Below are 72089 nucleotides of genomic sequence, written 5' to 3'. Positions count from 1 at the left end.
CAATGTGGGAAATCAAAGAAAATTCAAAATATCGCCGCAAAAGTGTGACAGAAATAGTGTGATGGCCATAACATGAGAGAAGGTGTGACACAAAATCGTGACAGAGGAAGCAAGTGCCAAATGCACAGGAATTGAAAACTGTATGCAATACTTTTTTTTTTTAATTCAACACTAGTTAGGCCTCAGCTAGAGTACTGCGTGCAGTTCTGGTCACCACATTACAGGAAAGATGTGATTGCACTAGAGAGGGTACAGAGGAGATTTACAAGGATGTTGCTGGGAGTAGAGAATCTTAGCTATGAGGAAAGACTGGATAGGCTGGGTCTGTTTTCCTTGGAACAGAGGAGGCTGAGGGGAGACCTTATTGAGGTGTATGAAATTATGAGGGGCCTAGATAAAGTGGATAGAAAGGGGTCAAAAACCAGGGGGTACAGATTTAAAGTAATTGGTGGAAGGTTTAGAGGGGATTTGAGGGGAAATTTCTTCACCCAGAGGGTTGTGGGGGTCTGGAGCTCACTGCCTGAAAGGGTGGTAGAGGCAGGAACCCGAACCACATTTAAAAAGTACTTGGATGTGCACTTGGGATGCTCTAACCTGCAGGGCTACGGACCAAGAGCTGGGAAGTGGGATTAGGCTGGATAGCTCTTTGTTGGCCGGCGCGGACACGATGGGCCGAATGGCCTCCTTCCGTGCTGTAACTTTCTATAATTCTATGTGGGCGTCCCTGGCAAGGCCAGCATTTATTGCCCATTGCCTAGTTGCCCTTGAGAAGGTGGTGGTTTTAATACACGATATATATTTTTGCACCAACACAATCAGTGTGACAAGCTGCATTATAGCTCCCCTCTTTTACCTAAGCACCTGACAAAATAAGTGAACGCATTTCATCATATTTGTAGTGACTGTGTAAGATGTTGCATGACTTGTGTTATTTCTACAATCTAGCAAACTGAAGCCAGCAGAGTAGAGCATCAGATAAAAGTTTGAAAACAGGAAATCACTTCCAAAAATTTTACGAAAACTTAAAAGGTTTGCACATTGACGTGTAGATATTAACTTAACCTCTTAGCCTGAGTATTCAAAGTAGGTTACTGCCAAACATCTTAGCCACTTAGTATCAAACAGCTTACAACACTAACAACACCATGCATTTATATAGATCCTTTAACATAGTAAAATGTCCCAAGGTGCTTCACAGGACTGTAATAAGACAAAATTTGACACCAAGCCACAAAAGGAGATATTAGGGCAGGTGACCAAAAGCTTGGTCAAAGAGGTAGGTTTTAAAGAGGGTCGTAAAGGAGGAGAGAGAGGTGGAGAGGCGGAGAGGTTTAACGAGGGAATGCCAGAGCTGAAGACACAGGCGGCTGGAGGCACGGCCACCAATGGTGGAGCGATGGAAATCGGGGGTTGCTCAAGAGGCTAGAATTGGAGGAGCGCTGAGATCTCGGAGGGTTGTAGGGCAGGAGGAGATTACAGAGATAGGGAGGAGGGAGGCGAGGAGACCATGGAGGAATTTGAAAACAAGGATGAGAATTTTTAAATCGAGGAATTGCCAATAGAGATCAAAATTCCCATTATAAAACAAATTCAATAACTAGTTTAATCATTTCTTTTTTAACCTATTTTTGTGGTCAAGGCAAGAGTTGTTAGTGCTCGAGGGTGGAACATCTTAAAGTGAAGGCAAGTATCAAGCTCAGATAATGCAGAGTAAAGTTCCCTCTACTCTGCCCCAACATGTCTCAGCCCCAACCTTAGGCCAAGGCCTCCAACTACACCAGTGTGACACTATTCCAGTTCCCAGTACCAGGCACCTGTGCCCTTCCTGAGTCAGGACATCAATCAGGTCATACCCACTGTGAACTATGTTGACACTGTCCAAACATTTCACATTAGACCCTTGTTAACAGAAAAAGAAGACTTGCACTTATTTCTATCGCGCCTTTCACGACCTCAGGAAATCCCGACTCACTTTACAGCCAATGAAGTACATTTGAAGTGTAGTCACTGTTGTGATGTAGGAAACGCGGCAGTCAATTTGCGCACAGCAAGCTCCCACAAATAGCAATGTGATTTTTTTTTTTTTTCGTTGATGGGATGTGGGTGTCGCTGGCAAGGCCAGCATTTATTGCCCATCCCTAATTGCCCTTGAGAAGGTGGTGGTGAGCCACCTTCTTGAACCGCTGCAGTCCGTGTGGTGAAGGTGTTCCCACAGTGCTGTTAGGGAGCGAGATCCAGGATTTTGACCCAGCGACGATGAAGGAACGACAATGTATTTCTAAGTCAGGATGGTGTGTGACTTGGAGGGGAACTTGGAAGTGGTGCTCCCATGCGCCTGCTGCCCTTGTTCTTCTAGGTGGAAGAGGTCGCGGGTTTGGGAGGTGCTGTCAAAGAAGCCTCGGCGAGTTGCTGCAGTGCACCTTGTAGATGGTACACACTGCAGCCACGGTACGCCAGTGGTGGAGGGGGTGAATGTTTAAGGTGATGGATGAGGTGCCAATCAGGCATTTCTAATCTATGTCCTGGATGGTATCGAGCTTCTTGAGTGTTGTTGGTGCTGCACTCATCCAGGCAAGTGGAGAGTATTCGTTCACTCTCCTGAATTGATATTTACCAGATAATCTGTTTTAGTGATGTTGGTTGAGGGATAAATATTGGCCCAGGACACTGGAGATAACTCCACTGCTCTTATTTGTAATAGTGCCATGGGATCGTTTACGTCCACCTGAGAGAGCAGACCGGGCCTCGGTTTAACATCTCATCTTAAAGACAGCACCTCCGACAGTGCAGCACTCCCTCAGTACTGCCGCTCCGACAGTACAGCATTCCCTCAGTACTGACCCTCCGACAGTGCGGCGCTCCCTCAGTACGGCACCTCTGACAGTGCAGCTCTCCCTCAGTACTGCTCCTCCGACAGTGCAGTGCATCCTCAGTACTGCCCCTCCGACAGTGTAGCACTCCCTCAGTACTGCCTCAGTACTGCCCCTCCGACAGTGCAGCGCTCCCTCAGTACTGCCCCTCCGACAGTGCAGCGCTCCCTCAGTACTGCCCCTCCGACAGTGCAGCGCTCCCTCGGTACTGCCCCTCCGATAGTGCAGCACTCCCTCAGTACTGCCTCTCTGACAGTGCAGCGCTCCCTCAGTACTGCCCCTCCGACAGTGCAGCGCTCCCTCAGTACTGCCCCTCCGACAGTGCAGCGCTCCCTCAGTACTGCCCCTCCGACAGTGCGGCGCTCCCTCAGTACTGCACTGGGGTGTCAGCCTAGCCAGTAGACAAAGGATACTTGCCCATCATGAGCAAATCATATGTCTCTAGCACTTATTACACACAGAGAAGTCTGAGAGCTTTTTTAGGATAACAAGTGTAAATGGAATTACATAGAATTTACAGGACAGAAATAGGCCATTCAGCCCAACTGATCCAATCCGGTGTTTATGCTCCACACAAACCTTCTCCCATCCCTCTTAATCTAACCCTTTCAGCATAACTAGAGGATGGTGACCAGAGGACTAAGGTGATTGGCAAAAGAACCAGAGGCGACACCTGGAGTACTGCGCACAGTTTTGGTCTCCTTACCTAAGGAAGGATATACTTGCCTTGGAGGCGGTGCAAAGAAGGTTCACTAGATTGATTCCTGGGATGGGAGGGCTGTCCTATGAGGCGAGATTGAGTAGACTAGGCCTGTACTCTCTGGAGGTTAGAACAATGAAAGGTGATCTCATTGAAACGTATAAAATTCTTACAGGGCTTGACAGGGTAGATGCGGAGAGGTTGTTTCCCCTGGCTGGAGAGTCTAGAACTAGGGGTCACAGTCTCAGGGTAAGAGGTCGGCCATTTAGGACTGAGATGAGGAGAAATTTCTTCACTCAGAGGGTGGTGAATCTTTGGAATTTTCTTCCCCAGAGGGTTGATGGTGCTCAGTTGTTGAGTATATTCAAGGCTGAGATCGATAGATTGTTGGACTCTAGGGGAATCAAGGGATATGGGGATAGTGCAGGAAAGTGGAGTTGACGTCAAAGATCAGCCATGACCTTATTGAATGGCGGAGCAGGCTCGAGGGGCCAAATGGCCGACTCCTATTTCTTATGCTCTTACGTTTTGCACCTCTGTGGTGGCGGATGGAGTCGAGGCCGGAAACCAACAAGTGTTTGAGGCAGCTGAAGGTGATGGCTTTGGTTCTTCTGACACTCGCGTGGGACAAGCTTTAGCTCAACCAGGTCTTAATGTTTAATGGGGAGTTGGAGCCATGGATAGCTCAAGGTAGAACTGGGTGTTGTCAGGATACATGTGGTAGGTGAGCCCATACTTTCAGGTAACATTGCCAAGGGGGAGCATATAAATGCTGAAGAGTTGGGGATCAAGCATGGAACTCTAGGCAGAGGAGGAGCAACCACTGGGGGTGATGTAATGTCTACAGTGTGAGAGAGAAAGAAAGCAAGAAAGAATTTGTATAGCGGCCTTTGCTACCTCAGGACGTCGCAAAGCACTTTACAGCCAACAAAGTACTTTTTGAAGTGTAGTAATTGTCATAATGTAGGAAACGCAGCAGCCAAATTGCACACAGCAAGAGTGATCTCCTGCTCATCTTCAAATGAGGTCTTGGGATCTTGCGATTATCAAGCCTTCAGCCCATGCTGGACCTGAGCCCAAGAACCAGGGCCATCATCTACACCAGCCTGTCCTGTAAGAGTTAAACGTCCGCTGGGGAGAGGTATCCCTACCGTCCACCGTAACTTCGGAGAACCCCATAGGAATTCAAGCCCTGATAATTCTACCGATAAAGAACTTTCACCCAAAACAACTCACCCAACAGGAGTAAACATATTAAAGACAAAAACAATTCTTGGAAAAATAAATAGAAATGATTTCACAAGATCGTGCAGCTCTCATAGACCCGGCTGTGTTATAAATAGCTACGTAACTGAAGAGTTAAAAGGCAGATAGAAAACTTAAAGTCTGATCTCTGCTGTCTACACCTGTCAGAAGGTATGGCCTTTAGATCGCTATCTCTGTCAGTGTGCCTCACCTATCCCTGTACAGCTGCAACCAGTAACCAGATCAGATACTGAACTCTCGCTCTGTATCAGGTGAAGGCAGATACATGAGCTGAATAGGATACTTTACAAAGATATGTATGCATGATGAGATATAATCTGAGGTTGCTGAGTTATTTGAAGTGGGGGGGGGGGAAATTCCTCCTGTTGGATAATTTTAGTGGAAAACAACAGTTTAAAAAAAAAAAGAATTCTGTATAATTATTGACAGGGATTTCACCCATTTGGCTCCTCTCTCAGGGGGTGTTTATACTGCAACCTGATCAAGACTGCTCAGAGGGCAAGGGGGAGATGTTGGCTGCTGATTGCTGCTGAAAAGCACTTGTGTGTGAAGAAGAACGAACTTGCATTTCTCCAGCGCCTTTCACCACCTCAGGATGTCCCAAAGCAGTTTACAGCCAATGAAGTACTTTTTTGTGAAGCGCAGTCACTGTCGTGATGTAGGAAACGCAGCAGCCAATTCACGCACAGCAAGCTCCCACCAACAGCAATGACCAGATAATCTGTTTTAGTGATGATGGTTGAGGGGTAAATATTGGCCAGAGAGATGTGCCCTTATACAGAAGTGCATTTAGAATCTCCCAGGTTATAAAGGCGGTTCCTGGAGTTTTCTACTCAGTGAAACTGAGCTCTACCATTATATTTTTCTTTGCTTACAGGAAACTCTCTGTTAACCAGCAAAATGCAGGAGTAGGTTCAGGTAAGTTTTACTTCATATTAGTGGAAGTTCCTGGATCTGTGGCCTTGTAACCGGGGCTCCTACACTTGTTGCTAAGCAACAGGGATGCTTGGTCTGTGGCCGGAGTTCCTGCGCATGTTGCTAAGCAACAGGGAAGCCTGGATTTGTTGCTGTGTACGGAGCTCTCGTACCTTTTAAACTATACCTCTCTGTAATCCGGACTTTTTGATAAACCGGCACCACGCCGGTCCCGTTGGTACCGGATAATAAAATATATATAGAGTGATGTAAAAAGACTACTGACCGCTTGGTTTGAGTATAAAACAAGGCTCAGTAGTCTTTTTACATCAATTTAATCAACTGTTTCAAAACCATGAGATTTCTAGTTACAATCACTAGTTCCTGGTTACAGAAACATCCTGAACAAGCTGGGTCCACGCCCGAGTATTTATACTCCTTGGACGGCGCCACCAGCTGGCCGCCCAGTGTTACTTCATGAGCCAGGATAAGATTCATGACATCGAGCAAGCAAGTTTACAGCTTGTGTATCTTTGGAATCTTAATTCCAGTACAAAGTAGTGCCATGCCAATCTTTAGATTTTCAAATTTCCTTTTAAAAGAGTCTACCGGAAAGGGCAGACGGGGCCTCGGTTTAACGTCTCATCTCAAAGACGGCATCCCCCGACAGCGTCAGCCTGGGTTACGTGCCCAAGTTTCTGGAGCTGGACTGTGATCCCACAACCTTCTGACGTAGAAGCGACAATGCTACCGACTGAGCCATGGCTGACACCAGTGAATATTGAGTGACAGGATCTGTCTGGTCTGGATCTTACCTTACCCCGACCCCCCACAATTGACACTTGCTGTCTAGTAAGCACACATATACCCCCAGCGGGAGTCAACAGGATATAAAATCGTCTTGGCCGATAACACAAATCCGGGCGATTGTGAACCGGCAGCCCCTTTTTGCACTCCATTGACTTCAAACAATCTTCGTTACCCCCACCCCCCTTCCCTCCCCACCGTACTGGCTAGCTGCCACATTCTCTCCAAAATGGTATTCCAATAAAGACCGGCATTTAATATCCGACGGGGCTTTGATGAAGACTCCCATGCGGAATTGCCGCCTGATCCCGCTGTCAGAATCGAACATCGTCCATTGAATCTTTGTTTCACAGGTGTAAGCGATTAGGATTGACCTTTCCTTATTGTCAACAAGACACAGATGAAGCAATTACTTGGCTGCAAAACTCAACGGCCGTTGTTTTGAAAGTTGAATATTAACATGAAGAAACACTTGTTCTCACTCTCTCAGATTCCTTGATCCTATTTTCTCTCTCTCCCTCACACTGTCGCAGACCCCAGTCTCTCCCCCCTTCCGTCTTTCTGATTCATCTTTCTCCCTCTCCCAGCTTAATACACTTTCTAAAGTTTATAGGGCACAAAACAAAAGCCAAAGCAGGTGTATACTCAGAACACTGTGATTTCCCATCTTTCTCTCGCACACACCGTCGAGAGAATTAAAATTTTTGTCAAGTGTAAAAAGAGCTGCCCTTTATGACGAGTCCAAATCCCACCATGGCAACTGGGGAATTTAAATTCAGTTAATTACATTTTTTAAAAGCCTGGAATAAAAAGCTAGTGTCAGTAATGGTGACCATGTAACTACTAGATTATCGTAAAAACCCAACTGGTTCACTAATGTACTTTAGGGAAAGAAATCTGCCGCCCTTACCCGGTCTGGCCGATATGTGACTCCAGACCCACAGCAATGTGGTTGACTCTTAACTGCCCTCTGAAATGGCCTTGCAAGCCACTCATTTGTCAAGGTGACAGCTCACCACCACTGTCTCAAGGACAATTAAGGATGGGCAATAAATGCCCGCATCCCGTGAATGATTAAAAAAGAAATTCACCTGTTCCAATTTTCCTTTCTATTGACTTTTAACATTTTAAGAGACACAATGGGCAATTTAACTGATAAATTTAACCCTGTTGTTTATACAGGAAGACATGAATAAACTGGCAGAATGTGTGTATAATTGGCAAATGAACTTCAATCTAACCAAGTGTGAGGTGGTACATTTTAGTAAGAAGAATGAGGAGGCCTCATACTCCTTGGAAAATAAGTGTCCATAGGGGGTAGAGGAAGAGAGGGATCTGGGGGTACAGATACACAAATCACTAAAAGTAGCAATGCAGGTTGATAAAGCCATAAAAAAATCAAACCAAACACTAGAAAACAAAAGGCTGAGGGGTGACCTGAAAGAGGTCTTCAAGATTATGAAAGGGTTTGATAGGGTAGACGTAGAGAAGATGTTTCTACTTGCAGAAGTAACCAGAACTAGGGGCCATACATAAGAATATAAGAGCGGGAGTCGGCCATATGGCCCCTCGAGCCTGCTCTGCCATTCAATAAGATCATGGCTGATCATCGACCACAACTCCACTTTCCCGCCCGATCCCCATATCCCTTGATTCCCCTAGAGTCCAAAAATCTATCGACCTCAGCCTTGAATATACTCAAAGACTCAGCATTCAGAGCCCTTTGGGGCAGAGAATTCCAAAGATTATATGATAATCACTAATAAATCCAATCGGGAATTCAGGAGAAACTTCTTTACCCAGAGCGTGGTGAGAATGTGGAACTCGCTACCACAGGGAGTGGTTGAGGCGAATAGTACAGATGCACTTAAGGGGAAGCTGGATAAACACATGAGGGAGAAAGGAATAGAAGGATATGTTGATGGGGTGAGATGAAGAGGGGTGGGAGGAGGCTGGTGTGGAGCATAAACACCGGCACGGACCAGTTGGGCCGAATGGCCTGTTTCTGTTCTGTAAATTCAGTGTAATTATGACATATGTAATATCTTTATTTTTCATTTTGTTTACATCCTTGTTTTGGACAGAAGATATTTCAGTTACTGAGAAAAAAGAGTGTGAAAAAAAATTCAGAAAACATTTTGAGCAGTTTATATGTGGCCCTATTGCACACCCACAGTGATGAACTGACACTGTCAAAGTTCATTATAAATGTGAACGCAGGAATTTGCAATGGGAAAAAGTTGCCTCAAAATGTTTGAAAAAGTGTAACAACAGGAAGTAATGTTTCTTTTAGACAGGAAGTGTGTACAGATGTGTTATTTAATATATTATCGATATATTATAATATTGCCAAAAATCTGGGGCTAAAAGATAAAATTATAATTCTGGGTTCTGATGATGTCCACATGTCATTTCAGCTCAGGTGTGAACTCAGTCAAGGTAGATAGCGCGAGTCTTCTCTTGCTGATGTAGGAACTAGGAACATGGGAACATAGAAATGGACCAAATTCAAATGTAGTTGAGAGGCTCCCAATGTAGTTCAAATTCAGAGTATGAGGCCGCAGGACTGTATTGAAACTAGAACGTGCTGGAAAAACAAAACAGTTCTGTCAGCAGCTGCAGCGAGAAAGGTAGGGTAATGTTTCAAGTGTAAACCAGACATCTGAAATCCAGACTGGGACATATAATAGAAAAAGACAGACTTGCATTTATACGGCACCTTTCACGACCTCAGGATGTCCCAAAGCGCTTTACAGCTGATGAAGTACTTTTTTGAAGTGTGGTCACTGTTGTAATGTAGGAAACGCGGCAGCCAAATTTACGCACAGCAAGCTCATGACTGCCCTCTCAGGTGGACATAAAAGATCCCATGGCTCTATTCAAAGAGGAGCAGAGGAGTTCTCCCCAGTGTCCTGGCCAATATTTATCTCAAAACTAACATCACTAGAACAGATTAACTGTTCATTATCACTTTGCTCTTTGTGGGGGCTTGCTGTGCGCTGTGTTTTCTACATTACAACAGTGACTACACTTCCAAAAGTACTTCCTTGTCTGTGAAGTGCTTCGGGACATGCTGAGGTGGTGAAAGGTGCTAGAGAAATGCAAGTCTCTCTTTTTTAGCCAAGACTCCTAATCACAGAATCACAGAAACCCCACAGTGCAGATAGAGGCCATTTCGGCCCATCGAGCCTGCACCGACACATATCCCACCCGATCCCCGTAACCCCTACACCAACACATATCCCACCCTATCCCCGTAACCCCACGTATTTAATCCCCCTAACACTAAGGGTCAATTTATCATAGCCAATCAACCTAACCCGCACATCTTTGGACTGTGGGAGGAAACCGGAGCACCCGGAGGAAACCCACGCAAACACGGGGAGAATGTGCAAACTCCACACAGACAGTCGCCCGAGGCCGTGATTTGAACCCGGGTCCCTGGCGCTGTGAGGCAACAGTGCTAACCACTATGCCACCGTGCTGCCTTTGGCTCAATATCAATGTTTTTCTGATTACACTCTTGTGAAGCACCTCGAGACATTTTACTATGTTAAAGGCACTATATAAATGCTAGTTGTTGTTGAAGGATAGTGAAAATGCAGATAAGTAGGCAGAGGATCTATCATAAGGGATGAGGTGAAGGATATTTCTAACTATTCTGTGCATCACATTGGGGGATTTGAATTCCTCTGTGTGATAACGTGTTACGTTTGATTTATTTCATTGGAATGGATAAGTCATGGTTTAATGGCTGCATTGAATAAAAAGAAACAAAGAAAAACTTGCATTTGTATAGTGTCTTTCACAACCACTAGAAGTCCCAAAGCACTTTACAGCCAATTAAGTACATTCACTGTTGTAATGTGAGAAACGCGGCAGCCAATTTGTGCACAGCAAGCTCCCACAAACAGCAATGTGATAATAACCAGATAATCTGCTTTTGTTATGTTGATTGAGGGATAAATATTGGCCCCAGGACACCGGGGAGAACTCCCCTGCTCTTCTTCAAAATAGTGCCATGGGGTCTTCTATGTCCACCTGAGACAGCAGACAGAGCCTCGGTTTAATGTCTCATCCGGAAGACGGCACCTCCGACAGTGCAGCACTCCCTCAACACTGCACTGGGAGTGTCAGCCTAGATTTTTGTGCTCAAGTCTCTGGAGTGGGACTTAGAACTCAGGACCTGTTGACTCAGAGGCGAGGGTGCGCCCCACTGAGCCACAGCTGACACTCAATAGTACGGAGGGGTTTACCACAAATGCACTAAATTTAGCTCACTGAGGAAATCAAACCCCCTGCTATATTATTTCCAGAGGTTTTTAATTTTGTAAATACAGCAAAATGAAAAAAATCCATTGCAAAGCATCATGTGACCCCAATAAACCATGGCGCTGACCTGGACAATATCTATCCCTTAACCAACACATCCAAAACAGGCTGGTCAGTTATTTCATTACTATGTGTGGGATTTTGCTGTGTGCAAATTAGTTGCTACATATTGGCTGGGAAGTGCTTTGGGAGCTCCTTAGGGTGTGAAAGACGCTATATAGAATCATAAAGTGATACAGCACAGAGGGAGGCCATTCGGCCCATCGTGCCTGTGCCGGCTCTCTGAAAGAGCTCTCCAATCAGTCCCACTCCCTGCTCTTTCCCCACAGCCCTGCACATCTTTCTCCTTTTCAAGTATTCATCCAATTCCCTTTTAAAAGTCACGATTGAACCTGCTCCCGCCTCCCCTTGCAGGCAGCGCATTCTAGATCATAACAACTCACTGCGTAAAATAAATTCGCCTCATCTCCCAAATGGAAATATGGAAAAGTGAAAGGTCACTCATTCTGATTTAAATCTTTAAGCTATTTTGATAGATTTCTCCCCCACCGCCAGCCCCCGCCCCGGCCTACAAATGAATGGAAAAGTTGCCATTTATCAAAATGGGCGTGCCGTGTATCTCACCCCTTTGGACCATGAGTCTTAGTGTCCCAGGTGTTGCCAGGTGAGGGGAAAATGCACCCAGGGTTTTGTGGCCGCACGATAACTATTTTTTGCAGCTTTATAGATCAGTTATTGCTAACTGGTGCCCAGTGCTGTCCTCTTGCATTGACCTGCAGGAATGAAGATGTCGTGCCCTGGCCGGGCGCCGCTGGCCTCACTGGCCGCCAGCTCGCGCCTGTCCAGGGCTCCGGCCGGCCGCGCGGACACTGGCCTCTCGCGCCGGTCACGCGGGCGGTTGTCCAGGCGCCAGGCCGCCTGTCTCCGGCCGCAAGGGGCCAACTGAAGAGCCGGCATTAATCATTGAACAGAAGGCACAGCGGCCGCATGAACCAAGAAAAGGAGAGCCGCAGCGGTGGGGTGGGCAACGGTCCAGTTTAGGTTAGTTTGACCAAAGGACGCCCCCCACCTGAGAGCTTCCCCTCCCCTTCACTGACTCCATTGGGTGTGGGCACCATGGAGGCACCGCACCCTCAGACAGACCGCGGGCTGGAGGGTTGCTGCCCATTTCTCCAGTTCCAATACCACACAGACCCAGGGGTGCAGGTCAATGGCATGGTGGCTCTACCACGGTTACTGGTGAAAACTCACAAATTACCTCAGTAACAAATATCCTCAAAGTCCCACTCCAGACCCCTAATCCAGGCTGGCAGTCCCAGTGCAGTACTGAGGGAGCGCCACACTGTCGGAGGGTCAGTACTGAGGGAACGCCGCACTGTCGGAGGGGCAGTACTGAGGGAGCGCCGCACTGTCGGAGGGGCAGTACTGAGGGAGCGCCGCACTGTCGGAGGGGCAGTACTGAGAGAGTGCCGCATTGTCGGAGGGGCAGTACTGAGGGAGCGCCGCACTGTCGGAGGGGCAGTACTGAGGGAGCGCCGCACTGTCGGAGGGGCAGTACTGAGGGAACGCCGCACTGTCGGAGGGGCAGTACTGAGGGAGCGCCGCACTGTCGGAGGGGCAGTACTGAGGGAGCGCTGCACTGTCGGAGGGTCAGTACTGAGGGAGCGCTGCACTGTCGGAGGGACAGTACTGAGGGAGCGCCGCACTGTCGGAGGGACAGTACTGAGGGAGCGCCGCACTGTCGGAGGGACAGTACTGAGGGAGCGCCGCACTGTCGGAGGGGCAGTACTGAGGGAGCGCCGCACTGTCGGAGGGGCAGTACTGAGGGAGCGCTGCACTGTCGGAGGGACAGTACTGAGGGAGCGCTGCACTGTCGGAGGGTCAGTACTGAGGGAGCGCTGCACTGTCGGAGGGTCAGTACTGAGGGAGTGCTGCACTGTCGGAGGGGCAGTACTGAGGGAGCGCCGCACTGTCGGAGGGGCAGTACTGAGGGAGCGCCGCATTGTCGGAGGGGCAGTACTGAGGGAGCGCCGCATTGTCGGAGGGGCAGTACTGAGGGAGCGCCGCACTGTCGGAGGGGCAGTACTGAGGGAGCGCCGCACTGTCGGAGGGACAGTACTGAGGGAGCGCTGCACTGTCGGAGGGTCAGTACTGAGGGAGCGCTGCACTGTCGGAGGGTCAGTACTGAGGGAGCGCCGCACTGTCGGACGGGCAGTACTGAGGGAGCACTGCACTGTCGGATGGGCAGTACTGAGGGAGTGCTGCACTATTGGAGGGGCAGTACTGAGGGAGCGCCGCACTGTCGGAGGGGCAGTACTGAGGGAGTGCCGCACTGTCGGAGGGGCAGTATTGAGGGAGCACTGCACTGTCGGAGGGGCAGTCCTGAGGGAGTGCTGCACTGTCGGTGGTGCCGCCTTTCAGATGAGATGTTAAACCGAGGCCCCATCTGCTCTCTCAGAGCACGTAAAAGATCCCATGGCCACTATTTTAAAGAGAGCAGGGTAGTTTTCCCCAGTGTCCTGGGGCCAATATTTATCCCCCAACCAACATCACTAAAGCAGATGATCTGGCCATTATCACATTGCTATTTGTGGCATCTTGCTGTGCGCAAATTGGCTGCCGTGTTTCCTGCATTACAACAGTGACTATGCTGCAAAGGTACTTCATTGGCTATAAAGTGCTTTGGGACGTCCCAAGGTGATGAAAGGCGCAATAGAAATGCAAGTCGTTCTTTTCTTTTGCATCATGAACCACAGTGGCAGATAGGAAAAGAACATTTTTGTTGTCCAGGGCTAAATTTGGAGGGTTTAATTCCTTTTATGATTTAATTTCACTGCACGTGTTAACACGCTAGCTTAAATTTCTGCTGGTTTGTACTATTTTAACCCAGTCATTGACCCATTTAAAATGTACAGGTTTAATCTTTGCATCAAGCTCGCATGGTCAGAATTTCATGCCAACGCATTCATTTGAGACACTAAAAGCTGCACACAGAGGGAACTAAACCTGTCAGTGTTTGGTTTGCAGGCAGTTTGCTGAAAGTCCAGGCAATTCTAAAGCAGCCAGCCTGAGAAACTCCAGGGAGACTGAGGTGTTAAGGATAAAACCCATACCGAGGAAGATTGCGGTGCTGGGTGTGTTGGCTGGACACAGAGGTATAGGGAGCACTGTCTGATGGAGACTGGGGTGTGTTGTGATGTCTTTATACTAAACCTCCGACACCAGCCACATGCCAGGATGTTGACCATCTTTGTGCTAGAATTTCAGTGTAATTTTTATTCATTCTCAGGATCTAGGCCTCTCTGGCATTCTTACTTTTTACATCCTGTCTTTATGTTTATATAATAGTTGATTGATGTGATATTATTTACAGTTAAATAGCAATACGCAGAAGTTTGGGAAGCAGAGACTACAGTACCTGGCAGATACAAAACCGACACTGTTTACAATGGGCGGGGCCGTGGCATCACCAGCTGGGATAAGGGGATTGGCTCTCGCTCCTCCCAACCTACTCCTACCACCCTGTTTGTCTTGCAATTAAACAGAGCGCCACCACTGGACGGTAAGTGTAATTATCGCGTGACAAGTTTACATAGGACTTTATAATGGAAAAAGTTAACAGGAAGTGTGTAAATTTAAGAGAGGGCCAGATAGATGTAGAATAGCTGTTCTATTGTGAGAGGCCTTTACGCACAATTACAGGAGCTGAGAATAAAATTGTGGTCTGCTAAAAGGGAAGCTGTTACAAATTTTGTCGTAAATAGAAACAGTTTCTTAAAAATGATAAATTATTGGCAAATTAAAGTTACTTTCTGAAGCAGAACTGAAGATGTAGAACAATATTATTTTAATAGGGGAGGAGGTTGATTTGGGGGCCAAGGAGTCCCTTGATTTTTCAGACAATCCTTTGATCACCTTAATTAAAAAAGAATAAAGATAGAATTCAGTCCAACAAAAAAAGGAATGACAAAATGAAGAGAAAACTATTTAAGGGAAGAAAAACAAATAGAATGTAACTGGGAAAGAGAAACAGATTCTCCCTAGACTGGCTCTGCAATAACAATAGTACAATCGAGTCAGAAGGTTGGCTGTAAAAATAGATAGTTGAATAAAGGAATGATGAATGACAAGAGGTGAGTGAGAAAATGAGAATAAAACAAATGCAAAGATATAGTGAAGAAAGCAAAGAAGGAAAGACTTACACCTATATAGCCTTTTATCTCATCTCTCAGAAACATTGCAAAATGCTTCACATACATACAATGAGTTACTTTGAAGTCCAGTGACTGTTGGCATGTAGGCACAACTGGCAGCCATTTTGTGCACAGCAAGATGCCACAAACAGCGATGAGATGAATGACCGGTTAATTTGTTTTTCCTTTATTTTGGTTGATAAGCCATTTTCTGATGTAGAAATGTTGGTCAGGTGGAAAAGTTACCATCATTATTCAATAACACTTAACCCCTGGTGCATTGCATCAGCCAGAGGCCCCTCTTCGCTTTGGGACACCTCAGAGCTTGTGGGTATCTGATCCTCTGGACGTGATTACAACCCATCCCATCCAGCCATTTCTATTTTATCATTGCCATCGTATCCTTACAAATAGGAGAAGCAATTCCGACAACACCCCTTCCCTGACATTTGTTCTACAACAGTCTAGGAAAGCGAGTATATCAATAACTAGAGGGCATCATTATAAGATAGTCACCAAGAAATCAAATGGGGAATTCAGAAGAGAAACTTCTTTACCCAGAGAGTGGTGAGAATGTGGAACTCGCTCCCACAAGGAGTGGTTGAGGTGAATAGTATAGATGTATTTAAGGGGAGTCTAGACAAGCATATGCGGGAAAAGGGAATAGAGGGTTACACTGATAGAGTTAGATGAGGAAAGACGGGAGGAGGTGTGGAGCATAAATGCCGGCATGGACTGGTTGGGCCGAATGGCCTGTTTCTGTGCTGTATATCCGATGTAATAATATGAGTATTTATTGTTCTCAATCTCTCTACTGCAAGAGTAACCATTTATAAAAAGAAAAGACTTGCATTCCTATACAACAACAACTTGTATTTATATAGCACCTTTAATGTAGTAAAACATTCCAAGGCATCACAGGAGTGTTATAGGACACGAGGGAGGGCCCCTTCAAAATAGTGGCCATCAGCTGGTTTACACCCACCTGGGAGAGCAGGCGGGGCCTCAGTTGAACCTGTGACAGTGCAGTGCAGGTTAGTCTGGACTCAGGGGCCAGAGTGCTGCCCACTGAGCCACCTAAAGCAGTACACAGATATCTGCAAGGATGCCGGGGGAGCGGAGAGGGTTGATTCTTCCATTAGGTGCAAGTGATTCCCGGCTCGAGTCCTGTTTCCATGTAAACCCCAGCTGGTTGTCTTTTAACCAGTGACTACTTTAGACGAGAAAAAAAATAGATTGGAGTTATTAACTGCTAGGTAACGACGAGATAGTCTGAATATCTCACTCGATTTCCTGCGGAGAGTTTTACCCCTTTTGTCTAAGTAAGGCGGCAGATCCGTTAATATTTTAGGAAAATTGGAGCAAAAGCTGATTATTTGAATATTGTTAACTTCTGGTTGAAAACCACATTCTTTGATTTGAGGCGCTGAACGCTCCCAAGCACGGTGGTTTTATTTTCCAATGAACAGACTCGGGGCACTGTCACCCAGTTCAATCACTTGGCGAACACAGTAACAATGTTACCGAGATAGTAATGTCGCCCGAATACCGAATCATTTATCCTCCTCGATCATCATTTTTGTTGCGGCTTTCTTTGCTGAAATACAACAAATGGTGTTCATGTATTGGGATTTCTGCATGGCCTTGTTGCACATCTTCAAACATACGAACAACGAGGGACAGGGAAAGACCCTCTGGTCCATCCAGCCTGTCTCACACAATTGGGATACTTTATGTATCGCAATAAATACACTCTCCACCCCACCCTGTTTTTGCAAGAACTATTCTTTTAAAGATTTCCAAACAGTTTAGTGTTTTTTTAAAAACTTTCACAGCCTAATAGTGTTTAGATCATGGCCATTTAGGACTGAGATGAGGAATTTCTTCACTCAGAGGGCGGTGAATCTTTGGAATTCTCTGCCCCAGAGGACTGTGGAGCCTCAGTCATTGAGTAGATTCAAGGCTGAGATCGATAGATTTTTGGATATTATGGGAATCAAGGGATATGGGGATTGGGCGGGAAAGTGGAGATGAGGTAGAAGATCAGCCATGATCTTATTGAATGGCGGCAGGGCTGTATGGCCGACTCCTGCTCTTATTCCTTATCTTATGATGCTCAATTTTTATTTTTTTAAGAAGGATGGGTGCCGATATAAATTGTTTTAATATGCAGAATTGCCCCACTATTCAGTATCCCTCCTCCAACATTGAGGTGTCACAGCATGGCTGCACAGCACATGGGACTGCTCTGCTGGGCTGTTTCCCGATCCAGATCCGTGTGCGGGTGGCATTGAAGCGACACGATATCAAACACACTAACACTTCGCGGGAAATGAGGAACCTGCGATTCAATGTGTCGCACTTTTGCTGTACAATGATGCGACTTGATTGTACTCAGCGACTGCCCTTGTCCAGTATTGCTGGGGGATCTGGTTTGAACTGAAACTACACTGGACTGAGCTCAGCAGCGGTTGCAGGAGGAGACGAAAGGAATAAAAAAGGGGGAGTGGAAATAATATTTAAAATACGAAAATAAAAGTTTTTTGTAAAAAAAAAGCAGACACAAAGTCTGTAATTTAAGAGAATAAATTAAAAATCGGGAAAAGGAGGGAAATAGTAAATCCTTTCGGTGAGATGGCTAATCCCTAGAAAATAATATCTAAGATAATTGAAGGAACCTGTGATGGGGAAGGGGAAATAGTGTTTGTAAATTAATAATGATACAATAAACAGAATGATCATCAACGAAAAATTAGTTCCAAACCACAGTGTGGATTTGAAAAAATGTGATTCCATTTAAACGTTAGATTTTGAGTAATGTGATCCAAAGCTTGATTGCATTTTACTTTTTTAAATAAAAGAAAACGCACAGCATAATGTCCCGTCCCCCAAGACAAAAAACAAATCTGTGAGATTGCAATCCTTAAAATCCAAACGGATTACTAACTGGGGTGGAAATAAATGTTTTACTGTCCCGCACCATTTCGCATTTACTGGTAACATCCCGACCCTCGGTGAGTGGGATTGCAGTGTAACTGAAATCTGAACCAAGGCTTCATTAAGGTGCGCGGCTTAAAGCCACATTGAGCTTCCAAAGTGGTTTTTTTTTTAAATCAGCAAAATAACCAATTGTGTTCCCGAGACTCCCTTTTAGAAAATGAAGTCGCGGGCGGGGGTGGAGAGAAAAAAGTCGTAATTTCACGAAATTTTGAGAATAAATGAATGATTTTTTTTTAGTTCCTTTCCCGTTCTCCGAACGCCTTTCTGGGTCAGTTCGTTTACTTTCTATCGAATAGTAGTTTTCGAGCCGTTGTCAGTTTTAGCCATTTCGCCGAGAGATAGTTTAGGCTTATTTGAAATAAAGGAACGGCCCTCCAGGGGAAAAAACACGGACTTTCCACGTGAAAGGTCAGTAAAGTTTTTGTTTAAAAAAAAATTATATTTTATACATATTAGAAAGGCTAATGTATCGAATGTCCTTAAATATAAATCAGACATGTCTAAGAGAAGAAAATAAATGTGCTGGGATTACAATCGGACACGGTGAAAGCGAAATAATGTGGAGCGAAAAATAAAATACTGAGATACTTTAAAATAATAAACAGAGACTGCCCATTTCACAACATGGCACTAACAAGACTAGGCTGCATCTGTTAAATAAAGGCAGCCGCTATCGCCATCATATTCAAAAAGGAGTTTATTTGTTTATAAATACTTAACAAAATAATATCCGGGGTGGGGAGGACCCCAGGACAAATCTTTTAAAAGGCACACACATCTTCAGGCAAATCAGCGCGTCAAATAACGGTCCCCCCGTTCAATAATACAGCTCAAAGGTCGGTGTACAATCGAGGCAAACAACAAGCATTGTAGTCATTCCTTGCTTTATAATAAAAAGTACAGACTGAGAATAAATCGGACACAATGTCACTCTGGTCCGGATGAAATCAGGACTTACATGAAAAAAATATATCCGTCTTCTCCAAAAAGTCCTCCAGAGTATTTTAATTTGGAAGAACTAGTTATTCTCTCTACAATCACTATATTATGTGCCTTTCCCCCCTCCCCTATCATCTCATCTAATAACTCACATATACATACATATATACACACACATTATTTATATATATATATATCTGCAGTGGATATAAATAGATAAAACCATCGCAGAGTTTCCAATTAAAAAGGAAAAGTTTGTGGTTCGATAAAAAAGTTAGTTCACAGAAAAGTTATCGAACTCAGTCCCGCTTGCAGCAACTCGCTGGCTGAAAATCAATGTTTTTGCGTTTCTATTCAGTTGTTTGAGATCCCTGCTGAGGACGGCACTCGGCGTATTTTTTTTAATTTTTTTAAAAAGGTTGCTTAAACCCCTTCTTATTCTCAGCACTGTGAATGCCAATGTGGTTAGAATCTCAATCTCCGGCTCCCGGCTGTAATTCGCCACTATTGCCGTGGATGTAGCTCCCTCCATTCCGCCAAATATTTCAATAAATTTAAATAAAAATGCCCCCCCCCCTTCCTCCAAAACCAGTTTTAATAATGAACGGCCTTTGTGCTCCGAGACTGACTCCCTCCCTCTCTCTCTCTCTTCAATAGACAGCTGGCGAGTTGCTGCTCTTGACTTCACCTAATTGCACAAGGGGGTATGAAGAGGAACACAATCATCTGCCCTTTTACATTATTCTTGCTCAAACGTGGATTTTTCCAGAACCGTTAACATGCAAATTAAGATCGTGAAACATTTCTTTTAGTGTAAAAAATGTGAAATTATAGCTTCTTATTTTTTGGGGAAGGGGGTGGGGTGGGGGTGTTGGGGGCGCATTGTTTAAAGAGAAAAATATTAGAGAGATCCAGCCGCGTTCTGAATCAGTCAGTCAGTCATTCGGTCTTGTGAATGGTCTGAAGAAGGTTGGATTTAAACTGGAATGAGCTGTTCCCCAATATCCAATTACAAACTACACAGTTTGCCATGAACATCTACAATCTCACCGCACCAGGAGGAGGCCATTCGGCCCATCCTGCCTGTGATGGCTCTTTGAAAGAGCTCTCCAATTAGTCCCACTCCCCCTGCTCTTAACCCTGCACATGTCCCCTTCGGAAGAATAGATCCAATTATCCTTTTTAAAGTCACTATTGAATATGTTTCTACCGCCCTGTCAGGCGGTGCATTCCAGATCATCATAACTCGCTGCGTAAAAAAAAATCTCATTTCCCCGCTGGATTTTGTTTCTGCCAATTATCTTGTGTCCTCTGGTTAGCGACCCTCCTGCCAGTGGAAACGGTTGCTCCCTATCAACCCTCACCAAAATCCCTCAGATTAAAAAAGACTATTTCTTAGAATCCGCAATTTATTTTAAACATTTTTTTTACACTTCTAGGACACCGTGCTCCAATTGTGTCTTGTACGCAATGTCTGTACAATAGAATGTCAGATATTTACATACATTGCACACAAAAACCAGAAGAGCTCCCGATATTGGCCGGGCCGGGAGTTGTGTGACTCAAGCTTCACACTCCATTACTCCTGGATTTAACCCGCGGCTGCAGCAGCCGAACCTCCATGTCCACGCCGCACTTCAGTGTAACATCCACCAGTCAGATACTGACCACACGCGGCTCTTCCAGTACCCAAGCAACAGCTTGACATTGAACGCAGCGCCTTTAAACTGTAGTGAGAAGTACGTCCCCCAGTCGGAGTAACAAGTACAGGTGTTGGTGCTGTTATTTAACGCTAAGATACTCCAGGTGTGTCTACCATCCACCAGCTCCGTCACACATAATTACAAACAACACACACACCGAGCATTGTGTTTCAATATTAGGAAAGGAGAGAGGACAAATGAAGGGATGTGATTGACTTTATCAGGACTTGCAATCTTTTTACGAGAGTCCCAGAATTTGTAATAATTAGCAGTCCGTTCCTCGTGGGCATTATTTAAAACCGCCAGGATTAAAATATTAATGTGATTCACATGTATGTGCAAAGTTATTAACAGCGAGTCAGGCAGGGCCACTCCAATCCGCATCTTACTACAACCCCTGGTCGTTCTCTACTCTCTCTCTCCTGAGCCCGGGGGCTGTGGAGCGGCGGTGGGCAGGGTATATGGCGTGCAGTGACTGTAAATGCTTTTATCTGCCTTTCCTCTTTTCTAAAGGCTGCGGGAATGTAACCCGAGTCCGTGTTGACATTGCAGTAGAGTCGTGTAACCGATTCGCGATAAAGACTCGTGAGATAATGCGTGCTGCTGGTTGGACACCGAGAGAGAGGAAAAAAAAGATTCCCCAAGCTATTTAGTGTGTATGAATAAAAATTCTCCCATCTCCAAGGGCTGTACTACGTTGAAGAGGTGTGGTTAGAGACAGAAGAAAGTGATTTTTTTTGTGTGTAAAGTTCCATCCACCAAGGTAACTTTTTTTTAAGCAACACAGCCAGTTGAAACTCTGACCGGGGACGCAATTGGACAGAAACAACTTTGGAGTAGAGGCAATAATCAATTTTTAAAAAGCCTGGAACATTTCCTGAACTAAAACGTCACCCCAACCTCCTTACAACAAGGGTTTTGTTTTGTGTGATCTGCGATTGGAATCCGAGTTTTGAATGCAATGTACTGGAAGAGTACTGAGCTGTTAGTGTGTCGCATGGCAGGCAAAGAGAGCTACACGGATGCATGTTTGGAGAAGGTAAGACGTTGTCGAGATGGCTGTCTAACCCCAGCCTTTGGGGGGACGGAGGAGATCGCGCTACTTTTTATCCGGAGTAATGAAACCATTGAGTGGGGAGGCAGTCGCTTGTTGGCAGACTCTCTCTCTTTCTGCGTTTCAAGCCCCTTCCTGTATTTGGTTCGGCAGGTTTCACTTTAACCACGATAGTTGTCCGAATCGGTGTCACTAGTGAGCCTGTCATGGTTTGGAAAAAATCAACCCCACTAGGGAAGAGCGAAGTAAATTGCAGATTCCAGATTATCGGGGATCCTGACGGGGTTCATTCAAGTTATGGGGTTTAATCTAATCAAGATACTGCCCTGCTGTGAATAGTGTTCGGGTTTTTTTTTAAAGATGTGTGTGTTCAGGGTTAATGTAATGGGGCTCAATAATCGGGTTCGGGGCGCTCAATCTAGTCAAGATACTGCCCTGCTGTGAATAGTGTGTGTTTATAACGATTTGTCTGTTGAGAAAGCGAACTAGTGTTGGAAACGGACCCATTTCGGATTTAATAGACGGCAGACCTTGCTGAATCGTGTTAACACATTGATGGAAGCGCTCTAGAACTAGACATGGCAGTGAGGATTCAATCTATAGTCCTCTTTAACCTATTCCCCAGAACACATTTCCAGTCGGTTGGCGGTTTAGTAAACCCGTGAGCGATCGTGTGTGTCGTTAAACCGCGTTGATTTTGTTTAATGATGTAATTGAGGGAGGGCTGAGCTCCTCGGGGCAGTTGGGGCGAATCACCTGCGCCAGTAATTGCCCCTTGCCTTTTCTTCAATTTGGCAATCGAACAAACATGACCGGAGCGGATTAGCTGTAATTATCTTTCAAGTACCCCCCTATTAAACCTCCTTCACCTCTAGCTTACCCTGTCAAAGGCGTGTTGGATGGGAAATTGCTGTTTTAATTGTTGGGGGGGGGAAATCAATTTTCCCTTTTATTTTTCTCCACCTCACTGACTAACTGAGGTTAGGAATTGATGGGTATAAATGAGAAGCTTTTGTGCAACTTAGTTTGGGGGGGGTTCAGAATTGTCTGAAACACTTGACCGAAATAGCTCGTGACATTGGAATAAACGCTGACGATTCACTCAAGTGTCTTGTCTTGTGTTTTTTTTAATAAACGGTATCTAGGGTACTTTTCCAAATTACATCTTAATCATAAGTGTTGTCATGGTGAACGGGGCGAGTTGTTTAATATTTATTCGGGGGGCGGTTGTTGTCGATGTTAAAAGACTGGTGCACGCAACTAGTTCCGAATGTGTTGGCCGCCCTCTCCAAACCTGTGCTCTTTTTTTCCCCCCCCAGTTAAAAGCCATGTCGGACGACCCTGAAACTATCTCCTCCGTCCACTTTGGAAGAAATCGGAAGCCTAGGAACGCTTGCAGTTTGGTACCCAATCCCTATCTTCTCCCTTTTTAATATATTTGTTGAGACCACATTGCACTTTGAGTGCTAATTTACCATTTGTGTATCTCTCTCTTTTTTGTTTTTATGTGTACACACATCTATAGACTAATTCTGAGCGAGTTGTTAAAGACGATTCCTGTTCTCCAGCCACGTCGGCCTCGCCATCCTTGTCCCCACAGTCGATGGTCTCTTCAAGGTCTGGGCGAAATATCTGCAGTAACTGTGGGCTGGAGATAGTCGATCGGTACCTCCTGAAGGTGAGAACCAACAGCAACTCTCTTTTTTTCTCCTCTTTCTCTCTTTCCCACCCCCCCCCCCCCCCCCACCACAAAAAAAACCAATAACCCATTAAGTTGTCGATCTATAAAGAGCTGGCGTCGGTCAATACGTGGTGTGAGGCTCCACCGCCATTGGGACCACAATCTAATTGTTAATCGTCCAGAAACACGCGGGGTTTTTGGTCAGGGAAAGTGACCCATCAATTGGCACCTGCGCTACATCAACCCGGGCGGATCTGCCTTTCAGTGTGGGGGAAAGTGGCAAAGGTTCATTGTAAATTCCAGCGACTGCAAAAAAAAAAACAAAGTCGAGTTTTGGAGTCATTCTAAATGTCGGGTTTTTTTTTGCTGATGTAAAACAAGTTGTATTTTAAAGTGTCCCAACTTCTAGCCGTGGCTCAGTGGGCAGCGCGCGCACTCGCCTCTGGGTCAGAAGGTTGTTGGTTCAAGTCCCAGAGACTTGAGCACACAATCCAGGCTGACACGCCCAGTGCAATGCTGAGGGAGCGCCGCGCTGTCGGAGGGGCAGTGCTGAGGGAGCGCCGCGCTGTCGGAGGGGCAGTGCTGAGGGAGCCGCCGCGCTGTCGGAGGGGCAGTGCTGAGGGAGCCGCCGCGCTGTCGGAGGGGCAGTGCTGAGGGAGCCGCCGCGCTGTCGGAGGGGCAGTGCTGAGGGAGCCGCCGCGCTGTCGGAGGGGCAGTGCTGAGGGAGCCGCCGCGCTGTCGGAGGGGCAGTGCTGAGGGAGCCGCGCGCTGTCGGAGGGGCAGTGCTGAGGGAGCGCCGCGCTGTCGGAGGGGCAGGACTGAGGGAATGCTGCACTCTGAGGCGCCATCTTTCGAATGAAGCGTTAAACTGAGGCCCCGTCTGCCCCCCTGAAGTGGAGGTAAAAGATTCAATGGCTGTGTTTCTAAGAAGAGTGGGGGGAGTTCTCCCCGAGCTCTAGGGCCAATATTTATCCCTCAACCAACATCACTAAAGCAGATTATCTGGTCCTCTCATTGCTGTTTGTGGGAGCTTACTGTGCACATATATGTTGCCGGGTTTCCTACATTACAACAGTGACTACACTGAGGTCATGAAAGGTGATAGTCTTTGCTTTATTTTTCCCCTTTGACCAAAGCTTTTATTCATCTCCCCCCCCCCCCCCCCCCCCCCCCTTCCCCTCTAATAGCTCTTACTTCGGTATGCTGTCAATTTTGTTTATATCTGATTGGCTTCTGTGCTGTTCCATAGAATGTTTCCCTGTGTTAAAAGTGGCAAGTTGTTGGGGTCAGTTTGTGTCTGCATTAAACTGTTCAATTAATCGGCCTCCTTCCCTTAGTTGTGCTGCTTTGAATGTCTGACCATCCCATCTTCTTGTGTAAATGCATCTATCTGATCACCAGCGGTTAATCAAATGCTCAATCCACTTGGAACCCCTTCCCTCTCCTATCCCACAGACTCTCTTTAAATTTAAGACTGGATCCTATCTTTTCACCTGCAAGAAATTCACTAAATCCCTGAAGTTTTGTCTGACCTTTCCCACGGAGACTGGTCTTTCCTTCACCAACCCTCCTCTGGAGGTGAGGGGGACTGTAAGGGCATGGTAGTGCAGTGATCAACGTTGCTGGACTAGTAATGCAGAGACCATGAAATCCAATCCCACCCATCGCCACCAATCTGGAAAGCAAATTCTGGTTTTAATAAGTGTCTCTGAAGCGGCTCGCTTGTAAAATAAAACCAAACCCAACTGTTCACTAGTGCCTTGTTTAAAAAAGGAAACCTGCTGTCTGCCCCCAGTGTCTGGGCCTGTGTGTGTGTGCCCCCAGTGTCTGGGCCTGTGTGTGTGCCCCCAGTGTCTGGGCCTGTGTGTGTGTGCCCCCAGTGTCTCTGGGCCTGTGTGTGTGTGCCCCCAGTGTGTCTGGGCCTGTGTGTGTGTGCCCCCAGTGTCTCTGGGCCTGTGTGTGTGTGCCCCCAGTGTCTCTGGGCCTGTGTGTGTGTGCCCCCAGTGTGTCTGGGCCTGTGTGTGTGTGCCCCCAGTGTCTCTGGGCCTGTGTGTGTGTGCCCCCAGTGTCTCTGGGCCTGTGTGTGTGTGCCCCCAGTGTCTCTGGGCCTGTGTGTGTGTGCCCCCAGTGTCTCTGGGCCTGTGTGTGTCTGGGCCTGTGTGTGTGCCCCCAGTGTGTCTGGGCCTGTGTGTGTGTGCCCCCAGTGTGTCTGGGCCTGTGTGTGTGTGCCCCCAGTGTGTCTGGGCCTGTGTGTGTGTGCCCCCAGTGTGTCTGGGCCTGTGTGTGTGTGCCCCCAGTGTGTCTGGGCCTGTGTGTGTGTGCCCCCAGTGTGTCTGGGCCTGTGTGTGTGTGCCCCCAGTGTGTCTGGGCCTGTGTGTGTGTGCCCCCAGTGTGTCTGGGCCTGTGTGTGTGTGCCCCCAGTGTGTCTGGGCCTGTGTGTGTGTGCCCCCAGTGTGTCTGGGCCTGTGTGTGTGTGCCCCCAGTGTGTCTGGGCCTGTGTGTGTGTGCCCCCAGTGTGTCTGGGCCTGTGTGTGTGTGCCCCCAGTGTGTCTGGGCCTGTGTGTGTGTGCCCCCAGTGTGTCTGGGCCTGTGTGTGTGTGCCCCCAGTGTGTCTGGGCCTGTGTGTGTGTGCCCCCAGTGTGTCTGGGCCTGTGTGCGTGCGCCCCCCCCCAAAAAAAAATGTATGTGTGTGTCCTTGTCTTCCCCCCCCCCCCCCCCCCCCCAAAGTGTGTGTGTGTGTGGTCTAACCAAATTGCTACAAAGAAATTCAATGGTTCAAGCAGACGGCCCACCACCAACATTTCGGGGAAACTTGGGATGGGCAATAAATGCCGGACTTGTCAGCAACCCCCAGGTCCCCAGAATGAAATACATCTTTTTTAATCCATCAGTTGCATTGCCCTCTGGGGAGCATTTGGAATCAGTAAAAAGGTCATTCGGCCCATTTCTGAAAGAGCTATCCAGTTAGTCCCACTCTCTGCTCTTTCCCTGCGATTTTTTTCTCTCAGTATTTCTCCAATTCCCTTTTGAAAGTCACTATTGAATCTGCTTCCACCGCCCTTTCAGCAGCTCATTCCAGATCACAACAGCTCGCTGCTGTGTACAAAAAAAAATTCTCCTCGTCTCTTCCCCCACCCCCCTTTTGCCAATTGCCTTAAATCTGTGTCCCTCTGGTTACCGACCCTCCTGCCACTGGAAGCAATGTCTCCTTGTGTATTCCAGCAGTTCTAAAATACTTCATTGGCTGTAAAGCGCTTTGCGAGGTCCTGAAGTCGTGAAAGGCTCTTTTGTGTCTGCAGTCCTTTGACTCTGTGTCCGGTAGAATGCTGACTCGAGTTTTGCTACTGGACTAGAGGATGGCAGACCAGCTGCTGACGCTTGCGGGTCTCTACTACCGATCCTCTCGCCGAGTCTCTCCCCACCTAACTTTTCGCTGTTCTCTCTCTACCTGTCCAGGTGAACGAGCTATGTTGGCACGTCCGATGTTTGGCGTGCAGCGTGTGCAGAACCTCTCTGGGCCGGCACACCAGCTGCTACATCAAGGATCAAGAAATATTTTGCAAACTGGATTACTTTAGGTACGATAGCAAAATACTGCGGATGCTGAAAATCCGAAATAACAACAGAAAATGCTGGAGAAACATTGACTCTAATTTCTCTCCACGGATGTTGCCTGGCCTGTTGAGTTTTTCCAGCATTTTCTGTTATTTTACTTTAGGTACCTATTGGGTTATTTAAAAAAATATATATAAATTAGTCTCGGTCAACTTAATCTGGTTTAGATCCTGATGTGACGCCACTAGGCTTCTGCAGGAGTCTCGGGTCTCGGAAATCTGTGTTTGAATGCAGTTTAAGGGCTGACTCCAGCTCTCAGTATCTTGTTCATTTATGCCAAATGGTGCAGGACCCAATTGGCACCAGGGAGTTTCCGAGTTCGGAGCGATAGTGTTCGCACAATAATGTGGTGGCTTCAAAATTCGTGTTCATTTTGAGGTGAGGTCCAAAAAACGGTTCGCTCGGGGATTTATTTTGATTTTTGCATGCAGGGGGTGTCTTAGAGTTCGTTTTGGCTATCGAGGGAGAGAGAGGGGAGGTGGGGTGGGTGGGGGGAAGGAAAAGATCGAGTCGAAAATACGGAGGGACAATGTACAGGGCAGTTTGACACCGACTCTCTCAAACCCAGCTACCTACTGTTGGGTTTACAACTTTATAAATTGAAACATTTGCACACTACCGATTTCTACTCTAGTTAATAACATTCTGGGGGAATACTGAGCAGACCCGTTCTTTTTCTGGAAGATCTCATTAATATGTCACCTCTTCCGATGTTGTGGATTTCTGATGTCCCAGTTCGGGTTTCCAACTGCCTCCCATTACCTTTTTAGAACGGATATGTCTTGTAAAACAACAGCAAAATACTGCTCTGACGAAGGGTCCTCGACCTGAAACGTTGACTCTGGTTTTTCTCTCTCCTGGATGCTGAGTGTTTCCAGCACTTCCTGTTGTTTTATGTCTTGTATAACTGGGGTTACCTGGGATTTGATAGAAACATAGAAGATAGGAGCAGGAGTAGGCCATTCGGCCCCTCGAGCCCACTCCACCATTCAATGCAATCATGGCTGATCATCCAAACTCGGTACCCTGGCCCTGCTTTCCCCCCATATCCCTTGATCCCTTTAGCCTTAAGAAATATATCTAACTCCTTCTTGAATATATTTAATGAATTGGCCTCCACTGCCTTCTGTGGTAGAGAATTCCACAGGTTCACCACTCTCTGGGTGAAGAAATTCCTCCTCATCTCTGTCCTAAATGGCTTACCCCTTATCCTTAGACTGTGACTCCTGGTACTGGACTCCCCGCCATCAGGAACATCCTTCCTGCATCTAGTCTGTCTAGTCCTGTTAAAATGTTATAAGTTTCAATGAGATCCCCTCTCATTCTTCTAAACTCCAGTGAGTATAAGCCCAATTGCCCCAATCTCTCCTCGTACGTCATTTCTGCTATCCCAGGTATCAGTCTGGTGAATCTTCGCTGCACTTCCTCCATGGCAAGAACATCCTTCCTCAGATAAGATGGATGATCCGTCACAACTAGGGCAGGATATTTCACCGCATCAGTGGCACCGAGTGTCCACCTTGGTGGTACTCTGGCCTGAGTCAGACAGCTGTAGATCCAAGTCCCACTCCAGAGACTTGGGTGCATAACCCAGGGCTGATACCCGAGTGCAGCGCTGTTGGAGGTGCTCCGCCTGCCCCCTCGGGTGAATGTAAAAAGCTCCCACTGCACTATTTGGAAGAAGTGTTCTCCTGGGTGTCCTGGTCAATATTTATCCCTCAACTAACATCACTAAAACAGATTATCTGCTCATTATCACATTGCTGTTTGTGGGAGCTTGCTGTGTGTAAATTGGCTGCTGCTTTTTTGACATTACAACAGTGACTCCACTTCAAAAATATTTCTTTGGCTCTATAGTGCTTTGGGATGTCCTGAAGTTGTGACAGGTGCTATATAAATGCAGGTTTTTTTTCCAGTCCTATTGAGTGTAGGAATTGGGTGTCAGTAGTAGGAGAGGGAGGAAGCATTTTTCTTTTCTAATTTGCAGAGTTTGATGACTTGCCCACACCCCTTAAACCTACAGCCCAACCAGATCCTATTTGTGATTTTAACAGGCGGTATGGTACCCGGTGCTCTCGCTGTGGCAGACACATCCATTCAACAGATTGGGTCCGAAGGGCCAAGGGCAACGTCTATCACCTGGCCTGTTTCGCCTGCTTCTCCTGCAAGAGGCAGCTGTCCACCGGGGAGGAGTTCGCTCTGGTGGAAGAGAAGGTCCTTTGCCGGATACATTACGACTGTATGTTGGTCAACCTCAAAAGGGCTGCTGAAAATGGTAACTCTTCACGTGCAAGAAGGCTTTTGAATGTTTGCTTGTTTTTGTCAAAGTCCCATCCCTAATAGGGTTGCCAACTCTGGTTATATTCCTACAACAATGCAAAAAGAAAATACTGCAGATGCTGGAAATCTGAAATAAAAACAGAAAATGCTGGAGATACTCAGCAGATCAGGCAGCATCTATGAAGAGAGAAACCGAGTCAACGTTTCAGGTTGATGACCTTTTGTCAGAACTGGGGGGAAAAAAGCAGGAAATGGAACAGATTTTAAAGCAAGTTTAGGGGCTGGGAAATGGGGGAGGGGATGAAGGAACAAAAGGGAAGGTCTGTGATGGGATAGAAGGCAGGAGAGATTGAGAGACATTCAAGGTGAGCGGAGATGGTAACGGGACAGGTTAAGAAACGAAAGATGGCTCTAGATGGGGTGTGAATTGTGCTGGCAGAGTGAAAGACAGCTGCCATGTGGGAGAGCGAAGAACAGAACAAAAGTGTGGATAAAAAATATATATATGATCGGGGCCGGGGGTTATTATCTGAAATTGTTGAACCCTTTTTTAATGCTCCTGTGATTTTTTTTTTCACGCATTGCTTGCGGCAGTGCCCTGGAGATTAGTCTGTGATTCCCGGTGGCTTGGCAATCCAAATCCCTAAAAGGGCAGTTTGAAAAACAATAACGGTTGTTTTAAAACTCAAATTCATCTCCAGTGATTCATGAGGTAATGGGAATCCAATTTTTTTTTGGGTTAAGCTTCTCTAAGCAAAGCCAAAAATGTTGATGCAATTAACTTCCCTTTGTTATGATGCCCTAGAGTTTAGTCACACTTTGTTTGTTGGTATCCCAGTGCTTTTCAGATGGATTGCTGAGTCTAATTAAACATGTGAAGTTGCTGTGCTTTTTAGAAACTTGACTTGGTTTAGCTGAATGTTCACGGTCTGGATAGACTTTGTTGGATCTTGCGTGGCAAATTGACTCTGGATGCCACCCATTTCTACCTGTAATAACAAAGTGCTGGAAGCACTCGGCAGGCCAGGCAGTGTCTGTGGAGAGAGAAACCGAGTTAACTTTTCCAATTCTGATGAAGGGTCCCAGACCTGAAACGTTAACTCTGTTTCTCTCTCCACAGATGCTGCCTGGCCTGCTGAGTGCTTCCAGCATTTTTTGCTGTTTCAGATTTCCAGCATCTGCAGTATTTTGCTATTGTACCCATTTCTACCTGTTGTACTAGGACTAACATTTTTAAAGGGACACTTCAGATGCTGGTCATGAGAAGATCCTGGACTGTTTTAGTATTGTCTTGATGAATAGTTATAAAACATTCCATTCCCCAAGATTGTTGCATCAATTTTTGTTATTTATTCACGGGATGTGGTCGTCGCTGGCAAAGCCAATCTTTATTGCCCATCCCCAATTGCCCTTGAGAAGGTGGTGGTGAGCAGTCCATGTGGTGAAAGTATTCGTGTTCTAGGATGGCTTCGGGGAGGGATTCAAGTTCCTGGGACATTGGAACCGGTTCAAACCGGATGGTTTGCACCTGGGCAGGGCTGGAACCAATGTCCTAGGGGGAGTGTTTGCTACTGCTCTGGGGGAGGGTTTAAACTAAAATGGCAGGGGGTTGGGAACCTGAGCAGGGAGACTGAGGAAAGGGAAACGAGGATAAAAGCAAAAGATAGGAAGGAGAAAAACAAAAGTGGTAGTCTGAGAAGTCAACGGTTTAAATCAAACGTGGCCACAGTAAATATGAATTCTAATAGGTCTAAGAGCATTAAAAAAACAAGCCTGAAGGCTTTGTGTCTTAATGCGAGGAGCATTTGTAATAAGGTGGATGAATTGGCTGCGCAAAGAGGTAAACGAATATGATTTGGTTGGGATTACGGAAACATGGCTCAAAGATGGCCAAGGCTGGGAACTCAACATCCAGGGGTATTTGATATTCAGGAAAGATAGGCGAAAAGGAGGTGGGGTAGCATTACTGGTTAAAGAAGGGATTAACCCAATTGAAAGGAAGGATATTCGCTCTGATGTGGAATCTGTGTGGGTAGAATTGAGAAATACTAAGGGGCAGAAAACGTTAGTGGGAGTGGTATATAGACCTCCAAACAGTAAGGCGGAAGTTGGGGATAGCATTAAAAGGGAAATTAAGGAAGCGTGCAATAAGGGCGCAGTAGTCATCATGGGTGACTTTAATCTACATATAGATTGGGCTAACCAAATTAGTAACAATACTGTGGCGGGGGAATTCCTGGAGTGTTTACGGGATGATTTCTTGGACCAATATGTCGAGGAACCAACCAGAGATCAGGCCATCTTAGACTGGGTATTATGTAATGAGAAAGGATTAATAAGCAATCTTGTTGTATGAGGCCCCTTGGGTCGGAGTGATCATAATATGATCGAATTCTTCATTAAGATGGAGCATGAAGTAGTTGACTCAGACTAGGGTCCTAAATTTAAATAAAGGAAACTACGATGGTCTGAGGAGCGAGTTGGGTAGGATTGATTGGGGAATGTCACTCAAAGGGTTGACGGTGGATAGGCAATGGCAAACATTCAAAGACCGAATGTATGAACTACAGAATTTGTTCATCCCAGTTTGGTATAAAAATAAAACACAAAAGGTGACTCAACCGTGGCTAACAAGGGAAATTAGGGATAGCATAAGATCCAAGGAGAGGACATATAAATTGGCCAGAAAAAGCAATAATCCTGAGGATTGGGAGCAGTTTAGGATTCGACAAAGGAGGACAAAGGGATTAATTAAGAAGGGGAAAATAGAATATGAGAGTAAGCTTTCAGGGAACATAAAAACTGACTGTAAAAGCTTTTATAGATATGTGAAGAGAAAAAGATTGGTGATGTCAAGCGTAGGTCCCTTGCAGTCAGAATCAGGGGAATTTATAATGGGGAACAAAGAAATGGCTGACCAACTAAACACCTATTTTGGTTCTGTCTTCACAAAGGAGGACACAAATAACCTCCCAGAGATGCCGGGGAACATAGGGTCTGATGAAAGGGTGGAACTGAAAGAAATCAGTATTTGTAGGGAAATGGTGTTGGGAAAATTGATGGGACTGAAGGCTGATAAATCCCCAGGGCCTGATAATCTACATCCTAGGGTACTTAAGGAAGTGGCCCTAGAAATAGTAGTTGCATTGCTGATCATCTTCCAGAACTCGATAGACTCTGGAACAGTACCCATGGATTGGAGGGTAGCTAATGTTACCCCACTATTCAAAAAGGTGGTAGAGAAAAAGTGGGGAATTATAGACTGGTAAGCCTGACATCGGTAGTGGGGAAAATGCTAGAGTCCATTATAAAAATGTAATGGCAGAGCACTTGGAAAGCAGTGACAGGATCGGACAAAGTCGACATGGATTTACAAAAAGTAAATCGTGCTTGACTAACCTACTGGAATCTTTTGAGAATGTAACTGCATATAAAAAATGGCGGCGCGCACGGACGCAGCGGCTTTGTCTCTCCCGAGACTGAACGGTTTCACCCTCCTCCTGAGTCTCTTCTGGACACTGCTGATCCGGGAATTAAAGGCTGACCTACTGTACAGCCGGCAGACGCTCCTAGACATCGGGGCCGACTGCGTGAAGCTCGAATTCGGCGACATCGATCTGCCCCCCGACATCGCCCGACCCCCGGGACCAGCGTGGCGTCCTTCCCCAGCCGGAAGTCAGCGCAGACCGCGCAGGGAACGCAAGCCGAAGCGGGGTAAGAGAGCAGGGATCCAAAACAGGCTGAAGAGGTCCCCACACAAACCCTCCCTCCCAAGCATTTTCCTGGCCAACGTCAGGTCACTGGAGAACAAAATGGATGAGATCAAACTGGACCTCACCACACAGAAAAGGACAAAGGAATGCTGCGCCATGATCTTCACAGAAACCTGGCTGAACAATGGCATCCCTGACACCACCATCCAACTAGAAGGACGCACGGTCTTCCGTGCCGACAGAACTGCAGACTCCGGTAAGAGCAAGGGAGGCGGTTTGTGCATTTACACCAACAATGCCTGGTGCACCAACAGTGATATAATTGATAGATCCTGCTCGGCTGATTTGGAATTCCTCATGGTAAGGTGCAGACCCTTCTACCTGCCTCGGGAATTCACGAATGTTATCATCACTGCGGTCTACATCCCACCACACGCTAATGCCAAACTAGCACTGAAGGACCTCTACAGGGCCATCAGCGAACAACAAACTGCGCACCCAGACGGAGCTTTTATCGTCGCGGGGGACTTCAATCACACAAACCTAAAAACTGTACTACCGAAATTCCACCAGAATGTCTCCTGCCCCACAAGAGGGGAGAACACACTGGATCAAGGCTACACGAGCATTGTAGACGCTTACAAGGCCATTCCCTGCCCCCCACCTTGGGAAGTCTGACCACCTCTCCCTGTTTCTAGCCCCGGCATACAAACCGCTCATCAAAAGAGGGAGAACATCAATGAGAGCAGTGAAAGTATGGCCAGAGGGGGCAGTATCGGAGCTTCAGGATTGCTTCGAACGCACTGATTGGGGCATGTTTGCCCACAATGACATCGAGGAATACGCATCCACAGTGCTATTCTACATCAACAGCTGCGTCGAGGTCGTCACGACCCACAAAAATATCAGGTCATACCCCAACCAGAAACCCTGGATGAACGGAGAGGTCTGCTCACTGTTGAAAGCACGCGACGCAGCATTTAAATCTGGTGACGCGGCGGCTTACAGAGCAGCTAGGACCAACCTAAAAAAGGGTATCGGGACTGCCAAATGGAAACAGACACTGCGGATAGAGGATCACTTCCGCAACAACTCGGACCCCCGGCGCATGTGGCAAGGCATCCAGGCCATCACTGACTACAAGGGCAAAAACACCAGTCCCCCGGTCAGCGACGCCTCCCTCCCGGAGGAGCTTAACAACTTCTACGCTCGCTTCGACAGGGACAACAAGGAGCCGGCTACCAAAGCCTTGCCACCCCCGGAAGACCAGGTGCTCACTCTGTCGACCTCCGACGTAAGGGGCGCTTTACGCAGAGTGAACACACGGAAGGCTACTGGACCGGATAGCATCCCTGGATGGGTACTCGAGGAATGTGCTGATCAGCTGGCTGATGTCTTCACCGCCATCTTCAACCTGTCATTGGCCCAGGCAGTAGTCCCTACATGCTTCAAGACCGCCACCATCATTCCTGTGCCTAAACAAGCGGCTGTGACATGTCTGAACGACTATCGACCTGTCGCACTCACACCCATCATAATGAAGTGTTTCGCGAGACTGGTCTTAGCCCACATCAAAGCCAGTGTTCCTGCCTCCCTTGACCAACACCAGTTTGCCTATCGGGCAAACAGATCAACGGAGGATGCAATCACTACTGCTCTACACTCGGCACTGAATCACCTAGATGGTAAGGAGACCTACATCAGAATGTTGTTTATAGACTACAGCTCAGCATTCAACACTCTCTCGTCCCCAACAAGCTGGCCACCAAACTCCAAACTCTTGGCCTGAACACTTCCCTCTGCAACTGGACCCTGGACTTCCTAACAAACAGACCCCAGTCTGTCAAATTAGGCAACCACACCTTCCCCCCCCCCCCCCCCCCCCCCCCGACCCTGAACACGGGGGCCCCACAAGGATGTGTGCTGAGCCCTCTCCTCTACTCCCTCTTCACCCACGACTGTGTGGCTGTTAATGGTTCCAACACCATCATCAAGTTTGCAGATGACACCACGGTAGTAGGCCAGATCACCAACAACGATGAGTCAGCCTACAGGGAGGAGGTCCAGCATCTCGTGAAGTGGTGCGCCGACAACAACCTGGCCCTTAACACCAAGAAAACAAAGGAAATAATCGTGGACTTCAGGAAGTCCAAAGGCGGAAGTCACACCCCCATCCACATCAATGGGGCGGAGGTGGAAAGGGTGGCCAGCTTTAAGTTCCTCGGAGTCCACATCACGGAAGACCTCTCCTGGTCCCTCAACACCTCCTCTCTGGTGAAGAAGGCCCAGCAGCGCCTATATTTCTTGAGGCTGAAGGGATGTAATCTGTCACCCCCGATCCTCTCTAACTTCTACCGCTGCACTATAGAGAGCATCCTGACAAACTGTATCACGGTATGGTACGGCAGCTGTAGCTCCCATGACCGGAAAGCCCTGCAGCGGGTAGTCAAAACTGCCCAGCGCATTACCAGCACCCGGCTACCGACCATAGAACATATATATATCAGAAACGCTGCCTACGGAGGGCACGGTCCATCATCGAAGACCCTACCCACCCCAGCCACAGTCTGTTCACCCTCCTACCATCTGGAAGACGCTACAGATGCATTCGCACCCGTACGACCAGATTTAGGAACAGCTTCTTTCCCAGGGCTGTCATCCTACTGAACTCCACAAATAAACACTAAAGCCTGCACATCTGCCAATGCACTTTATTGTCATATTTATGCTAATATATATGTACAAATGTATGTTGAAATGTTTAAGTGTCCTAATCCAAATTGTACATTCTCGGGAGCCGCAAGCCTACATTTCGTTGTACTGCACTTGTGCACTAACAATGACAATAAAAGTTGAGTTGAGTTGATTTGATTTGAAAATAGATAAGGGAGAACCAGTGGATGTGGTATATTTGGACTTTCAGAAGGCTTTCGATAAGGTCCTGCATAAGAGATTAGCATGCAAAATTAAGGCACATGGGATTGGGGGCAAGGTATTGATGTGGATAGAGAACTGGTTGGCGGATAGAAAGCAGAGTTGGAATAAACAGGTCGTTTTCAGAGTGGCAGGCAGTGACTAGTGGGGTACCGCAGGGATCGGTCCTAGGACCCCAGCTGTTCACTATTAATGATGATCAGGACGAGGGAATTGGATGTAATATCTCCAAATTTGCAGACGACACAAAGCTGGGTGGGAGGGTATGCTGTGAGGAGGATGTCGTGAAACTCCAGTACGATTTGGACAGGTTGGGTGATTGGGCAGAAACATGGCAAATGCACTATAATGTGGATAAATGTGAGGTTATCCACTTTGGTGGCAAAAACAGGAAGGCAGACTATTATTTGAATGGCAATAGATTGGGAGAAGGGGAAGTGCAAAGAGACCTGGGTGTTCTTGTGCACCAGTCACTGAAGGTAAGCATGCAGGTGCAGCAGGTAGTTAAGAAGGCAAATGGTATGTTGGCCTTCGTAGCGAGAGGGTTTGAGTACAGGAACAAGAATGTCTTGCTACAGTTGTACAGGGCCTTGCTGAGACCGCACCTTGAGTATTGTGTGCAGTTTTGGTCGCCTTATCTGAGGAAGGACATTCTTGCCATGGAGGGAGTACAGCGAAGATTCACCAGACTGATACTTGGGATGGCAGGAATGACGTATGAGGGGAGATTGGGTCGATTGGGCTTATACTCACGAGTTTAGAAGATTGAGAGGGGATCTCATTGAAACTTATAAAATTCTAGCAGGACTGGACAGACTAGATGCAGGAAGGATGTTCCCGATGGCAGGGGAGCCCAGAACCAGGGCTCACAGTCTAAGGATAAGGGGTAAGCCATTTAGGACTGGGATGAGGAGGAATTTCTTCACCCAGAGAGTGGTGAACCTGTGGAATTCTCTACCACAGAAGGCAGTAGAGGACAATTCATTAAATATATTCAAGAAGGAGTTAGATATATTTCTTAAGGATCAAGGGATATGGGGAGAAAGCAGGGACAGGGTACTGAATTTGGATGATCAGCCATGATCTCATTGAATGGCAGAGCAGGCTCGAGGGGCCGAATGGCCAACTCCTGCTCCTATTTTCTATGTTTCTATGGTTTCTCATTGGCACAGAGAAGTTGGGAGTACGTAATGGGGTTAGAATGCAGGAGTACCAAAGATACTTTACACTCCTTTTTGATGGAGGAAGGAGTACAAACTGAGGAATATTATTTGCCAAGTGGAAGGGCTAAGATTTCTCCCACCCGCAACCCCAGCACTCTGCATCTTCCTGGTAATTGGAACATGCATTGCTTTGTTACAAGTGACTATTGAGGCAGAGACGATAAATGTAATTTAAATGGGCATGGGATAAGTATTTTGAACAAGAAGAATCTAATAGGATCCAGGAAGTGGCATTGGGGTAGATAGATCCCGTTGAAACGCAGCACAAGGGGAAGATTGCTTTCTGTACTGCATTTTAATGATTTTTTTTCTAATACATAACATAAGAAATCGGAGTGGGAGTTGGCCATTTGGCCCCTCGAGCCTGCTCCCCCATTCAATAAGATCATGTCTGATCTTCTACCTCATCTCCACTTTCCTGCACTATCCCCATATCCCTTGATTCCCTTAATATTCAAAAATCTATCGATCTCTGTCTTGAATATACTCAACGACTGAGCCTCCACAGCCCTCTGGGGTAGAGAATTCCAAAGATTCACCACCCTCTGAGTGAAGAAATTTCTCCTCATCTCAGTCCTAAATGGCAGATCCCTTATTCTGAGGTTGCGGTCCCTGGTTCTAGACTCCCCAGCCAGGCAAAACATCCTCCATGCATCTACCCTGTAAGAATTTTGTATGTTTCAATGAGATCACCTCTCATTCTTCTAAATGCCAGAGACTATAGGCCTGGTCTATGCTATCTGTCATAGGACAATCCCCCCCCCATCCCAGGAACCAGTCTGGTGAACCTTCGTTGCACTCCCTCTATGGCAAGTATATCCTTCCTTAGGTAAGGAGACCAAAACTGTACACAATACTCCAGGTGTGGTCTCACCAGGGCCCTATATAATTGCAGTAAGACGTCTTTACTCTTATACTCAAATCCTCTTGTAATTAAGGCCAACATACCATTTGCTTTCCTAATTGCTTGCTGTACCTGCATGTTAACTTTCAGTGATTTGTGTACAAGGACACCCAGGTCCCTCTGAACACCAACATTTCCCAACCTCTCTATTTAAAAAAGTCTACTTTTCTATTTTTCTTACCAAAGTGGATAACTTCACATTTCTCCACATAATATTCCATTTGCCATGTTCTTGCCTACTCACTTAGCTTGCCAATATCCCCTTGAAGCCTCTTTGCATCCTCCTCACAACTTGCATTCCTACCTAACTTTGTATCATTAGCAAACTTGGATAGTGACAGGATCAGACAAAGTCAACATGGATTTGCAAAAGGTAAATCGTGCTTGACTAATCTACTGGAATTTTTTGAGGATGTAACTGGTAGAATAGATAAGGGAGAACCAGTGGATGTGGTGTATCTGGACTTTCAGAAGGCTTTCGATAAGGTCCCGCATAAGAGATTAACGTGTAAAGTTAAGGCACATGGGATTGGGAGCAAGGTACTGACTTGGATAGAGAACTGGTTGGCAGACAGGAAGCAAAGAGTTGGAATAAATGGGTCTTTTTCCGAGTGGCAGGCAGTGACTAGTGGGGTACCGCAGGGATCGGTCCTAGGACCCCAACTATTCACAATATATATTAATGATTTAGGCGAGGGAACTAGATGTAATATCTCCAAGTTTGCCGATGACACAAAGCTGGGTGGGCGTGTGTGCCGTGAGGAGGATGCTGAGAAACTCCAGTATGATTTGGACAGGTTGGGTGATTGGGCAGATGCATAGCAGATGCAGTATAATGTGGATAAATGCGAGGTTATCCACTTTGGTGGCAAAAACAGGGAGGCAGATTATCTGAACGGCAATAGATTGGGAGAAGGGGAAGTGCAACGAGACCTGGGTGTCCTTGTGCACCAGTCGCTGAAGGTAAGCATGCAGGTGCAGCAGGCGGTTAAGAAGGCAAATGGTACGTTGGCCTTCGTAGCGAGAGGATTCGAGTACAGGAGCAAGGATGTCTTGCTGCAGTTGTACAGGGCCTTGGTGAGACGGCACCTTGAGTATTGTGTGCAGTTTTGGTCACCTTATCTGAGGAAGGATGTTCTTGCCATGGAGGGAGTGCAGTGGAGATTCACCAGACTGATACCTGGGATGGCAGGAATGACATGAGGAGAGATTGGGTCGATTGGGCTTCTACTTGCTGGAGTTTAGAAGAATGAGAGGGGATCTCATTGAAACTTATAAAATTCCAACAGGACTAGATGCAGGAAGGATGTTCCCGATGGCAGGGGAGTCCAGAACCAGGGGTCACAGTCTAAGGATAAGGGGTAAGCCATTTAGGACAGAGATGAGGAGGAATTTCTTCACCCAGAGAGTGGTGAACCTGTGGAATTCTCTACCATAGAAGGCAGTTGAGGCCAATTCATTAAATATATTCAAGAAGGAGTTGGATATATTTCTTAAGGCTAAAGGGATCAAGGGATATGGGGAGAAGGCAGGGACAGGGTACTGAGTTTGGATGATCAGCCATGATCTCATTGAATGGCGGAGCAGGCTCAAGGGGCTAAATGGCCTCCTGCTCCTATCTTCGATGTTTCTATGTTACTTTTAGTCCCCTCATCCAAATCATTGATATAGATTGTGAATAGCTGAGGCCCAAGCACTGATCCTTGCAGTACCCCACTAGTTACAGCCTGCCAATCCAAAAATGATTTGTTTATTCCTACTGTTTTCTGTCTGTTAACCAATCCTCAATCCATGCTACTATATTACCCCAATCCTATGAGTCCTAATTTTGTTTAATAACCTCTTGTGTGGCACCTTATCGAATGCCTTCTGAAAATACAAATACACCACATCCACTGGTTTCCCTTATCTATTCTGCTAGTTACAACCTCAAAAGATTCTAACGGATTTGTCAAACATGATTTCCCTTTCATAAACCTGTGTTGACTCTGCCCAATCTATTATTTTCCAAGTGCCCTGTTACTGCATCCTTAATAATAGATTCTAGCATTTTCCCTACTACTGATGTTGGGCTAATTGGTCTGTAGTTCCCTGTTTTCTCTCTCCCTCCTTTCTTAAATAGTGGGGTTACATTTGCTACCTTCCAATCTTTGGAATTTTGGAAGATGACAACCGATGCATCCACTATCTCTCTAGCCACCTCTTTTAAAACCCTAGGATGCGGGCTTTCAGTCCCATTAATTTCTCCAGTATTTTTTTACTAACACTAATTTCTTTCAGTTCCTCATTCTCGCTCGACCCTTGGTTCTCCACTATTTCCGGAAGTTTTTTGCGTCGTCTTCCGTGGAGACAGATGCAAAGTATTTGTTTAATTTCTCTCCCATTTCCTTATTCCCCATTATAATTTCTCCTGTCTCAGCCTGTAAGGGACCCACATTTACTTTCACTAATCTTTTCCTTTTTACATACCTATAGAAGCTTTTACAGTCTGTTTTTATATCTCTCACTAGTTTACTCTCACATTCTATTTTCACTTTCTTTATCAATTTCTTGGTCCTCCTTTGCTGAATTCTAAAAATCCTCCCAATCCTCAGGCTTACTATTTTTGGCAACATTATAAGCCTCTTCCTTTGATCTAATACTATCTTTAACTTGCTAACCACGGTTGGACCATTTTTCCTGAGGGTTTTTTTGTGCCTTAAAGGAATGTATTTTTTGTAAATTATATATTAATTCTTTAAATGCTAGCCATTGCTTGTCTACCGTCATACCATTTAATGTAGTTTCCCAATCTACCTTAGCCAACTTGCCCCTCATACCTATGTAGTTTGCTTTGTTTAGATTAAGACCCTAGTTCCGGATTTAACTACAGAAAACTTTGTGTTATCCGGAGGCTAACTGTCCGGAATGCTCGAGCCACCGGCAAAAATCAGGAGCCGTTTTCGTTATGTTTTTTTTTCTCGTTGCTTTTATCCTCAACAGTCAAGCTCAGCAAGGTCTGTTGAAGCTGTTGCTAAGCTACAGAGACGCTTGGACTGTTTAGAAGCTGTTAGGGTTTGTTGACCAATACGGAGCTCAGAAGCTTCCGTATCTTTCAACATTAGCGCTGGTGTGTCCGGCAGTTTTGAGGGAACGGCAACAGCTCTGTCCCGTCGGTGCCGGATAGCACAAAGTTTCCTGTAAATCACTTTCAAACTCAATCTCATATTATGGTCACTCTTCCCTAAAGGCCCCTTTACTACAAGGTTATTAATTAACCCTTTCTCATTTTCTAAAATAGCCCGATTCTAGTTGGTTCCTCAACATCCTGTCTAGAAAACTATCTTGCATACATTCCATTAATTCGTCCTCCACACTATTACTGCAAATTTGGTTTGCCCTGTCTATATGTAGATTAAAGTCCCCCATGGTTACTGTATTACCCTTGTTACATGTGCCTCTAATGTCCTGATTTTTATACTCTACCCTATGTTACAACTACTGTTTGGGGGCCTATAAACCACTCCCACCAATGTTTTCTGCCCCTTGCTGTTTCTTGGCTCCACCCAAACTGACTCCACTTGATTTTTGGAGCTAAGATCCTTTCTCTCTCGTCTTTATCCCATCCTTTTATTATCAGGGCTACTCCTCCTCCTCTTCCATTTTGCCTATCTCTTCTAAAGGTTAAGTATCCTGGAATATTTAGTTCCCAACCTTGGCCACATTGCAGCCATGTCTCCTTAATGGCTATTAGATCAAACCTATTGATTTCTATTTGCACTATTAATTCATCTATTTTGTTGTGAATGCTTCGCACATTCAGATACAGTGACTTTAGCTTTGACTTATTTCTATTTTTCCCTGATGTCACCTTAGTCACTGATGCCCTATTACCTTTGTTACTCTGCCTGTCCCTTCCTGACCCACTCTGCTTATTTTTACCCAAAACTCTACTCTGCTCTAGAGCCTTGACATTTCTCTTGCTGCTTTTAAATTTACTCTTTCCTGAATCCTCCCACATCCCCTTCATCATTAGTTTAAAGCCACGTCTTAGTTATTTGGTTCAACAGGACACTGGTCCCAGCCTGGTTTAAGTGGAGCCCGTCCCAACGGAACAGCTCCCTCTTCCCCCAGTACTGGCACCAGTGCCCCATGAACCGAAACCCCTTCCTCCCACACCACTCTTTGAGCCACGCATTTAAACCTCTAATCTGTTTGTCCCTATGCCAATTTGTGCGTGGTTCAGGTAACAATCCAGAGATTATTACTTTTTTTTTTTTGAGGTTCTGCTTTATTCTTTGCAAACCTTGGCCAAAAGTATTGGAGAAAATTTCTGACCCTGTAATTGGGACATTAAATGCACTCATCTGGGTTTAATTTCCCTCTTAATTTCAAGGAATGGAAATTTTAGTTTTCTTAGGAAAAGGAGAAAACGTTTTAAGATGAATACTTGATTCACTGTGGCCTCTTCTGCAGATGATCTTTATTGAGATCATAACAAGAGCACTTGTGTTCCTGCTGTTTTTTTGTATGGGGTTTATAATACCGCCAAGAATAACTTTTTTAACTGTTTTTGGATTAAAAGGTGAAATAGAAGTTAGTTTTCATTAACTAAAATAGCATGCAGTAGTACAAAACTTGGCTGCTAAAAAATCCATGAAGAGTATATGAGAAGCATTGAATTGCAATTTTTTTTCCAGTTAATGGCTTTCTGGATAGTTTGTATCTTACACTATAATCATTTTTCATAGCAAACTAAAAGCAATAGAAATTTCATTGCATTTTAATAAATTGCATTCTCCTTCCCTGTAAAATGAAGGTTACACACAGTTTATCAGCTTGTAACGTGAGCGCCAGCATGTTTTGAAAGTTCTTAATTGCAGCGCAACCTTTTCAATTTGATTATAAACCAATGTGACAGTTTCCTACAGCAATTTGGACTTGTCTTGTGCCAATATTAATGTAGTTTAGCATAGGGGAGACGATGAGCAGGAGTAGAGGTGATTGAGAGTTGAACAAATGCATGGTCAAGGGAAATTTTAAGGCCCTTTTTTACAGCCTGAGAATTGGCAAAAGTTTTGGGATTCGCGCTTTTGTGTACAAGTAAGAAGTAGCTAAGGAGTATGGGATGTACAGGAGGCCAGAGTGTCACAACTGTGTGGGGAATGCACAGTAGAGAGGGATTTGTAGATCAGAATTTTGAATTGGGGGGACAAGTGGATCGCACACAATGATGTATTGCGAAACAGTGTTGTGTGCAATGTTGTTTTATGTAAATCATGGAAAGGTTCTTTTGCACAATTTGAGATTGTAACTGAATTCTTGCAGGGAATGGAGTAAGTGTGGAAGGAGCATTACCAACGGACCAAGATGTGAATCACCCCAAGCCAACAAAACGAGCACGGACCAGCTTCACAGCAGATCAGCTCCAGGTAACTAACTTTCCATTGCCTCCCTCTCTTCCTCTTTCAAGTTTTTAAATCCTTGCTCTGCTTCTCTACCACTGCTTTCTTTATATAATCCTAGAATCTTACAGCACAGAGGAGGCCATTTGGCCCATCGTTCCTTTTGGATTAGCTTTAGTTTTTTATTTTGAAGGGACAGAAGTGTTTGTTTGCTTGCATTGGACCAGATAATTTAGTGGGCATTGATTCAACGATGTGGGACATGGTTTGTATTTGTCCGCAAGGACATTTGTTGAGGCCCCATGGGTGAAGATTTGAGATGGACTGTTCCTGTCCCGTTTGAGAGCGGTTGAGCAGTGCCTGACTCCAACGTGGCCAGTGGAATCGTGGGACGGAGATGAATTGGTGATTTTAGAGGAGCATCTGTTGTCCACTTTGTCAATGAGTTAATGAAAAATCAAATGAACCAGGAAAGGTTGACCATATTGGGCGTCTTTGAAGGGAAGCGCATTGGTGGTGAATAGAACAAATCTGAGTGAATTGGCAACCTGGTTTTGTCTCTAGTATATTTACCAATTTTGCAAACTCCTGAACAATGAAAATGTGAAGGAGCTATATTCTAGAGAACAAGTAACCATGGCGAGGAGTAGGGTGCAACGTGCCGCACAGTATCGTGTAGTTGAGTATCCACCAGCTTAGTGTGTGGTGAGCGAGCCCTGCAACTTGAGCACGGAGTGAAAAGTGAAGGCATTTACTCCCCAGTAGATCCAGCAAGGTTGGTGATTTGGGTTGTTTTGGGTTCTCAGTAAATTGGTTTTCATAGGTTAGTGACTGGTCAGTGGTGATGCCCAAGTTGAGCATCATGTTTCAGGAGTTGATTACTTAAGATGCTAAAAAAAAAAGAAAAGAAAGACTTGCATTTCCATATCGCCTTTCGCGACCACCGGACGTCCCAAAGTGCTTGACAACCAATGAAGTACTTTTTTTATTTGAAGTGTGGTCACTGTTGTAATGTAGGAAACGCGGCAGCCAATTTGTGCTCTGTAAGCTCCCATGAACAGCAATGTGATAATGACCAGATAATCTGTTTATGTTGATTGAGGGATAAATATTGGCCTCAGGACACTGGGGAGAACTCCCCTACTCTTCTCTGAAATAGTGCTGTGGGATCTCTTACGTCCACCTGAGAGAGAGCAGACGGGGCCTCGGTTTAACATCTGAAAGACGGCACCTCCAACAGTGCAGCACTCCCTCAGTACTGCCCTGGAGTGTTGGCTTATATTTTTGTGCTCAAGCCTCAAGTGGGACTTGAACCCACAAACTTCTGACTCTGCAGCGAGAGCGCTGCCAACTGAGCTACGGGCCGACACCATGATGGTGAATTCATGAGCGCCACTATTATTGTTCAAGTGAAAGATGCAGGAGACAGTCTTTGTGCTACTCTGTTGAAGACACCACTTCAGACTGTACGCTGACGCACGTTCCATATTGGTGAGTGAGGTTTCCACGGTGAAAGAGTTACTAGTTTGTGTAGCTGGTATGGGGGGAAAAAAAAAAACAGTGGAGCCTATTCAAGAAAGTAAGTGTGTGTGTCCTTTGAAAGGCAAAATGGGTGTTTCTGAGCTGACGCTGTGGGTTGGGACCAGTAAAGAAGAGAGAGAGCTTCCATTTATAAAGCGTATTTCATGAACTTGGGACGTCCCAAGGCACTTTACAGACTTTAAGTGCAGTCACTGTAATGTAGGGAATGCAGCAGCCAATTTGCGCACAGCAAGCTCAACAGCAATGAAATGATGAGGGATAAATATTGGCCATGACACTGGGGAGAGCTCCCCTGCTCTTCAAAATAGTGGTGTGGGATCTTTTTACACCCACCGAGATAGTATTATTAGGGGGATAGATAGAGTTCTCTGCAGCCAAAAGCGAGAGTCCCGAAGGCTGTGTTGCCTACCCGGTGCCAGGGTTAAGGACATCTCCTCTGGGCTGGAAAGAAACTTGCAGTGGGAGGGGGTGGATCCAGTTGTCGTGGTCCATGTTGGTACAAACAACGTAGATAGGACTAGGAAGCCGGTTCTGTTAAAGGAGTATGAACAGCTAGGGGTCAAATTAAAAAACAGAACCTCAAGGGTAATAATCTCTGGATTATTACCTGAGCCACGAGCGAATTTGGCTAGGACAAATAAAATTAGAGAGTTAAATGCGTGGCTCAAAGACTGGTGTGGGAGAAATGGGTTTTGCTTCCTGGGACACTGGCACCAGTATTAGGGCAGGAGGGAGCTGTTCCGTTGGGACGGGCTTCACTTGGCCAGGGCTGGGACTAGAGTCCTGGCGGATCATATAACTAGGGCTGTAGAGCGGGCTTTAAACTAACTAGTGGGGGGGAGGTTCCTAGAGAGCAAATAATAAAAATGACAACAGAGAAGGTCATAGACTTAGGTAGCAGTGGGGAAATTAAAAACCAGAGCGTGTCAGGAAGGGGCAGAAGGTATGGAGTAAAAGGTAAAGTAATAAAAAGGGCAAAAGCAGGAACTAAGTGTCACAAAACATATTTGAAAGTTCTCGATCTGAATGCACGTAGCATTCGTAACAAAATAGACGAGTTAATGGCACAAATAACTACATATGGGTATGATCTTGTGGCCATTACAGAACCATGGCTGCAGGGTGACAATGCCTGGGAATTAAACATACCAGGTTACTTAACGATCAGGAAGGACAGGCAGGCAGGAAGGGAGGGGAGGTGGGGTGGCTATGTTAATAAAGGAAGGAATCACTGTAATACAGAGAAATTATATTGGGTCAAAAGATCAGGATAATGAAACCGTTTGGGTGGAGGTAAGGAATAATAAGGGGGGAAAAAAACACTAGTGGGCGTAATCTATAGGCCTCTGAACAGTTGCAACTATGTTGGACGGAGTATCAATCAGGAAATAGTTAAGGCTTGTAATAAGGGAACATCTATAATTATGGGGGATTTTAACTATCATATTAATTGGACAAATCAAATTGGGCAGGCTGCCTTGAGGATGAGTTCATTGAGTGTATTAGGGATGGGTTTCTTGAGCAGTAACCGACCAGGGGGCAAGCAACCTTAGATCTGGTCCTGTGTAATGAGACAGGATTAATTAAAAATGTCCTAGTAAAGGATCCCCTTGGAATGAGTGACCATAACATGGTTGAATTCCATATTCAATTAGAGGGTGAGAAGGTTGGATCTCAAACAAGCGTGCTAAGCTTGAATAAAGGAGACTATGAAGGTATGAGAGCGGAATTGAGTAGAGTGGATTGGGAAAATAGATTAAAGGGTAAGACGATACATGGTCAGTGGTGTACATTCAAGGAGTTATTTTACAACTTCCAAAAAATATATATTCCACTGAGAAGAAAAGGGTGTAAAAGAAAAGACAGCCATCTGTGGCTAAGTAAAGAAATTAAGGATAGTATTCAACTAAAAACAAGGGCATATAAGGTAGCCAAATCTAGTGGGAGGATAGAGGATTGGGAAAACTTTAAAAGACAGCAAAAAATAACAACAAGATTGATTAAGAAAGGGAAGATAGATTATGAAGGTAAATTAGCAAAAAATATAAAAACCGATACTGTAGTAAGAGTTTTTATAGTTATATAAAAAGAAAAAGGGTGGCTAAAGTAAATGTTGGTCCCTTAGAGGATGAGACCGGGAAATTAATGGTGGGAAATATGGAGATGGCAAAAACACTATGAATATTTTGTATCAGTCTTTACAGTAGAGGACACTAAGAATATCCCAACACTGGACAAACAGGGGGCTATGGGGGGGGAGGAGCCAAACACGATCAAAATCACTAAGGAAGTGGTACTCGGTAAAATAATGGGACTCAAGGTGGATAAATCACCTGGACCTGATGGCTTACATCCTAGGGTCTTGAGGGAAGTGGCGGTAGGGATTGTGGATGCATTGGTAATTTTCCAAAACTCCCTGGACTCAGCAAAGGTCCCGGCAGACTGGAAAACTGCTAATGTAACACCCTTATTTAAAAAGGGCAGTAGACAGAAGGCTGGAAACTATAGACCGGTTAGCCTAACATCTGTGGTAGGTAAAATTTTGGAGTCCATTATTAAGGAGACAGTAACAGGACATTTGGATAATCATTTAATAGGACAAAGTCAGCATGGTTTTATGAAGGGGAAGTCATGTTTGACAAATTTGCTGGAGTTCTTTGAGGAAGTAACGTATAGGGTGGATAAAGGGGAACCAGTGGACGTAGTGTATTTAGACTTCCAAAAGGCATTTGACAAGGTGCCACACAAAAGATTATTGCTTAAGATAAAAAATCATGGGATTGGGGGTAATATTCTGGCATGGATAGAGGATTGGCTATCTAACAGAAGGCAGAGAGTTGGGATAAATGGTTCATTCTCAGACTGGCTATCAGCAACTAGTGGTGTTCCGCAGGGGTCAGTGCTGGGTCCCCAACTCTTCACAATCTATATTAACGATTTGAAGGAGGGAACCGAGTGTAACATATCAAAGTTTGCAGATGATACTAAGATGGGAGGGAAAGTAGTGAGGAGGACATTAAAAAAAACCTGCAAGGGGACATCGACAGGCTAAGTAAGTGGGCAGAGATTTGGCAGATGGAATACAATACTGGAAAGTGTGAGGTTATGCACTTTGGCAGGAAAAATCGTAGAGCAAGTTATTATCTTAATGGCAAGAAACTGGAAAGTACTGAAGTACAAAGGGATCTGGGGGTCCTGGTGCACGAAACTCAAAAGGTTAGTATGCAGGTGCAGCAAGTGATTAAGAAGGCCAATGGAATGTTGGCTTTCATTGCTAGGGGGATAGAATATAAAAATAGGGAGGTATTGCTTCAGTTGTACAAGGTATTGGTGAGACCGCACCTTGAATACTGCATACAGTTTTGGTGTCCATACTTACGAAAAGACATACTTGCTCTCGAGTCAGTACAAAGAAGGTTCACTCGGTTAATCCCGGTGATGAGGGGATGGACATATGAGGAGAGGTTGAGTAGATTGGGACTCTACTCATTGGAGTTCAGAAGAATGAGAGGTGATCTTATTGAAACATATAAGATTGTGAAGGGGTTGGATCGGGTGGATGCGGGGAGGATATTCCCGATGATGGGTGAAACTAGAACTAGGGGGCATAGTCTTAGAATAAGGGGCTGCTCTTTCAAAACTGAGATGAGGAGGAACTACTTCACTCAGAGGGTGGTAGGTCCATGGAATATGCTGCCCCAAAAAGCTGTAGAAGCTACATCATTACATAAATTTAAAACAGAAATAGACAGTTTCCTAGAAGTAAAGGGAATTAAGGGTTACGGGGAGCAGGCAGGAATTTGGACACGAGTCTAGGTTCGGATCGGACATGGCCCTGTGGGTATTGGAGCGGGCCCAGGGGCCGTGTAGCCTGATCCTGCTCCTATTTCGTGTGTCTAATTCTGTTAGATTCAGGAGATGGTTCTGTGATAGTGGATTGGCGGTTAGGATCAGATCAGCCATGATCTTATTAAATGGCGGAGCAGGCTCGAGGGGCCGATTGGCCTACTCCTGCTCCTATTTCTTATGTTCTTATGTTCTGTCCAAAGACGACCCCTCCAGCAGTGCAGCACTCACTCGATAGGCTAGTAGGGGGAAGACCACGCATCCAGTTTAAAAACTGACTTGAGGAGCAAGACCCTAATTGCTTTGGCCTTCAGGGAGGAGGTGATGATGCCAGAGGGGGGGGGGGGGGTGGGGGCGTGGGGCAAGAAAGGAACAAGGATTAATCTCAACAGAAACATAATTGTTAAAATAATGGGATTGAAGCAGGACAGAGCTCCAGACACAGTTGTATATTTTTTTTTAAGGTGGATTTTAAAAACAATAAATGGGCAAGGAAATTGGGGATTTATTTTTCTACTTGTTCTTTGGATCTGGGTGTCACTGGCAAGGCCAGCATTTATTGTCCATCCTTGGTTGCCCTGAGTTTGATATGACTGACTGACTGGCTTGCTCGGCCACTCGGAGAATTGGTGTGCTGTTACGAAACCGGTCATGTCCAACTCCGTGCAGTTCTAAGACTCTTGATTGAGGTGGTAGCTAGAGGATCCTTTTCTGTCATGTACCTGGATTTTCAGAAAGCCATTAAGCTTCTGTGGAAGAAATTGCACACTGGAGCTAAACGCATGGTTAGGAATCTAGTTGGGAGGCACAAGACAAGTGAGTTAGATAAAAGGGACGTTCTGTAGATTGGTGGACCGTGAGATGGTGTCCCAAGGATTAATTAGTGATTAGTGACATTTGATCTCGAGGGGCGGCGGGTATATCTAAGTGATACTGAACTAATATATGGACTGATCTCCTCCATATGATAAAAATAAGAGGCACTGGAGAAGGTGCAAAAAAGATTCACAAGTATGACGAGAAGGCTGAGGTGAGGGCTGACCTAATAAAGGCCTAAAATTATGAAGGGTTTGATGGGGTAGATGTTTCCACTTGTGAGGAGAGAACAAAACTAGGGGCCATAAATGTAAGATAGTCACTAAAGTCGAATGGGGAATTCAGGAGAAACTTCATTACTCAGAATGGTTAACTCGCTACCATGTGGAGTGGTTGAGGTAAATCAATTTAAGAGGAAGCTAGGTAAGTACCTGAGGGAGGAATGGATAGGTTATGTTGGGGTGAGAGGAAGAGGAAGGAGGGGGACTCGTATGGAGCATAAATGCTGGCATGGACCAGCTGGAACGAATGGCCTGTTCCTGTGCTGAACATCCTGTGTAATTGTGAAAGAGCAAAATAATTAAGCGGGCAGACTCACTGCCAGATGCAGGTGAACACGTGAAGTGTACATTTTGTACTCCTTCCTAATTCTAATGTCCAATCGGGATACACTAACCGGTGGGGTAGATATGACACTCAAAACCTGTTTTGGACCAGCAAGGTAATCGAGCCCTGATGGAATGTGAGAGGCTTATCACAAGAGGCACTTGATATAAAAGTGGTATTGCCATTATACAGGGCACTGGTCAAACCCCTCTCTCTATTATGTTTAGTTTTATTGTATCGGCACCCTATTCTTGGGAGAAAGTGGAAATTCATCACTATGCATAGAATAAAAGGACTGAACTGTGGTGAGACTGACGGAGGGGGGGGGGGAAAACTGGGTTGCGTTCCCGGAGATTAAAGGGTGATCTGATCAGGGGCTTGGCCAGGTACATTACCCCTGCTGGTAGGAGAATCCCCAACCAAGGGGACAGAATCTTGTGAGCTAAGCCAGTAAAAAATGAATCTGGAATATTTGTTTTGTACAGAGTGGAGGATGTGCTACGAATTGCCCAGAAGCCTATCGATGCTCTGTGAACTCTGACCACTAGTGCATCATTGCCAGCTGTGCCTTCAGCTGTCTAGGCCCTAAAATCTGGAATTCCCTCCCTAAGCCTTTGCTTTTTTTCTAAGATGCTCCTTAAAACCTACCTCTTGCCAAGCTTTTGGTCACCTGTTCTAATACCACCTCCTTTGAAACATAGAAACAGGCCATTCGGCCCCTCGAGCCTGCTCCGCCATTCAATGCGATCATGGCTGATCATCCAGATTCAGTACCCTGTCCCTGCCTTCTCCCCATATCCCTTGATCCCTTTAGCCTTAAGAAATACATCTAACTCCTTCTTGAATATATTTAATTAATTGGCCTCAACTGCTTTCTGTGGTAGAGAATTCCATAGGTTCACCACTCTCTGGGTGAAGAAATTCCTCCTCATCTCTGTCCTAAATGGCTTACCCCTTATCCTTAGACTGTGACCCCTGCCTCAGTTTCTATTATTGTTTGGTGATTGCTCCTGTGAAGTGCCTTGGGATGTTTCACTATGTTAAAGGCGCTGTATAAGTGGAAGTTGAGATAACTGGAGATTTCATTTTAAAAGCTCTGGGAATTGGGATTAAAAGGAGATAGGGCTTCTATGTCTAATTATAATGGAGCAGGCTCCATGTTTCAGATGAGACGTTCAACCGCGGCCCTGCCTGCCCCCCTCGGGTGAACGTGAAAGATCCAATGGCACTATATTTTGAAGAAGAGCAGATGAGAACCCCCCCCCCCCCCACTCCAATGTCCTGGCCAATACTCAACCCTCAACCAACGGGTCATTCACCAGATTCACCAGACTGATACCTGGGATGGCAGGAATGACTTATGAGGGGAGATTGGGTCAATTGGGCTTATACTTGCTGGAATTTAGAAGAATGAGAGGGGATCTCATTGAAACTTATAAAATTCTAACAGGACTAGACAGACTAGATGCAGGAAGGATGTTCCCGATGGCCCGGGAGTCCAGAACCAGGGGTCACAGTCTAAGGATAAGGGGTAAGTCATTTAGGACCAAGATGAGGAATTTCTTCACCCAGAGAGTGGTGAACCTGTGGAATTCTCTACCACAGAAGGCAGTGGAGGCCAATTCATTAAATATATTCAAGAAGGAGTTTGAGATATTTCTTAAGGCTAAAGGGATATGGGGAGAAAGCAGGGACAGGGTACTGAGTTTGGACGATCAGCCATGATCTCATTGAATGGCAGAGCAGGCTCGAGGGGCTAAATGGGAGCTTGCTGTGTGCAAATTGGCTGCTGCATTTCATACATTACAACAGTGATTGCACTTAAAATAATTAAGTGCTTTGGGGCGTCTTGCGGCCGTGAATGATGCTATATAAATGCAAGATCTCTATGAAGCTGGACGCCTACTGATGCAAATTAAAAGCTAAATTCATGTGTAACATTTTTTAAGTTTGGGAGGGAAATATTACATTGGCACAAGCGGGATCTTCTTGGACTGAAGACTCTACTTTGCCAAATAGATTTAAAATTGGGCAGCTATGCAATGTTAATTACTAGGAAACTTGTCTAACAACATGCAATTAATTTTGTGTTTCAGATAATGCAAGCACAGTTTTCGCAAGACAACAATCCAGATGCACAAACACTCCAGAAACTTGCAGACAGAACTGGTTTAAGCAGACGTGTTATACAGGTGAGACCATTTCGAAGATTACTTGTTCAGTTCAGAATGATCTCATGCCAGATGGTCAGAGTAGCCAGTTTTCAACTAAGCTGGACCTTCACTGGATTCCCTGATACCCACACGTGAGTTTGATTGACTTAGCGCCCCCCCCCCCCCCCCCCCCCCCCCCAGTGCCAGCTGTAGGTCAGTGGGTAGCATTTTCTCATCTGAGCCAGAAGGTCGTAGGTTCGAGTCCCACTCCGGGGACTTGAGCACGTAATTCAGGCTGACACTCCAGTGCAGTGCTGAGGAGTGCTGCATTGTCGGTGGTACTGTCTCTTTTTGATGAGATATTAAACCGAGGCCCCGTCTGCTCTCTCTGATGAATGTAAAAGATTCCATGGTAGTATTTTGAAGAGCAGTAGAGTTCTCCCTGGGGCCAATATTTATCCCTCAACCAACATCACTAAAATCAGATTATCTGGTCATTATCACATTGCTGTTTGTGGGAGCTTGCTGTACACACATTGGCTGCTGTTTTCTACATTGCAACATTGATTATATTACTTAATTGGCTGTGCAACACTTGGGGACTTCAAGGTTGTGAAAGGTGCTATATAAATCATAGAATTGTTACAGCATATAGAAGGCCATTCGACCCATTGTGCCCATGCCAGCTGTCCAGGAGCATTTCAGTTAGTCCCCCCCCCCTTTCCCTGCAGATGTTTTTCTTTCAAGTACTTATCCAATTCCCTTTTGAAAGCTGCGATTGAGTCTACCTCCACCACCCTTTCAGGCAGTGCACTCCAGATCCTAACCACTCGCTGCATAAAAAAGTTTTTCCTCATGTCGCCTTTGGATTTTCTGCCAATCACCTTAAATCTGTGTCCTCTGGTTCTCCACCCTTCTGCCAATGGGAACAGTTTCTCTCTATCTACTCTGTCTAGACCCCTCATGATTTTGAACACCTCTATCAAATCTCTTCTCAACCTTCTCTGCTCCAAGGAGAACAACCCCAGCTTCTCCAGTCTATCCAGGTAACTGAAGTCCCTCATTCCAGGAATCATTCTTGTAAATCTTTTCTGCACCCTCTCTAAAACCTTCACATCCTTCCTAAAGTGTGGTGCCCAGAATTGGACACAATGCTCCAGTTGTGGCCGAACCAATGTTTTATACAGGTTCATCATAATTTCCACACTTTTGTACTCTCTCCCTCTATTTATGAAGCTCAGGATCCCGTGTGTTTTTAACCGCTTTCTCAACCTGCCCTGCCATCTTCCAACGATTTGTGCACATATACCCCCAGGTCTCTCTGTTCATGCACCCACTTTATAATTGTACCCTTTAGTTTATATTGCATCTCCTCGATCTTCCCACCAAACTGTATCACTTTGCATTTTTCTGCGTTAAACTTCATCTGTCACGTGTCTGCCCATTCCACCAGCCTGTCTATGTCCACTTGAAGTCTATCGCTATATTTCTGAGTTTTGTGTCATCTGCAAATTTTGAAATTGTGCCCTGTACACTCAAATCCAAATCATTAATGTATATCAAGAAAAGCAGCGGTCCTAGTACCGACCACTGGGGAACACCACTGTATACCCTCCTCCAGTCCGAAAAACAACCGTTCACAACTACTGTTTCCTGTCATTTAGCCAATTTTGTATCCATGCTGCCACTGTCCCTTTTATTCCATGGGCTTCAACTTTGCTGGTAACCTATTATGTGGCACTTTGTCGAACGCCTTTTGGAAACCCATGTACGCTATGTCAACCGCATTGCCCTCATCAACCTTCTGTTACCTCATCAAAAAACTCGATCAAGTTGGTTAAACACGACTTGCCTTTAACAAATCCGTGGTGACTTCCTTTAATTAATCCACACTTGTCCAAGTGACTTTAATTTTGTCCCAGATTATTGTTTCTAAAAGCTTCCCCACTACCGAGGTTAAACTGACTGGCCTGTAGTTGCTGGGTTTATCCTTACACCCTTTTTTGTGAACAATGGTGTAACATTTGCAATTCTCCAGCCCTCTGGATCCACCCCCATATCTGAGGAGGATTGGAAGATTATGGCCCGTACCTCTGCAATTCCACCTTTACTTCCCTCAGCGTCCTAGGATGCATCCCATCCAGTCCTGGTGGCTTATTTAAGTACAGCCAGGCTTTCTAGTACCTCTATCAATTTTTATCGCATCCAATATCTCAACTACCTCTTTCACTGACTTTGGCAGCATCATCTTTGGCAAAGACAGATGCAAAGTACTCATTTAGTACCTCAGCCATACCCTCTGCCTCCAAGTGTCGGTCTCCTTTTTGGTCCATAATCAGCCCCACCTCTCCTCTCTTGCTACCTGTTTACTATTTACAGGAAACTCTCGTTTAAACGGCACCTAAATATCCGGAATTCTCTTAACTGGCAAAATTCATACACCGAAAACAACACTTCAATAACCGGCAATGTTGCTGAGTCCGAGTCTCCCGCAGTGGCCGAGTTAGTCAGTGGGGGTAGTTCTCCAAACTGCCACTACTCGGCTTCTTGGCACTGTCGGAAGTCCGAACCCCTCAATAACAGGAGTCTGACTCTTTGTTTAAAAATAGCCTCGGAGATAACCCTCTCTGTCACCCGGAATTTTTAATCAACCGGCACCATCCCGGTCCCGTCGGTGCCGGATACCAGAGTTTCCTGTATATGCCTATAGAAGACTTTTGGATTCCTTTTTGTTAGCTGCCAGTCTATTCTCATACCCTTTCTTTGTCACGCTTATTTCCTTTTTCACTTCCCCTCTGAACTTTCTGTATTCTCAACCTAACATCTGTCATACACCCCTTTTTTCTGCTTTTATCTTACTTTCCTATCTCCTTTGTCATCCAGGGAGCTCTGGCTTTGGTTGCCCTACCTTTTATTGACTTGGATAGAGAACTGGTTTGCAGACAGAAAGCAAAGAGTTGGAATAAACGGGTCTTTTTCCGAGTGGCAGGCAGTGACTAGTGGGATACCGCAGGGATCGGTCCTTGGACCCCAGCTATTCACAATCTATATTAATGATCTAGACAAGGGAACTAGATGTAATATCTCCAAATTTGCAGACGACACAAAGCTGGGTGGGCGTGTGTGCTGTGAGGAGGATGCCGAGAAACGCCAGGATGACTTGGACAGGTTGGGTGATTGGGCAGCAGCACGGCAGATGCAGTATAACGTGGATAAATGTGAGGTTATCCACTTTGGTGGCAAAAACAGGAAGGCAGATTATTATCTGAATGGCAATAGATTGGGAGAAGGGGAAGTGCAACGAGACCTGGGTGTCCTTGTGCACCAGTTGCTGAAGGTAAGCATGCAGGTGCAGCAGGCAGTTAAGGCAAATGGTAAGTTGGCCTTCGTAGCGAGAGGGTTCGAGTACAGGAACAAGGATGTCTTGCTGCAGTTGTACAGGGCCTTGGTGAGACCACACCTTGAGTATTGTGTGCAGTTTTGGTCGCCCTATCTGAGGAAGGATGTTCTTGCCATGGAAGGAGTTCAGCGAAGATTCACCAGGCTGATACCTGTGATGACAGGAATGATGTAGGAGGAGAGATTGTGTCGATTGGGCTTATACTCGCTGGAGTTTAGAAGAATGAGAGGGGATCTCATTGAAACTTATAAAATTCTGACAGGACTGGACAGACTAGATGCAGGAAGGATGTTCCCGATGGTCGGGGAGTCCAGAACCAGGGGTCACAGTCTAAGGATAAGGGGTAAGCCATTTAGGACAGAGATGAGGAGGAATTTCTTCACCCAGAGAGTGGTGAACCTGTGGAATTCTCTACCACAGAAGGCAGTAGAGGCCAATTCATTAAATATATTCAAGGAGGAGTTGGATATATTTCTTAAGGCTAAAGGGATCAAGGGATATGGGGAGAAAGCCGGGACCAGGTACTGAATTTGAATGATCAGCCATGATTGCATTGTATGGCGGAGCAGGCTCGAGGGGCTGAATGGCCTCCTGCTCCTATCTTCTATGTTTCTATGTTTTCCCCCTTGTGGGAATGTACCTCGACTGTATCCGAACCATTTCCTCTTTAAAGGCAGCCCATTGTTCAGTTAGTTTTGCCTGCCAATCTTTGATTCCAATTTACCTGGGCCAGGTCTGTTCTCAACCCACTGAAATTGGTCCTCCTCCAATTAAGTATTTTGACTCTAGATTGCTCTGTCCTTTTCCATAGCTAACCTAAACCTTATGATACTATGATCGCTGTTCCCTAAATGGTCCCCTACTAAAACTTGATCCACCTCATTCCCCAGGACCAGATGCAGCAATGCCTCCTTCCTCATTGGGCCAGAAACTTACTTATCAAGAAAGTTCTCCTGAACACACTTCAGAAATTCTTCCTCTTCTCTACCCTTTACGCTATTACTAACCCAGTCTATATTAGGATAATTGAAGTCTCCCATTATCACGACTCTATAGTTCTTGCACCTCCTCATAAATTCCCTGCAAATTTACTCCTTTATATCCTTCCCACTAGTTGGTGGCCTATAGAATACACCTAGTAGTGGAATGGCATCTCTATTGTTTCTGGACTCAAACCAAATAAATGCTGTCCCTGACCCCTCCAGGACATACTCTCTCACCAGCACTGTAATATTCTCCTTAATCAATACTGCCACCCCACCTCCTTTCTTTCCTTCCCTATCTTTCCTGAACACCGTATATCCAGGAATATTTAGTACCCAATCCTGCCCTTTTTTGAGACGGGTCTCTGTTATCGCCATGACATCATATTCCTATGTGACTATTTGCGCCTGCAGCTCATCAACCTTATTAACCACGCTTCGTGCATTCACACACGTTCTGTAAACCGGTCTTAGACCTTGGATAAATGCAAGTTCTTAAACCTCCCCTCCCCCACCCCGATCAATATTTTGGTCGCCCTTCCTAAATTTCTTTTGTTTTTCCCATTTTTCTTTCCCCGTGCACCTCTGTGAAGCACCTTGATGCTTTTCTGTCAGAAGTGCTATATAAGTGACAGTAGTCGTGCTTTATATACACACCTAGCAATGTGTTCAGCTAACAACTGAGGGATTTGGTGACCTTATCTGCAAATGTGTTGGGTTTGCTTCTTGCTGGTTACGATCTCCTCTGAATCGCTCTGACTAATAGCTCTCCATGTACTGTGCTCGCTGACCTATGTTGGCTTCTGGTCCAGCATTTTTAAAATTCTCATTTTGTTTTCAAATGCTCGTCTCTCCTCTATCTCTCTAACCTCCCTTTGCGATCTCTGCGCTCCTCCAATTCTGGCCTCTTGCACATCCCTGATTTTAATCGCTCCACCATTGGCGGCCGTGCCTTCAGCTGCCTGGGCCCTAAGCTCTGGAATTCCCTCCCTAAACCTCTCCGCCTCTCTCTCCTCCTTTAAGACGCTCCTTAAAATCTCCCTCTTTGACCCAGCTTTTGGTCGCCTGCCCTAATATCTCCTCATGTGGCTCGGTGTCAAATTTTGTCTGATTTACGCTCCTGTGAAGTGACTTGGGACATTTTACTATGTTAAAGGTGCTATATAAATGCAAGTTGTTGAATGAATTAATAGGTGGCTTGCACTGGGATAGTAGCATTACAACATCCAGCACGAGGAACCTTGTGCCCCCTACTTGTAATTTCTCATCTGAAATCAGTGCAACTTCACTCTCGCTACAATTACTTTGCATTACCCCCCTGACACATGGTGAAATGAAGGTTTTTGATACAGTACAGGGGGAGAAACTGTTTCCACTGGCAGTAGGGTTGGTAAACAAAGGGCACATTTTAAGATTTTTAGCTAAAGTACCAGACTGGAGATGAGCATTTTTTTTTTTTTTAATGTTTTTTACGCAGCGAGTTGTTGTGATCTGGAATGCGCTGCCTGAAAGGGCGGTGGAAGCAGATTCAATAGTAACTTTCAAAAGGGAATTGGAGAAATACTAAATTTTGAAGCGGTATGGGGGAAGGAGCAGGGGCGTGGGACTAATTGGAGAGCGCTTTTCAAAGAGCCGGCACGATGGGCCGAATGGCCTCCTTCACTGCAAGATTAATTGATGTCTAACAGTGTGTTTTTGTTTGATTCTAGCCAGTCCTGAAGTGACTCGATTGTGATATCTCTAGTGTAGTTTTGCAAGCACTATATATTGTTTTCTAAATTGGCAAAATGATGTTTACAGGTTTGGTTTCAGAACTGTAGAGCGCGTCATAAAAAGCACGTGAGTCCGAATCACCTGTCGACTACCCCCGAGACGTCGGCACAACGGGCACGAGTCTCATCACCAATGCTAGATGAAATAACCTACTCTGCGTATGTAGCACCGGATGGACAGATGTTGACTGCCTTACACACCTACATGGAAAGTAAGTTCACCAAGTAATGGAGTGTGATTAGACTTGGCTCTGCTTTACCAGTGTTTTAGGGCCTAGTGTTGGCCGTGGCTCAGTGGGTAGTGATGGGGCTCTTGCCTGAGTCAGATGGTCGTGGGTTCAAGTCCCGCTCCAGAGACTTGAGCTCATAATCCAACCTGACACTTGTAATGTGGAGCAGAGGGTGCGCCGCACTGTCGGGGGAGGGAGGGTGGTGGTACAGGGTGCGCTGTGGGGGAGGGGCAGCGGTACAGAGGGTGCGCCATGTGGGGGGGCAGTACAGAGGGTGCGCCATGTGGGGGGGCGGTGGTACAGAGGGTGCGCCATGTGGGGGGGCGGCGGTACGGAGGGTGCACTGTGGGGGAGGGGCGGTACGGAGGGTGCGCTGTGGGGGGGGCGGTACGGAGGGTGCGCTGTGGGGGGGCGGTACGGAGGGTGCGCTGTGGGGGGGGGCGGTACGGAGCGTGCGCTGTGGGGGGGGGCGGTACGGAGGGTGCGCTGTGGGGGGGGGCGGTACGGAGGGTGCGCTGTGGGGGGGGGCGGTACGGAGCGTGCGCTGTGGGGGGGGCGGTACGGAGGGTGCGCTGTAGGGGAGGGGCGGTACAGAGGATGCGCCGTGGGGGAGTGGCGGTACGGAGGGTGCGCTGTGGGGGAGGGGCAGCACTGGGGATGTGCTGTCTGCACTAATTTGACTGTCCTGGCCAAGTTTATCCTTTAACCACCATCATTAAAAATGGCCATTATCACATTGTTTGTGGGAGCTTGCTGTGTGAAAATTGGCTGCTGTTTCCTACATTGCAACGCTGACTACACTTGGGGGAAAAAGTGCTTAATTGGCTGTAAAGGGTTTTGGGACATCCTAAGGTTGTGTAAGGTGCCATATGAATGCAAGTTCTCTTTCAAGTGTCCCAACAAATCTTGTTCTTGAAACCAGAATATTTTTGTGGGAGAAATGGTATACCAGAGTTCTTCATTTTGTCCAGCTTTCAATGCTTGCAAGTTACCAGGTATGGTCGGGTAGTGGTTATGTTATAGTACTAATAATAATAGAGGCTGTGAATTCAAATCTTGCCACAGCAGTTTGAGAATTTGAATTTGGGCTTTAATTAGAAGAAAGCTGGTATCTGTAGAAATATCCATGAAACTGTTGATCACCAATGTCCATTAGCGAGGGAAATATGTTCTTTCCCATTCCTATGTGACTTCAGTCCCGCACCAATGTGGTTGACTTTTAACTGTCCTCTGATATGGCCCAGCAAACCACTGAATTGTACCAAAATTGCTACCAGCAGTTCACAAAAGCCCACCACCAACTTCTCTGAGCAACTAGGAATGGGCAATAAATGCTGGCCTTGCTAACTATACTCATGTGGTGAAGGTGCTCCCATTGGGTAGGGAGTTCCAGGATTTTGATCCAGCGATGATTAAGGGACGACCGATGTACGTCCAAGTCAGGGTGGTGTGAGACTTGGAGGGGAACTTGTCCTTCTAGGTGTTCAAGGTCGCAGTTTTGGGAGGTGCAGTCAAAGAAGCCTTGGCGAGTTGTTGCACTGCATCCTTGTAGATGGTACACACTGCTGCCACGGTGCGCCGGTGGAGGAGGAGGAAGTAGATGTCTAAAAGGTGTTCAGTAACGAGTTAAGCGCATCCCACGTCTGACTCGTCTTTTTTTTGAAGGTATTGGGCAAGGTGGCCAGTGTACTTTGTTTTAAGTGAGAGAGAAAGAGGTCTTTTATAGATTGGAGGATATGATTGAACTCCTTTTGAGAGTTTGTGCTTCATGACCATACTCCTCCCAAGGATCTTAATGTATTCTACCATAAATTTAACAATCTGTATTTCTATAGCTCATTTGACTTAGTAAAACATCCCAAGGCGCTTCACTGCCAAAGAAATATTTCATAGAAACATAGAAGATAGGAGCAGGAGTAGGCCATTCGGCCCCTTGAGCCTGTTCCACCATTTAATGAGATCATGGCTGATCATCCAAATTCAGTACCCGGTCCCTGCCTTCTCCCCATATCCCTTGATCCCTTTAGCCTTAAGAAATATATCTAACTCCTTCTTGAATATATTTAATGAATTGGCCTCAACTGCCTTCTGTGGTAGAGAATTCCACAGGTTCACCACTCTCTCTGGGTGAAGAAATTCCTCCTCATCTCTGTCCTAAATTGCTTACCCCTTATCCTTAGACTGTGACCCCTGGTTCTGGACTCCCCTGCCATCGGGAACATCCTTCCTGCATCTAGTCTGTCTAGTCCTGTTGGAATGTTATAAGTTTCAATGAGATCCCCTCTCATTCTCCTAAACTCCAGCGCGTATAAGCCCAATCTCTCCATGGCAAGAACATCCTTCCTCCGATAAGGCAACCAAAACTGCACACAATACTCAAGATGTGGTCTCACCAAGCCATGCGAGGAGATAGAAGGGCAGGTGTCAAGTAGGTTTTAAGAGAGTCTTAAAGGAGGAAAGAGAGGTTTAGGGAGGGAATGCCAGAGCTTGGGGCCCAGGCAGCTGAAGGCACGGCCACCAACGGTGGAGCAGTTTAAAATCAGGGATGCACAAGAAGCCAAAATTGGAGGAGCCCAGAGATCTGAGAGGGTTGTGGGGCTGGAGGAGATTAGTGAGATGGGGAGGGGGAAGAGGCCATGGAGGGATTTGAAAACCAGGATGAGAATTTTTAAATCGAGGTGTTTCTTAACTTGCCTTAATTGGGAGCCAATGTAGGTCAGCGAGCACCAGGGTGATGGGTGAACGGGACTTGGTGCGAGTTTGGACACTGGCAGCAGTTTTGGATGGCTTCAAGTTTAGAGGGTGAAAGATGGAAAGCTGGCTAGGAGTGTGTTGGAATAGTCCGGTCTAGAGATAACAAAGGCATGGATGAGTGTTTCAGCAGCGGATGAGCTGAGGCAGGGGTGGAGATGGGTGATGTTGGAGGTGGAAATAGGTGGTCTTGAAGGCCCAGATATATGGTCGGAAGCGCCTCCCTGCGTCAACTATGACACCAACCCTAGTTTATCTGATTAGAGTGTATTGGAAGATTTTAGTGTATTTCAGTCCCCTCAATGTTACTTCGTTGTAACTGGAAATGGTGCGAGTTAATTAGTCTATTACGGAGTTGGTTTATCTTGGGTGTGCTTCAACATTCTTGAATGGGTGTGGTATTGCCAATAATTATAATACGGCTTCATCTCTTACAAAACATGAATAATTCTTGTAACAGACAATTTGGCTTATAAAAATAATAAGGGCTGAAAGGAGGAGTGTGCAAAAAAAAAAAAACAAAAAAAAAAGTTTCATAACCTCTCAAGGTTTTTGTTAAAACTCTGGTCATGTGTGCGAATTCTGAGGATTAAATGTTTTGTTTTCTTGTTGTGATTCCTAGCGAGCTCCTGTCCTCGCACAAGGGAGTAGGCTATCCAGCCCTTTGTGTTCTGCCATTCAATTAGATCGACGGGACAGGCTTGAGGGGCTGAGTGGCCGACTCCTGTGGCAGGTTGAGACATGATGCAATTGGAATGTAGCGAAATATTTTGCTTCCCAAACTACAGGTCTGGTGAGTTGTGGTTTGGGAATTGCCAGTAAGTGTTGCAAAACCAGCATTATGTTGCAAGCTTTCTTGTCAAGTGAAAGAAAATACTTTTTTTCTAATCTTATTAGTCATATTATTATGGACCTGATGGCCTACATTCTGGGGTTTTATGAGGTGACTACAGAGATAGTGGATGCATTGGTTGTGATCTTCCAAAATTCCCTAGATTTTAGAATGGTCCCTGCGATTGGAAGGTAGCGAACATCACCCTGCTATTCAAGAAAGGAGGGAGAGAGAAAACGGTCACTACAGGCCAGTTAGCCTGACTACAGTAGTAGGGAAAATGCTGGAATCTATTGGGGGTGTGGCAGAGTTAACACTGATTTATGAAAGGGGAAATAGTGTTTGACAAATTAGTTTTTTGTGGTTGTAACTGGCAGGGTAGATAAAGGGAACCAGTGGATGTAATGTATTTGAATTTTCAAAAATCATTTGATAAGGTGCCATATGAGGGTAATATTACACAAAATTAGGGCTTATGGGATTGGGGGTAATATATTGGCATGGATTGAGGATTGGTTAACGGACAGAAAACAGAGTTGGAATAAACGGGTCATTTTCGGGTTGGCAGGCAGTAACAAGTGAAGTGCCGCAAGGATCAGTGCTTGGGCCTCAGCTATTTACAATCTATATCCAAGTTTGCTGACTATACAAAGCTAGGTGGAAAGTAAGCTGAGAGAAGGACACCGAGCCTGCAAAGGGGCATGGACAGGTTAAGTGAGTGGGCAAGAACTTGAGATGGAGCATAATATGGTGAAATGTGAGGTTAGTTGCTGGTAGGAAAAATAGAATGTTTTTAATGGTGAGAAACTGGGAAATGGTGTCCATGTACATAAATCACAATTAACATGTGGGTATAGCCAGCAATTGGGGAAAGCAAAAGGTATGTTGGCCTTTATTACAATTATTAAAGGGATTGGAGTACAAGAGTAAAGAAGTCTTACTGCAATTCTATAAGGCTTTGGTGAGACCACATCTGGAGTAGTGTGTGCAGGTTTGGTCTCAACCAAGGAAGGCCATCCTTGCTTTAGAGGGAGCGCAGCAAAGGATAACTAGACTGATTCCCTGGATGGGGCAATTGTCCTGAGGAGAGAGTGAGCAGGCTAGGCCTATATTCACGAGAGTTTTAGAAGAATGAGATGATATCACAAATATAAAAATCTTAAGGGGGCTTGACTGGGTAGATGCTGGGAAGATTTTTCCGCTGGCTAGGGAGTCGAGAACAGCCTCTGAATTTATGGGTCGGCCATTTAGGACTGAGGTGAGGCATTTCTTCACAATCTTTGGAATTCTCTACCCCAGAGGGCAGTGGAGGCTGTCGTTGAGTATATTCAAGAGAAAGATTGATTTGATTTTTGGATACTGAGGGAATCTAGGGATATGGGGAATAGTGCAGGAAAGTGGAGTTGAGGTAAAAGATAAGCATAAGGATAACTTTCCGAACAATCTGATCCAGAATTCCAAACATTCCACAGTGTTCTCCCAATCCTGGGCTACCTTTGGTGCCCGATGGAAGTCCCATCATTCGCACACTTTTCAGGCCAAGGATCTGCATTGAAAATGATTGGGAGCCTGTCTGACCCTTCCACCTCTGAACCACGTGCATCCAGCCATGATCCTATTGAATGGTGGAGCAGGCTCGAAGGGCTGAATGGCCTACTCCTATTTCTTATGTTCTAATAACTGTCATTTAAAGAAAGAAGACTTGCATTTCAATAGTGCCTTTCATGACCTCCGGATGTCCCAATTACAGCCAATTAAGTACTTTTAAAGTGTAGTCACTGTTGTAATGTAGGAAACCAAGCATCCAATTTGCACACAGCAAACTCCCACAAACAACAATGGGATAATGGCCAGATAATCTGTTTATTGCGATGGTTGAGGGATAAATATTGACCAGGATACTGGGGCGAACTCCCCTGCTCTTCGGTGACTGCCATGGGATCTTTTACATCCACCTGAGAGCAAACGGGGCCTCAGTAACATCTCATGGGAAAGATTGCCTCTCCGACCGTGCAACGCTCCCTCAGTGCTGCCCCTCCGACAGTGCGGCCCTCCGACAGTGCGGCACTCCCTCAGTACTGCCCCTCCGACAGTGCGGCACTCCCTCAGTACTGCCCCTCCGACAGTGCGGCACTCCCTCAGTACTGCCCCTCCGACAGTGCGGCGCTCCCTCAGTACTGCCCCTCCGACAGTGCGGCGCTCCCTCAGTACTGCCCCTCCGACAGTGCGGCGCTCCCTCAGTACTGATCCTCCGACAATGCAACGCTCCCTCATACTGCACTGGGAGTGCCAGCCTAGATTTTGTGCCCCGTCTCTGGCACAGGACTTGAACCCACAACCTTCTGACCCAGGAGTGAGCGCTACCCACTGAGCCACGGCTGACTCTTATAAATTAGCAACAACCTGCTTCCACAGCACCTCCCAAACCCGCGACCTCCTCCCCACCTAGAAGGACAAGGGCAGCAGGCGAATGGGAACACCATCTCCTCCAAGTCGCGCACCATCCTGACTTGGAAATATATTGCCGTTCCTTCATCGTTGGGTCCAAATCCTGGAACTCCCTCCCTTAGTAGTTATGAAAGCATCTTCACCACATGGACTGCAGCAGCTCAAGAAGGTGGCTCACCACCACCTTAAGGGGCAATTGGGGATGGGCGATAAATGCCGGCCTTGCCAGCAATTGTCAATTTGCCTAAGTTTAGTATTGGTGCTTGTAAATTTTTTTTATTGATTAATATTATTGGAACCTAATCTCTCTCTCTTTATCCCGTTCAGCTCATTCACCAACATCACTGGGACTCCAACCTCTTCCATCTCGTGCAATGACTCAGCTTCCCATTGGCCATGCTTGATTTCCCTTCAGCAATTCATTTTGTTGAATATTCAGGTTGGAAGATGAATGCAAAGTGCGTTAATCTACTGCATTTCAGCCCACTTGATAGAGTGCTGCAGATGAGGAACGTCCCTTCCCAAGTTTTTTCCTATTTATTGGCGTTTAGTGGAGCACTTTGATCGATTTAAATTCTTCTTTTGGTTACAAATGTGCCAAATGTTTACAATCTTGACTGTAGTGTAAATGTTACGCTAGTTTATATTGGTAAGTTATTGTTGTAGAATGTATTGAGTGTTTGCAAACCCTATCTGTGTGTTTTATACAGTTAACTTGATTCTTTGTGTAAGAAGCCCTGTTATCGCGCCATTCCATAGTTTCTGTTGCACCAATGTTGGATTTTGGACTATAAAAGAAAATAAATGTTTGCTACTGATGCTTATGGCTCAATCTTTATCAGTGATGACTTGCGTTGTACAGATTCTGCTTGTATCCTGAATGTCCCCTGGTTGGAATGGCCGTTGTGTGCCACGGGCCACACTTTCTTTTTTAAATTTCATTGCGCATGTGGTTTGTTGCTTTAATGAGCTAACTTGACTCAATGTGACCCACGTGTGTTTGTTTGCTGGCTGGTTAGATGACTGAAGCATATTCTGTAGTAAAATGCAAGTAACCGCCATGAATTAAGTAGAACGTACAGCACAGAAGCCGATGTTTCTGCTCCATACGACCTGCCTCCCACCCCCTCTTCATCTCACCCTATCGGCATAACCTATTCCTTTCCCCCTCATATTTATCCAGCTTCCCCCTAAGTGCATCTGTGCTATTCGCCTCCACTACTCCTTGTGGTCGCGGGTTAAAAGGTTTCTCCTGAATACCGGATTGGATTTATTGATAACTATCTTGTATTAATTTTTATTTATTTGTATGTAATTTTGGAAAAGGTATTTTAAGCACTGTTTGGAGAGTTGTCAGCACTTGCATGAATTGTCATTGGTGTGTGCACTGTTTGCCTTGGTTCATCCAATTGGAGAAAGCCCTTCATTCTGCTTCAGATGATCTGAAACTCCCTTGCCCTCCAATGGACAACACTAAACTCCAGCCCCATGAGAAACAGTTTAAGCTCGCTCGTCTCTTCCCATCTCTGTAACCTCCTCCAGCTCTATAACCCTCAGATCTCTGCACTCCTCCAATTCTGACCTCTTGCACATCAGCGATTTTCATCGCTCCACTATTTGCAGCCGTACCTTCAGCAACATAGGCCCTAAGCTCTAGAATTAACCCCCCCCCCCCCCCCCCCCCCCGCCTCCCTCCTTAAGATGCTCCTTTAAAACCTACACCTCTCCACCTGTTCTAATATCACCTATTGTGGCTCAGTTTCAAATGTTGTTAATGCTCCTGTGGAAAGTCACATTGAGGGCACTGTATAAATGCAAGTTATTTTCAGACTGGTTCAAAGTGCAAGGCTTATTTTCCCCATTTGGCAATTCCCATTCTGGTTTTCAACACCATGATGATCTCTCTCTCTTGAATGAAAAAGGTAAGCATTTCAATTTTACTGCAGTCTCAACCTACCACTTCACTGTGAATAATATATCAATCTAAATATCTCTCATTCTACCTGAAGTGATGGATCTCAAGTTGCAGCTGAGATTGGGAAGAGGTGGGTTAGGAAGAGGACAGAGACCCTGAACCAAGATGTCTCGAGTGACTTGACAAAAGACAAACTTGCATTCATATAGCGCCTTTCACAACTTCAGGATGGCTAAAGAATGGAAAGTTAAAACTAGTCTGAGCAACCGACAGCATAATTTCAGGGTCCGGAGATTTTTTTCCCCACAGAAATAAAAAGACTTGCACCATTCACGACCTCGGCATATTCCAAAGCACTTCACAGCCAATGCAGGAGGTATTGGGACAAGGGACAAAGCTTGGTCTGAGGAGGGGAAGAGAGGTGGATAGGGAAGCGCTTGGACCCTAGGCAGCTAAAGGCATAGCTGCCCAGGGTGGAGGGATGTGCTAGAGACCGGAATTGGAGGAGTGCAGTGATCTTTGAGCATTGGAGGAGGTTAGAGCTCAGTAGATGGTGGTGGGGGTTGGGTTGTGGCCATGAAGGGATGAGAATTGTAAAAAAAAAAAAAAATCACAGCGTTTTGTCAGACTGGGAACTAATGTAGGTCATCGAGCATAGGAGGTGATGGGTGAATGGGACTTGGTGTGAGTTAGGACACGGGGCAGTGAGCACAGGGGGTGAGGGGTGAACGGGACTGGGTGTGAGTTAGGACACGGGGTGGTGAGCACAGGGGGTGATGGGCGAACGGGACTGGGTGTGAGTTAGGACACGGGGGTGGTGAGCACAGGGGGTGATGGGCGAACGGGACTGGGTGTGAGTTAGGACACGGGGCAGTGAGCACAGGGGGTGAGGGGTGAACGGGACTGGGTGTGAGTTAGGACACGGGGTGGTGAGCACAGGGGGTGATGGGTGAACGGGACTGGGTGCGAGTTGGGACACGGGGCAGGGGGTGATGGGTGAACGGGACTGGGTGTGAGTTAGGACACGGGGCAGCAGAGTTCGGGATGAGCTCCAGTTTACGGAGGGTGGACGATGGGAGGCCGGCCAGTAGAGCGTTGGAATAGCGGAGTCTGAAAGTAACCAGCACCCATGAGAAAACTACACCCAAAAAAAAAAGTTTGTGATGAATGAATGCGTCTGCCAGGTCATCTAATCCTGGCTTCTTTTAGGTGGGCTGGCTTGTGCTGACTTACCTTCCCTATTCTGTACCCACAGCCCCTCTCCCTGCTGCCCCCCCCCCCCCCCCCCTGCAGATTTGGACAGCTGCAGTCGTCAATGCTATGAATGTTCCATGCCTCTGCTGCACCTATACTGGCCCAGACTTGCATCATAGGCTCATTTTTAGAGGAGCCACAGTGATGGATTGTTTTGGCACATTCTGCGGTCATGTTAAACGTGTTTCGAACCTTGGTTAGACCACACTTTGTGTACTGTACATCGTTCTGCTCTCCATATCACAAAAATGATAGAGGCACCGGGGAAGGTGTAAAAAAATTTACACGGATGATACCAGAGCACTGAAGTTATACCTATCGGGAAAGATTGAACAGGCTGGGGCTTTTTAAAATAAATAAATAAATAAATAAATAAAAATAAAAGGCTGAAGGGTGACCTGACTCAGGCCTTTCAAATTATGCAGGGGTTCAAGAGGATAGACGTAGAGAAAATATTTCTGCCTGTGGGGGAATCCAAAACTCTCGGTCGTAAATATCTGATCCAATAGGGAATTCAGGAGAAACGACTTTACCCCTGGTGTGCTGAGAACGTGGAACTTATTACTAGGAGTAATTCATGAAAATAGCATAGGTGCGTTTAAGGGGAAGCTCGATAAGTACGAGGGAGAAAGGAATAGGAGGATATGTTGATGGGGTGGCATGAAGAGGGGTGGGAGGAGGCTGGTGTGGAGCACTGGCATAGATCCTTTGGGCTGAATGGCCTGTTTCTGTGCTGTATATTCTATGTGGGCTACTCTGCCATAGTCCAACTTCAAAACTAGTCAGCAAAAAAAATTAAAATGGGCCGCATGTTCAAAATTGCCATTGGAGCAATCCCACAGGAGTTGATGGTGCTTAAGGTAGATTGCTGTGTTCGTGCTGGGGATATACTGAGCTGTGGTTCAAGAGGTAGTACTCTTTCTTCTGAGTCTGAAGGTTGTCCCACTCCAGAGACTGAGTACAGATACCAGACCGACAGTCCCAGTGCAGATACCAGACCGACAGTCCCAGTGCAGATACCAGACCGACACTCCCAGTACAGATACCAGACCGACACTCCCAGTGCAGATACCAGACCGACACTCCCAGTACAGATACCAGACCGACAGTCCCAGTACAGATACCAGACCGACAGTCCCAGTGCAGATACCAGACCGACACTCCCAGTACAGATACCAGACCGACACTCCCAGTACAGATACCAGACCGACACTCCCAGTGCAGATACCAGACCGACACTCCCAGTACAGATACCAGACCGACAGTCCCAGTGCAGATACCAGACCGACACTCCCAGTGCAGATACCAGACCGACAGTCCCAGTGCAGATACCAGACCGACACTCCCAGTGCAGATACCAGACCGACAGTCCCAGTGCAGATACCAGACCGACACTCCCAGTGCAGATACCAGACCGACACTCCCAGTGCAGATACCAGACCGACAGTCCCAGTGCAGATACCAGACCGACACTCCCAGTGCAGATACCAGACCGACAGTCCCAGTGCAGATACCAGACCGACACTCCCAGTACAGATACCAGACCGACAGTCCCAGTACAGATACCAGACCGACAGTCCCAGTACAGATACCAGACCGACAGTCCCAGTACAGATACCAGACCGACAGTCCCAGTGCAGATACCAGACCGACACTCCCAGTGCAGATACCAGACCGACAGTCCCAGTACAGATACCAGACCGACAGTCCCAGTGCAGATACCAGACCGACACTCCCAGTACAGATACCAGACCGACAGTCCCAGTGCAGATACCAGACCGACAGTCCCAGTGCAGATACCAGACCGACACTCCCAGTGCAGATACCAGACCGACAGTCCCAGTGCAGATACCAGACCGACAGTCCCAGTGCAGATACCAGACCGACACTCCCAGTACAGATACCAGACCGACACTCCCAGTGCAGATACCAGACCGACAGTCCCAGTACAGATACCAGACCGACAGTCCCAGTACAGATACCAGACCGACACTCCCAGTACAGATACCAGACCGACAGTCCCAGTACAGATACCAGACCGACAGTCCCAGTACAGATACCAGACCAACACTCCCAGTACAGATACCAGACCGACACTCCCAGTACAGATACCAGACCGACAGTCCCAGTGCAGATACCAGACCGACAGTCCCAGTACAGATACCAGACCGACAGTCCCAGTACAGATACCAGACCGACACTCCCAGTGCAGATACCAGACCGACACTCCCAGTGCAGATACCAGACCGACACTCCCAGTGCAGATACCAGACCGACACTCCCAGTACAGATACCAGACCGACACTCCCAGTGCAGATACCAGACCGACACTCCCAGTGCAGATACCAGACCGACACTCCCAGTACAGATACCAGACCGACAGTCCCAGTGCAGATACCAGACCGACACTCCCAGTGCAGATACCAGACCGACACTCCCAGTACAGATACCAGACCGACAGTCCCAGTGCAGATACCAGACCGACAGTCCCAGTGCAGATACCAGACCGACAGTCCCAGTGCAGATACCAGACCGACAGTCCCAGTGCAGATACCAGACCGACACTCCCAGTACAGATACCAGACCGACAGTCCCAGTGCAGATACCAGACCGACACTCCCAGTACAGATACCAGACCGACACTCCCAGTACAGATACCAGACCGACAGTCCCAGTGCAGATACCAGACCGACAGTCCCAGTGCAGATACCAGACCGACAGTCCCAGTGCAGATACCAGACCGACACTCCCAGTACAGATACCAGACCGACAGTCCCAGTGCAGATACCAGACCGACAGTCCCAGTACAGATACCAGACCGACAGTCCCAGTGCAGATACCAGACCGACAGTCCCAGTGCAGATACCAGACCGACACTCCCAGTACAGATACCAGACCGACAGTCCCAGTACAGATACCAGACCGACAGTCCCAGTGCAGATACCAGACCGACACTCCCAGTACAGATACCAGACCGACAGTCCCAGTGCAGATACCAGACCGACACTCCCAGTACAGATACCAGACCGACACTCCCAGTGCAGATACCAGACCGACACTCCCAGTACAGATACCAGACCGACACTCCCAGTGCAGATACCAGACCGACACTCCCAGTGCAGATACCAGACCGACACTCCCAGTGCAGATACCAGACCGACAGTCCCAGTGCAGATACCAGACCGACCGTCCCAGTGCAGATACCAGACCGACAGTCCCAGTGCAGATACCAGACCAACCGTCCCAGTGCAGATACCAGACCGACAGTCCCAGTGCAGATACCAGACCCACAGTCCCAGTGCAGATACCAGACCGACACTCCCAGTACAGATACCAGACCGACAGTCCCAGTGCAGATACCAGACCGACACTCCCAGTGCAGATACCAGACCGACACTCCCAGTACAGAACTGAGGGGACTGACTATACTTAAATACTTCATTGGCTATGAAGTGCTTTGCGATGCCGTTTGCCCCAATTGATCGATGGCACTGCTCCGCACGAGCCTTCTCACACCCTACCTCATCTCACCCCCTCCTACCTTACCTCATCTCCTCCTCCCACCCTACCTCATCTCGCCCCCTCCCACCCTACCTCATCTCACCCCCTCCCACCCTACCTCATCTGGCCCCTCCCACCCTACCTCATCTGGCCCCTCCCACCCTACCTCATCTCACCCCCTCCCACCCTACCTCATCTCCTCCTCCCCCCCACCTCATCTCCTCCTCCCACCCTACCTCATCTCACCCCCTCCCACCCTACCTAATCTCCTCCTCCCACCCTACCTCATCTCGCCCCCTCCCACCCTACCTCCTCTCCTCCCACCCTACCTCATCTCGCCCCCTCCCACCCTACCTCATCTTGCCCCCTACCTCATCTCACCCCCTCCCACCCTACCTCATCTCCTCCTCCCCCCCACCTCATCTCCTCCTCCCACCCTACCTCATCTCACCCCCTCCCACCCTACCTCATCTCCTCCTCCCACCCTACCTCATCTCGCCCCCTCCCACCCTACCTCCTCTCACCCC

At 46.4% G+C, this 72089-nt stretch overlaps 1 protein-coding gene across 7 annotated transcripts; it reads left to right on the top strand.

Annotated features, from left to right (window-relative positions):
- Positions 1-14276: 14276 nt before the first annotated feature.
- Positions 14277-65712, top strand: LOC147122419 (LIM/homeobox protein Lhx8-like). Of its 7 annotated transcripts, XM_085983558.1 has the most exons (10): positions 14277-14452; positions 21239-21764; positions 23099-23182; positions 23305-23457; positions 26917-27038; positions 29130-29350; positions 43437-43540; positions 52420-52515; positions 58660-58843; positions 65220-65712. In XM_085983558.1, exons 2-10 carry the CDS (start codon positions 21687-21689, stop codon positions 65294-65296), a joined length of 1119 nt encoding a protein of 372 aa, XP_085839684.1. In that variant the 5' UTR covers positions 14277-14452; positions 21239-21686; the 3' UTR covers positions 65297-65712. The 7 variants fall into 7 exon arrangements, with proteins under 7 accessions (XP_085839684.1, XP_085839691.1, XP_085839685.1 ...); XM_085983565.1 differs by lacking the exon at positions 21239-21764; XM_085983559.1 differs by lacking the exon at positions 14277-14452 and having other exon boundaries at positions 20847-21764; positions 58672-58843.
- Positions 65713-72089: the final 6377 nt, after the last annotated feature.

Source organism: Somniosus microcephalus, chromosome 3 (genome assembly GCF_052327205.1).
Source record: "Somniosus microcephalus isolate GS21.2 chromosome 3, FLI_Smic_1.0, whole genome shotgun sequence".
Classification (NCBI taxonomy): Eukaryota; Metazoa; Chordata; class Chondrichthyes; order Squaliformes; family Somniosidae; genus Somniosus; species Somniosus microcephalus.
This window is presented reverse-complemented; position numbering and strand designations above follow the sequence as displayed.

What these genes read in the sequence shown, in the direction of transcription:
- LOC147122419 (XM_085983558.1), top strand. Translation starts at nt 21,687, where the DNA reads ATGTACTGGAAGAGTACTGAGCTGTTAGTGTGTCGCATGGCAGGCAAA. An exon ending in TCGATCGGTACCTCCTGAAG is followed by an intron (nt 23,458 to 26,916) that starts GTGAGAACCAAC and finishes CTACCTGTCCAG; the next exon opens with GTGAACGAGCTATGTTGGCA. An exon ending in CAAAAGGGCTGCTGAAAATG is followed by an intron (nt 29,351 to 43,436) that starts GTAACTCTTCAC and finishes GAATTCTTGCAG; the next exon opens with GGAATGGAGTAAGTGTGGAA.